This window comes from Carcharhinus amblyrhynchos, chromosome 13 (genome assembly GCF_965287045.1).
Source record: "Carcharhinus amblyrhynchos chromosome 13, sCarAmb.v2.hapA, whole genome shotgun sequence".
Classification (NCBI taxonomy): Eukaryota; Metazoa; Chordata; class Chondrichthyes; order Carcharhiniformes; family Carcharhinidae; genus Carcharhinus; species Carcharhinus amblyrhynchos.
The window spans coordinates 13375664-13446860 of record NC_137336.1 but is presented as its reverse complement, the minus strand read 5'-3'; the positions used below and the strand labels follow the sequence as shown (position 1 = coordinate 13446860).

The following is a 71197-nucleotide window of genomic DNA, read 5'->3' as shown; positions in this document are numbered from 1 at the left end:
AGTTCTTCTTTCCTTTAACACAAAATCACAGCTCTTGCTCTGAGAGCTATTATATTTTCACTATTTCTCTATATATTTCTAAACTTCTGATTGTACCGGTCAGTTGAGGTTTGTTCTGCATCTGTCCCTCAGGATCTGACAAAATCCCAACATCTTATTGATCTCATGTCCAGGCCCACTGGAAGTGTCCTTATAATCCATTCCATTCTCATCGCCAATGCAACGATGCATGCTAGACACTTCATCAGGAATGCAACGGGTATCTATTAACAAGGAAAAACTGTACAGAGGCCTACAGTTGCTCAGGTGCTCTGGAGCAGTCCCAACATGTCTCTACATGCCTTCTGCCCAAGAGAGGACTCAACCCTCTGGGCATATGACACTCTCATTCCCAATTGGTCTCTCAAGCCAGCTGACTTTCTTCTGCTGTGTTGTCCTTAAAGACTAATAACCACAATCACCAAAGAACATCTGTCTCTTTTGCATTTAGTATGTTACACAGGATTCATATCTGTACGATTCCTGCTTAATCTTTCTATTTCTATACTGTGACCACAAATTTCAAATTTTCTCAGCCAGATTAACCCAGTGTCATTTTATGTGGAGGCAGTGGCACAGTAGTGTTGTCACTGGACTAGTAATCCAGAGACCAAGGGTGATGCTCTTGGACCAGTTTTCAAACCTCACTATTGTAGATAGTGGAATTTGAATTCAATAAATATCTGGAATTTAATGATGACTGTGAAGGCATTGTCATAAAAACCCTTTTACTAATCAAAAAAAAATCTTAACAACTATCCATCTCCATTCTTCCAATTTAGCAATATCCCCACAGACACAGATCCCTTCTTTAGAACCAGTTAGCATAGAAACCAAAGATGCTTACCTGATGCTAGAATTTAAGCTTTTTCACACTTCGGTGAGGGATCCAGCCAGCAATTTTCAGAGAAAGATATATCTATTCATCCATATTCCAATGAATATCCATAATTCATCGTGGCTGGGGATTTCAATCTGGCCAAGCTCAAGAGCGTACTACCAAGTTATCATCAACACGTCTCCAGTTCCACCAGAAGGCAAACATCCTAGACAACTGCTACACAAATGTCAAACATGCCTACCATTCTATTGCCAGCCCACACTTTGGCAAATCAGACCACAAGGCTGTGCTCCTGCTCCCGGATTGCAAGCAAAAATTGAAGCAGGAGAATCCATCAATAAAAGTCGTGCAATGTTGGTCTGAAGAATCAAATGATCTCCTACGGAGCCACTTAGGGTCAGTGGACTCATCAGTACTTAAAAACTCTGCAACCAGCCTGAATGACTATGCCATTACAGGAACTGATTTCATTAGTAAGTGTGTAGAACTATGTGCCAAAGAAGCAAATCCATGAGTTCCCCAACTGGAAACTATGGATGAACAGGGATATCCGCTGCTTGCTGAAGTCCAGGTCTGAGGCATTCAAGTCAGGCAACACTGACCTATACAAAAATGTCAGATACGATCTAAGGAGATCCATCAACGATGCCAAAAGACAGTACCAGACCAGGCTAGCCACGCCGACTCCCGCCAACTATAGCCAGGGCTGTAAGACATAACAGGCTGCAAGATGAAGGCATGTAGAATCATTTGCTCCAACACACCACTCACCTATGAGCTCAGTGCATTCTATGCCTGTTTTAAGCAAGAGGTCAGCGAGAGCGTGCCCTCGACCCTGGAAGCCCTGAATGAACCTGTACCTGGCATCACGATTTCAGATGTCAGAGCAGCCTTCTCGAAGGTCAACCCACAGAAAGTGGCTGGCCCAGATAGGGTATCTGGACAAGTACTCAGACTCTGCTTGGATCAGCTGGCAGGGGTATTCATAGACATCTGCAACCTCTCTTTACAAACAATCTGAGGTCCCTATCTGCTTCAAGAAGACGACCATCATCCTGGTACCTAAGAAAAGCCAAGCAGCATGTTTTAATGACTATCGGCCAGTGGTTCTGACATCCATCATTATGAAACGCTTTGAAAGGTTAGTCATGGCACGAATTAATTCCAACCTCCCAGATACCTGGATCTACTACAGTTTGCCTACTGCCACAACAGGTCCACAGCAGATGCCATCTCCTTGGCCCTGCACTCAACCCTGGAGCACCTAGATAACAAGAACAACTATATCACACACCTATTTATTGACTACAGCTCAGTCTTCACCACTATTATTCCCACAAAACTCATCTCCAAACACCATGGTCTGGACCTCGGCACCTCCCTCAGTGACTGGATCCTGAACTTCCTAACTCATAGACCGCAATCAGTTAGAATAGGCAACAACACCTCCTCCCTGGTCATCCTCAACACTGATGCACCACAAGGCAGTGTTCTCAGCCCCCTACTATACTTCTTGTACACCTATGATTGTGTGGCCAAATTCCCCTTCAATTCAATTTTCAAGTTTGCTGATGACACCATCATAGTGGGTTAGATCTCAAACAGCGACGAGACAGAATGCAGGAATGAGTTAGAGAATCTGGTGAACTGGGGCAGCAACAATAATCTCTTCCTCAATGTCAACAAAACGAAGGCGATTGTCATCAACTTAGGAAGCATAAAGGAGAATATGCCTCTGTCTACATCAAAGGGGGTGAATTAGAAAGGGTCGAGAGCTTCAAGTTTTTAAGTATCCAGATCACCAACAACCTGTCCTGATACCCCCATGCCAACTCTATAATTAAGAAAGCCATCAATACCTCTACTTTCTCAGAAGATTAAGGAAATTTGGCATGTCAGCTACGACTCTCAACAACTTTTACAGTTGCACCAAAGAAAGCATTCTTTCTGGTTATATCACAGCTTGGTTTGTCTCCTGCTCTGTCCAAGACTACAAGGAATGTAGCCCGATCCATCACGCAAGACAGTCTCCCATCCATTGGCTCTGTCTACATTTCTTGCTGCCTCAGCAAAGCAGCCAGCATAATTAAGATCCCAACACACCCTGGACATTCTCTCTTCCACCTTCTTCCATCGGAAAAAAGATGCAGAGGTCTGACGACATGTACCAACTGATACAAGAACAGCTTCTTCCCTGCTGCTGTCAGACTTTTGAATGGATTTACCTTGCATTAAGTTGATCTTTCTCTACACCCTAGCTATGATTGTAACACTACATTCTTTCTCTGCACCCTAGCTATGACTGTAACACCACATTTTGCACTCTCTTGGTTCCTTCTCTGTGAACAGTGTGTTTTGTCTATATAGCGTGCAGAAAAAATACTTTTCACTGTATGTTAATACATGTGACAATAATAAATCAAATCAGATCAAATATCCTTTAAACAAGCAAACCTCAGAGGAGTAAACCTAGTCTCTGGTGGCTTCCAGTCTCCAGGCTTCAGAGACACGGCATGGTAGCACATTGGTTAGCATTGCTGCCTCAAAGTGCCAGGGAGCAGGATTCAATTCCAGCCTTGGGTCACTGTCTATGCGGAGTTTGTGCATTCTCCCTGTGTCTGCATGGGTTTCTTCCAGGCGCTCCAGTTTCCTTCATTAGGGAACTGATCAGGGCTGACGCCATGGGGAGATTGGGGGTGTGGGAGAAGAGACGGGTGGAATGCCATCGATCGGTTGGGGGGCGGGGGGTGGGTGGTGGAATGGGGTGGTCGGGGATGCCTGCAATCAGGAAAGGAATCAGGGAAGTCAGCCACTAGGAAGCCAGCGATGGAGGGCCAGTGTACATGTGTCAATCTCTGCGCCGACATACCAGCACATGCACAGTGGCTCAGTCAGTATTATGCCGTTAGCCTCATGAGCGGGATGAAACCCCGCCTCCTAACAATTTAAAATGTGACAGTTCTCTGATGGAAGTTTGTTATGTGTAAGGGTATATACAGACTTGAGGAGAGAGATTCAAAAATCCAGAAAACCAATCAAGAGCAATGAGAAATATGTTCAGTTTTTTTATTTTATTACATTTCTCCATTGCAGGAATTGGAAAATGAATTTACAAATCCTGTTTTAAGGAGCAGGAATGTGAAAATAAGGACATTGCTTTCTTTCAGAATTGTGGTTTTATGGATTTATTAAACACAATGATAGACTAAAGCTAATGACAAGATAACAGTATAATTAAAGTGTATAACCCTTTGATAATTCTACCCTTTTCAGGATGTCACTCTGAACTCGATAGAAGGTGGAGAGGCTAGCCACCGCTCCAAATTGAGAAGTTGACTGCGAGCACTGCGGAGTGACAAGCACTTCTCCCAAAGCTTTGTCCAATAAACTGCATGTTGAATCTTTAAGTCTGACTCTGCGTGGTGATTTCCCACAATAAATTAATGTAGTTGGCAGGATCTCACTGCTGGTGAGTTGATCAGTTGACCTCAATCGACAAACTGGAGTAGAGATTATTGACTTGTGGGAGCCAGACTGAGCCAACAATGCAGTTAAAAATGGGTGAAAATTAAGGGAATTTATGGGACTATTGGACAGAAACAGGAATTGATTGCTTGTGCTGATCGACTAAGGACAAGGAAGTTGCTGTCTCAAACACGCAGCCTTAGACTGGTTGCTGAGAGGGGAAATCCCCCATGTGAAGTTCAGGACCCTGAAGTGGGTGTAGAGGCACCAAGGCACTTAGGATCACGAAACACAAGCAATAGAGTCATCTGGTATCGAACTCTGTGGAGGTGGACAAATGCAGAGTTTGCCATCTGCTTGCATAAAGTTGTATAATTTTGGTAGTCTGTCAGTTAAGTTGTAAAGTGGTGCAGTAAGGAACTGATCACCCTGACATAGAGCCGGACTCCAGTGGAGGAAACACGTTGCTGAGAAGGTAATCGTGGCCGTGAATATAAACAGAAACCCCAATGAAGGGACATAGAAGCCTACAAAATGGCAGGTAAGGAAACTAAGTGGGGACCTGCAGGTTCCCTTACTGATCGATATATGACAGACACTTGTTGATTAAGACGATGCAAAAGGATGGCTGGGATGTTTCTCAGACCTTAGAACAACAGCGAAAGTGGGCAAATGAGGAAAAGAAAGACAATGCAAAAAAGGCAGGAGTATTATTAGTACATCAATTAGCTGGACTAATTGGGCAAGAAGCTGCTTCCACCAAAAAGTGGAATGAAGACAAAGACAAAATGAAGAAATTAGAATCGGGAGTATGGGAATTAGAAAAAATAGAAGTAAATTTGGAAACAATGGGAGAAATTATAATTTCTATAATAAAAATGGACACACAAAAGCAATATGTTGAGACAAACATGGGAGACCTCAGCGCCAATCTGTGTCCACAGCAGAATCAGAGGAACTAAGGCACCTCCGAGATCAGCAAGACTGATGGCCTGCAGCCCCCATTAACAAGGGTAAAAAAGAGGGAAGTATCAATGTGTCTGCACTGTTAGGGGGCAAGGAGTGTGGGATGCTGGTGGGCACAGGATCATCCATATCTGTTACCGACCTTCCCTTACCCACTACGAGTAGGATGATTTATCTAACAGGGATAGGAGGGAACAAGACACCCACCTACCTGAGCGAGACCACATGAGTAGAAATAAATAATTTGTATATACCTATGAGATTCTATGTATGTAAAAATAACGAGGGTACAATAATGGGAAATGATTTAATGAAATTTTGGTTGACTGCAGGAAGAGATAGCTAACCTGGCCAAAGCGGGATGGCCGGAAAACCAGAATGGGTAGACTCATGAGTCACCTCGATACCATCAAGGTGGCCACAGCCACTACCAGGGATTGGCGACTAGAAACAACAGGGTTTGGAGCCATCTGTGCCTCCGTCCCCAGAGTATGGGCCGAAACGAAATTAGATACTGGCCTAACCGAAACTGACCAGATAAAAAGGTGCCCAGAGAGTACGCACTAAAACCGGAAGCAAAGGCAGCTGTAGTAGAAATAGTTAAAGTGTTAGTAGAGAAAGGAATCCTGAGGGATTCTAAGAGTACCACTAACTCCCCTACCTGGCCAGTGAGCAAACCCAATGGAAGTTAAAGACTCACAATAGGCTACACTGCCCTCCATAAAGTTATGCCCAAATTGCACCCTGTTGTAGCAAGCCCCTCAACAATCCTGAATGGATTGGTACCGGAGCATAAATACTGGAGTATTAGATATAGCCAATGGATTCTGGTCCCTATCCTTGGATCCCGAATCCCAAGAAAAATTCGCATTTACAGTGGGAGATAAACAGTACACTCGGACTGCCCTACCGCAGGGATTCCACAATAGCCTCTCCACCTTCTATCGAGTTAAGAGTGACATCCTGAAAAGGGTAGAATTATCAAAGGGTCGCAATATTCTACAATATGTGGACAGTATATTAATAGCGTCAGAATCCAAGTCAGGGCATCCAGGAGCACTCTAGTGTTGAATGAACTGAAAACTGTAAGGTTAAAGATGAGCCGAAAAGGCACAAATCAGGAAAACACAAGTCTTGTACCTAGGATACTTAATATCACAAGGACTTAAAGAAATGCCAACTGACCAAAGGAAGGTGGTACAACAAATGCCGTGGCCAGTCACTGTAAGAGGAATCAGGAAGATGTTGGGACTGTTTAATTAAGGCAGAAGTTTTATCCCGGAATTTGCAAAATTGGCAGAACCTATACAGAGGTTAGTTAGAGTGGGAAAGCCAGCTTTAAACACCATAGAATGGGGACCTGAGCAAGAAGAGGTCTATAATAAGTTAAAGGCAGAATTGGTATCAGGCCCTGGACTGGGACTACCAGATTCCAATAAGGATTTCCACATACACTGTAACAATGAAAGGGGGGGGTGGTTCTACTCTGCAGTAGTAACACAAGATCATGGCGATAAACAGAGACCCATGGGTTACTATTCAACAGCAGAAGGGCCGGTGGTAACCGGACTGCCAAGGTGCATAACTGCCTTAGATTGCGGCATCTGGGCAGTAAAGGTTAGTGAACCAATAGAAATGACAGGAAACATAATCCTCCACACCAAACACACCTTGGTGGAAAAACTAAACACAGGAGGGTTAAGGTCCGTCTCGAACATGAGAAGGGCAAAATGGGAAGCGGTCCTCCTACCTCCCAGCAAATCAGTCATAATAGTAAGAGACACAGGAGATAACCCAGCACAAGAAATTTTAGATGCAGGAGAACCACATAATTGTGAAAATGGAGATATGGATACAGAAGAAGGTAAGATGAAGGATGTACCTTTAGTAACGGCTAAAGAAATCCTTTTTGTAGATGGCTCATGAAATATGTGAATGCATCACCCCAAATGGGATGGGCAGTAGTAAATGACAGATTGGAGACAGTAAAGTCAGAAAGGATTGCCAGAGGTTTATCAGCAAGAACTAATGACACTCACAAAGGCAATAGAATTGTCCGAAGGAAAGACGGAAAATATATATACCGATAGCAGGTACGCGTTCGGAGGAGTACATGATTATATGACGGCATAGGATTGGAAGGGATTTGTAACCACAGGAGGAACTCCTATTAAATACCAACAAAGGATCGAGGCATTACTAATGGCAAGCGATAAACCCCGAGAAGCGGCAGTAATAAAAATCAAAGCACATCAGAAGGAAACAGAAAGGGATAACTCCGGCTGGTTACAATTAAGATGGGACACCAGCCATGACCAAAGGGGCCCTGGGAGCATCTGCAAATAGATTTCACAGGGCCACTACCACAATCCCATGGTAAAACCTATTGTTTGGTTATCATAGACCAATTTACCAGGTGGGTAGAAGCATTCCCTACCAGAAATTGTACTGCTACCATGGTGTCTAGAATATTGGCGAGGAGGTAATTCTGAGATGGGGGATACCCATACAAATTGATTTGGATCAAGGGACGCACCACCAGAAAGGTGGTAAAAACAGTGTGCCAACTGATGGGAACACCCAAAGATGGCAATGATAAAGAGAGGGACGAGATGGAAAATTTTCTGTAAGCATGTGAGCTGTGAGTTACATGTCAGGCATATGCACAGAAAGGCTGTGTAATACTTGCCGGACCAGTGATACGGGAACTTTGCTATTATTGGTCAATCGGATTATTAATGCATAATCCTGACAAAAAGGGGGCACTGTTGAAATAAAATTAAGACTGTGATCTTTGGAAACTAATGTGTATGTGTCCACAGGAATAGCTGCGCCCAGCACTTTTGTTGTGGTTAGCAAATAACATCCTGTTAGTTTATTAAGAACAGACAAAAAAAAGCAGATCTTGAGGTCCAGATAGTCAGCTTAACTTAAGATAAAGCAGAACTGAAACAGTAAGTTCCCCTTTTGTTAACAATTGCTTTTGAAGGAATGTGATTGGAAGCTAATCGTTGGTAGGGGAGCCCAATTGGCTGATGCATGTAACCACCCAAAGCTAATGACGAGATAACTGCTGGTGTCTGTATAATTAAAGTGTATAAAAAAATGGCCAGCCACTGCTCCAAATTAGCAAATGTGAGGTTATCCACTTTGGTAGAAATAATAGTAGGAGGGATTATTATTTAAAGGGTGAAAAGCTGCAGCATGCTACAGTGCAGAGGGAACTGAGGGTCCTTGTGCACGAATCGCAAAAACCCCATCTTGCAGGTGCAGCAGGTGATCAAGAAGGCGAATGGAATGTTGGCCTTTATAGCGAGGGGAATAGCATATACAAGCAGGGAGGTCTTGCTGCAACTGTACAGGGCACTGGTGAGGCCTCAACTGGAGTACTGTGTGCAGTTTTGGGCCCCGTATTTGCAAAAGGATAAATTGGCCTTGGAGGGAGTACAAAGAAGGTTCACCAGGCTGATACCGGAGATGAGGGGGTTAGCTTATGAAGAGAGATTGAATAGACTGGGTCTGTACACGTTAGAGATTGGAAGGCTGAGGGGGGATCTGACAGAGACTTACAAGATAATGAAGGGGCTAGATAGGGTAGAGGTAGAGAGATTCTTCCTGCTTGGAAAGAATTGCAGAACTCGAGGCCACAGCCTCAAAATAAGTGGGGGCGGGGTAGTTTAGAATGGAGCCAAGGAGGAACTTCTTCACTCAAAGGGTGGTGAATCTCTGGAACTCTCTGCCCATTGAAGTGGCAGAGGCTACCTTGTTGAATATATTTAAGTCACAGTTAGATAGATTTCTGATAGACAAGGGAATTAAGGGTTATGGGGAGAAAGCGGGAAAGTCAAACTGATTCACTTCAGATCAGCCATGATTTATTGAATGGCGGGGCAGGCTCGAGGGGCTAGATGGCCTACTCCTGCTCCTATTTCTGATGTTCTTATGTTATGTTCTTAAATTGAAAAGTTGTCTGTGAGCACTGCAGAGTGGCAAGCACTTTTCCCAAAGTTTTGTCCAATAAACTGCATGTTGTAGCTTTCAGTCTTACTCCGAGTGGTGATTTCCCACAACAGAAGTTCCTGTGAAAATTCCATAATTGCCACACTCTGCTGCCTGTTTGGGTACACTAAGGGAGAATTTAGCACGGCAAATGCATCTAACCAGCACACCTTTGGACTGTGGAAGGAAACTGGGACACCTGGAAGAAACCCACGCTGACACAGGAGACAGTGCAGACTCAGCACAGAGAGTGACCAAGCCAAAAATCAAATCCCTGGCACTCTGAGGTAGCAGTGCCAACCATTGTGCCATCATGCCGCCCCAGTATACAGTAAATGACAGAACCCTTTGGAGCATTGATATACAGAGGGATCGAGACATACAGCTCCATGGATCCTTGAAAGTGGCAACACAGGTGGATAAGGTGATCAAGAAGGCATACAGCATGCTTGCCTTCATCAGCCAGGGCATCGAGTCTAAAAGTTGGCAAGTTATGTTACAGCTGTATAAAACTTTAGTTAAGCTGCATTTTGAATATTGTGTGCTATTCTGGTTGTCACACCATCAGAAGGATGTGGATGCTTTGCAGAGGTGCAAAGAACATTTACCAGTGTTGCCTGCTGCATAGTCTGTTTTAACCCTTATACAGGAGACAAATAACTATGAGTAGATGTCTTGTTAGTATAACCAATATTTATTTAAACCCACACAATCAATAATCACCCACCCAATCAACAATAAGTTCTCTGACAGGAAAATACTAAAGTTCAAGTCCAATACAAGACCTTGACTTAACTTGGCATGACTGGCAAGTACCCAAACAGATATTGGCCTTTATCTGTGCACTGGTCTCAGTCATCCTCTGCGTAGTCTGATCCTTTGGTCTGATCTGCCACTCTGGCTCTGATCTTCTTTTCTTCCTTCTCAGGTGTGGTGGCTCTCCTCAAGCTGGTCGTCATTGGCGATGTTCACTGTTGTTGTAGCTCATTCATGGGGTCAGAGAGAGAGAGATTCTTGGTTGTACAGCATCCTTTATACCCCATTGGGTTTCTCACCCCTTTTGGCCATTGCCAATCAATCAGTCAGGGTTTGATCACCCTGATCGATAAAAGTCCAATCAGGTGCTGCCACATCAATCTCTGGGTGCGTCACCAACGGCTATGTCTGTAGGTGATAGAGCCACATAGGTCACATAGCTCCGTTCTAAATAAGGGGTCATGGTGCCCTTATGTCTGGTAAATAACCCAGTGTGACCAGAAAGTCTCTTTCATCCTGGAGATGAAACAACCCAGTGTGACCATAAAGTCTCTTTCATGCTGCAGATGACCCATATCCTGTTTATTCACTCGTCAGGGTTGCATCTTTGTCTCTGTCTTTAAACTGCAGCCTGTCGTTTTAGTTCTTGCCCAAATGTCTCAGAGTGCTTTACAAATCGCCTTTTTAGATGGCCCGTTTGGCCACACCAGGATGTTGCTTGATCTGGAGGGTTTTACGTATGAGATGAGATCGGATAATTTTGAATTGTTTTCACTGGAAAGGAGGAGGCTGAAGGGCAACATGATTGAAGTCTACAAAGTTACTAGAGGCATAGAAAGGGTGGATAGCAGAGGCTTTTTTCCAGGGTGGAAGGGTCAACTACAAGAGGGCACATGTTTAAGGTGAGAGCTGGTAAGTTTAGGAGAGATGTGCAGGGAATGATTTTCACACAGAGGGAGGTGGGTGCCTGGAATGCACTACAAGTGGAGGTGGTGAAAGCTGGCACTTTAGCAACATTCAAGTTGTATCTTGATAGACATATGAACAGGAAGTGAACAGAGGGATAGAAACCGTATATGTGTGCAGGCTTAGTGTGCCAAGTGGCCTGTTCCTGTGCAGTATCATTCTTTGTTTGAATTATTTCCTAATTCAAACTGGGAAATTTAGGTGCAATAAATCTCTGGAATAAAAACAAACTTATGATAGGGTCAATTATACTTGATCCTTCTCCAGCAGCAAATGATCCACATTTTTTTTACATGGTAACCTTGTGCTCCCAACGCACATGAAACTGTTTCCAGTTCGTCCGACTACCCGGGCTGGTCCACTGAGAACGTTTCTCTCTATTACGAGGTTGTTGACCTCTAACACTCTGTCTTCTTTCTTCAGGTCATTGTGTTCTTTCTGGGAGATTACCTAGCCTCCACCCTCCCTGACAAATCTGGAAACACCAAATCCAGATGGGTTCAGAGGCACCGTCCCATTAATAATTCAGCTGGCGTAATGCCGGTGGTAGCATTTGGCATTGTATTATAAGATAACAAGAAACTTGTCAAACGTAAGGTCAGTGGCCTCTGAACTTTCTTCTTCATTGAAACTTGAAATGTTTTTGTGGCTCGCTCCCCCAAGCCTTTCGAGACTGGGTGGTAAGAACGTGATGTATCCCATTTGACAGAATCTGGTGTATCCCATTTGACCTGAGAAACTAGCAGATCTCCTGAGCTGTAAATGCTGTGCTACTGTCAGCCATTAAGACCCCAGGGATGTCATGACAAAAATCTGCTGCAATCTGTCAACAGTGGCTGTGGCCATTATAGACTTCATTAGCTGGACATCTAGCTATCAGACTGAAAGGTGCATTTCTCCTCTTTTAAGTGGGTGTTGCTTCTTTAAACCTTTTTTCAACCTCTTCCAGGTTTGCCCGTGTTCTTCAGGGCATGCAGTAGGAATTAGGACATCGTCCAAAATATAGCACTACTTTGGGGATTCCCTGCATCAAGCTTTCCATAGTGCACTGGAAAATGGCATAGGTTGGTGAGACCCTAAATGGCAGATGAGTACCCTGACATATCACTTTGTGGGGTTTATGATGACCAACCTTTGGGGAGTCTTAATCTAACTCCAATTTCTGGTATGCATGACCAAGATCTAACTTGGTATACTTCAGACTTCCTGCTGATTTAGCACAGAGATTTTCCATCCTCAGAGTGGTGTACCAATCCATCTGATCTCTCCGGTTCTCAGCTAAATTATCGTCTCCACTGATTCTCATAGTCCGACCTGGCTTCAGAATCAGGACAATGGGTGCAACCCATCCAGAAAACAGCACTGGGTTTATGACACCCAAGTCTTCCAATTTTTTCAACTCTAATTCCACTTCATGGTGAAGTGCATAAGACATTATGCAGGCTCGAAAGAATTTAGGTGGAGCCTCGAGATGCAAGCAAAGTTTTTTCATGTCTCTTATAATTGGCACAGTCCCTTCTGAAAATCTTCTAAGTGTCTGCACAGGATCTTGTGTCAACCTTCATCTCAGATATTGAAAATCTCCAGCCAGTCCAGTTTTATCTGTTTCAACCAGTCTCGACACGAGACAAGCCTGTGACTCTCAATCACGAGAATTAGTAACTCTGTTTTTTGTTTTATTATTAGGGGTTCCACACACACTAACTCTCACTGGGATACAGTTGCATACACAGTGACTCTTGCTGGGATACAGTTGCCTACACACACACACACACACACACTCTCACTCCCCCCTCACATTGTGCCCTAATCTCATTTAAGTTAGGAACAAGAGTAGGCTATACTCTTGGGACATGGATGTCACTGGCTGGCCAGCATTTATTGCCCATCCCCAGTTGCCCTTTAGAAGGTGGCAGTCAGCTGCCTTCTTGAATCACTGCAATCCACATGCTGTGGGTTGACCCAAAATGTCGATAAGGGGGGAGTTCCAGGATTTTGACCCAGCGACTGCAAAGGAACAGTGGGCGATATCTTCTCAAGTCAGAATGATGAATGGCTTGGAAGGGATCTTGCAGGTAGTGGTGTTTCCATGTATCTGCTGCCCTGGTTCTCCTAGATGGGAGTGGTCTTGGGTTTGGAAGGTGCTGCTTGGTTCCTATAGGATACTAGTACTGCAACTAAACCCAATGTCTTCAACATCTCTATTGTTAATAAATTGCCCTTGGAGGGACTCAAACTCAAGATTTGCAGACCTTTCTGGTGGTATCTAAATGCTAGTTCCCTGTGGCTCCTGTGTCCACCTCCATTTTCAAAGGTCAGTGCTCAGCATCAGAACTATCTCAGTAGGTAGCACCTTGTTGAATTGAACCTGGTTTAACATAAAAGTTTCAGATCACTTGTTGGGTTCTTCAGCCAGATTATTGAACAGCATTAATCAGCCTTTATTTTGAACATTTTAAACAGGCTGTGAGTAGTATCACCTTTTGTTTTTCCTCTGTAGTGATCTTACTGGCCACAAAGAAATAATGCAACCTTTGGCTTTCTTGCCCCCAGTTTGCAACTTCTGGGTGAAACAGCTCTCTCTTCCCTCTTAAAGGCATCTGTATCTTTTTCTTTTTGGCTTCAACAATCACTTTCCTCCGCCTCTGTGATCTCCCAGCAATTGACATAGTTTTCCCTCATCCCTAGTTCAAAAACGGGAGGCAACTTGATGTGGCTTCAATAACAAGAAGGGTTTATTAAACGGCATTAACTGTATACATGCTGAGAAAACATCTGCACAGGTTTACTCTCTTCCCCTTCTGGATCCAAGTGAGGTCCTCCAAGTTTAAGGATGTGCACAATCGCTCTGAATTGGCCTGCCTTCCTGCGCTATCATTCCATAGGGTTTGGCCTGATCACGTGGCCCACAAAGGATTACACCTTAAAGGAGCCACATTACTACATTAACAAATCACATCAAAACAACACTGGAACACAAGTTTAATTAGTGTTATTGCAGATCTGTAAATATTAAGCAAATTTGTCATGAGTTTTGATCCTGTGAGTAATGCAGAGCAGTTCATGATTATTTTAGTTTTACAGTTTCAGATAAACCACAGCCACATCCTCCAACAATCTGCCCAAGCCCCAAATGTGGCTCATCTAAAACTGACAGTAAGATCTGCTGCTTCAGGTTACTCACGTGACCAAAGTCAGGACCAATTAGACAAGCCCATCAATGCCATTATTTTCCAACATTTTAAAGAATTAAATTACTATAAAGAGACAGTAATTCTGCCGATTGTATATTTTCAAACAGAATATTTTAAGGGTGCTGTATCTGACATTGTGCTGCTCACAAAAGCTCAGAGGCTGGTTTCTAAGAACAGGAAATTGGATCCTTTCACAACCATCGTGTTACTGCACTGAGAAAGGGAAACAATGAACGTTCAATATGATGATAAAACTTTAAGATGTAATTTCTGTGCTTTCCAAGTAGAATTGGAAAGTAACAGGTTTCAGGAAGATCCATAGATCAATGAGAGTTTCTACTTTTTCCTGTATCGTGTTCACTGGAGGAACTGAACTAACAACAGGAACAGTGTTGGAGTTCACATTAAAGACACTCAATCAGGTTTGTCTGGAAAGATTTATTTGCTCACTTACATGGTATTTGTTACTTCATATTTTTCTGAGAAACATCTTCAATAAAATTGGACATCATGGATGAATAAAAGAACTGAATTGTTTAAGGAAGTTTGAAGGACAATGAGAACGCCAGTTTGAATTAGAACACCACTTTTAAACCAGAGTAACCAAGACTAGTTAAAGACCAAAATATTACCTGAGCCAGGGAACCAGCAGGAAAGATTAAAGTTGTTGTCATTCAGCTGTAAGAAACCTCAATGGAGTTTAATGGAAAAGATAAACCATTTAAACAGGGACTTGATGTCTTTGATTAGCCTCAGGAGGAATAGGGTGCAGCAGCAAAAGTGCCAGATCTTTGGCCAATGCATTCAGTTACTCAAAACACATACCAATCAATCTATTAAAACAGAATTATGATTGCATTAAAATCACCTACCTTGCGGAAAGAGACTGTTGAGGAAACACAGAGAATGAGTGGCAAAGCTCCCAGCACAGAGATGCACAACAGACTGAGGCTCTCAGTCCTCACTCTGCACAATAAAGTAAGTGCTGTGTTCTCTGTGAAATCACAGAGCAGGCTAACGTCTGCTTTCTTTCTAGTTCATGCCCCAACACCACCAGAGTTGTTCACATTCGAAGTGAGAGAGAAAATAGGCTCAAGATAGATATTATGGATTCCAGCCACTTACAAAATAAAGACAGAGCAGAAGTTCTGCTCCCTCTGACCTATTAATGGTGACATTGTCCCAAATAACAGCAGCAGGTTCATTAACATGTTTGGGTGTGTATGGAGCCCCGAGTCATTCCAGTAACAAGCATCAGGACATGATTGCGCTAGAGAAGAGAAGATGAGAGACAGTGAATCAGGAACAATATAACCAGATTCTAAAGCACTTAAATCTCAAAGGCACACATTTATAAAACAATCTCCTGAGCAAGCATTTGACCTTAATTCCTGAAGTTTTCACTTAGACTCACAGGCTTTTATGAAGAAGTTGATGGTTTTCCATAGGTCTATATAAACTACATCCATAGGAATGTAGAATTTTGCTGTAAGTTGACCAAACTTATTAAATGACAAAATTTTACCTTCAATGCAATAAATTTTACAAATAAAGAAAGTTACAATCTGTTTCTCACCATTAAGAAAGCAGATAGGAGCAAACAACTGAGAGATTAATTGGTACAGAACTTTCCTAAATCTGATAAGATGGCTCAGAGAATCCGTGAAAGAAGTCAAATTAATCGGGAACGGTATGTGAGGTGGGAATTTGCTCAATGGACTTAGATAAAGAAATCAACATACCATTGGACATTTTGTATAATGCAGAAATTATGTAAGATCTAAGTTTCTGTCAGTATAATGTTCAGGCCCTTTCCAAGGAAAAGTATAAAAGATGTGAGGTGGGACTTTACAGCCTCGCTTGGGTGAGACTGGAATTTCCCGTCTAAGGTCAAAGGAGATTTCCATTGTCGGTCTCTCACTCGCTCCAATTCCATGGCGGATGAGGTGGCAGAGTTCCATCTGTGGTATCACTGCTGTGTTCAAGAAATGAACTTGGTCAGTTATTTGTTAAACAACAATGTTAAATCATCACAGACCCGATTACTCACCAGTGTTCATATATAAACTCAGCATGACCTTCATAAAATGAATAGAAAAGTGTCAGCTTGTTTGTGACCTCTTGACAATTTTTAATTAGAAGGAACTTATTCTAGAAATTTTACTTTTCTAGCATTTGTCTCTTGGATCAGAACTCTAACCAGTTTGATAAAAAGTAAGAATTGCAATCCATATATATTCTCTGTCTCCTAATTTAATACTTCCCCAAAAAAGGCAGTTTTAATATTCATAATCTACTGTTCATAAACCCATAATGACTTTCTTTATGGTGCAGCTTTCTTTAAATGTTCAGTTATTCTCTCCTTATTTGTAGTTTTCAGGAACTTTCACATTCCAGAAATTAATCCAACATATCTATAATTAGATTTACAATTTTCAATTTAAAGAGAAAAATTTTGAATTGAGAGATATTTGGAAGATTATGATGGAAACATTTGTGATGTCCTCAGCTGATTCTTTGACACCCAAGAGTGGAAATCATCAGGTCCAGGGGATGTGTCAGTCTTTATTGCCTTTATTATTTCTAACACTGCTTTCTTGTTCCTGTTAATAATATTCAGTTCCACTGCTTGATCTGTTATTAGTTTCCTTGGAATTTCAGATATATTACCCTCTTCCTCTATTGTGGTGAATTACACAGACATATTATGCAGCAAGTCTATGACTTTCTTATTTTTATTTGCACTATTACCCACATTTAATTTAAGGATGTAAATCACCCTTCACCAACCTTTATTATTGAATATATATAGCCCAGATCTCACAGTTCCCAGAGAGTCTGACACTGGATGCAACATGGAGGCCATGCTACGGAACCCCTCCCCCCACAAGGAATTAGAGTTCTGACCTCAGTGTAACGTGGTAAATGATTGTGATTCTTCATTGCGGTGTTCCAGATCCACTACAAGTCTCCAGAATCCAACCTCCAGTTCTGGCACTAGTCTCTTTGTGTTTGGAGGCTAAATATAAAAGACAAATGATGGATCTGCTATAGACAACGCCTCATTTTCTGAGATGTCCATATAGGTAAACAAAATAAAGGCAGTGGGTAGAAATTTGCATTTGGTGATCAGTGTCCAGATCACCAACAACCTGTCCTGGTCCCCCATGCTGACACTATAGTTAAGAAAGCCCACCAATGCCTCTACTTGCTCAGAAGGCTCAAGAAATTTGGCATGTCAGCTACTACTCTCACCAACTTTTACAGATGCACCATAGAAAGCATTCTTTCTGGTTGTATCACAGCTTAGTATGGCTCCTGCTCTGCCCAAGACCACAAGAAACTGCAAAATGTCATGAATGTAGTCAATCCATCACGCAAACCAGCCTCCCATGCCTTGACTCTGTCTACACTTCCTCCTGCCTCAGCAAAGCAGCCCGCATAATTAAGGATTCCACACACCCTAGACATTCTCTCTTCCACCTTCTTCCATTGGGAAAAAGATACAAAATTCTAAGGTCGCATACCAGCCGACTCAAGAACAGCTTCTTCCCTGCTGGCATCAGACTTTTGGATGGACCTACCTTGCATTAAGTTGATCTTTCTCTACACCCGAGTTATGATTGTAACACTACATCTCCACTCTCTCATTTCCTTCTCTATGAATGATATGCTTTGTCTGTAAAGCATGCAAGGAAAAATCAAAATCAAAGCAATGGTTTGGATTTTTAGCTATTTATTTTGAAAAGGAAGTAAATGGATTTACAACTTATAAAAGATCATCAATACATAAGGCAAGTTTATTAAATATTATTTAGCCTAAAAGTGGAAGCAGGAGGGAGAACATGAACCATTTGATATTCTGGGAAAGTTAAGTTTCAAAGAGGGGCTAAGGACAAAGGAGTAAGAGGTGAAAGGAAAAAATACTTAAGGAGGGGTGTTGAGAGCTGTATTTAGGGAATTGAGCTTGTGAGACTTCTTGGAGACTAGCTGTGTGAGAAAGAGCTGCTAGCAACAAAACAATCTGGAGTCTGAGATATTGAAGTTTCAGAGTGATATGGAAGAAAGGAGGGAGAGAATAACAAAATAAATTCCCAAAATATTAAATACAATACCATCATTCATCACAATGCTGACTTCAAGATTCCATTCTTCTGCTGTTGCTTTAACCCAGAACAGGATAATGGCCTTGTCAAAAGGGTAGCATGACACAATAACCTGTGTAGGTTGCTTCCTGGGTCCCATGGAGGACCTCTCGTTCGAGGGCACTGATGCCTAATCCAATCACCTGGCATCAGGAAAGGGGGCTTGTTGAAAATGCACCTATTGCTCTCAGTGCAGACCACCTTCGCCTTACCATGTGACCTTCCCTTTTGTCTCTATTCTTGCCAGTGCTCACCTCAGGGCTAGGTTCTCATGACAATCACAGGTCTTGTGTAGGTGTAATATCAACAGCAACCACCGTCTCCCTAGTGGCGCTACTCTTCAACAGAATTGGTAGTTTTTGATTGGCCAGCAGCTCACTGCCAGTGGGACTTCCATCACTTGGACCCTTGATCCCTTGTGGAAGGCCTAGTGTTTGTCTATTACGTGCTTGTGTGGAACAAGATGTGGTGGACCTTCCACAACTTTAGTGATTTGGAGATCTTGCTGTCTCTTCAGTCAGCGTGTGACACCCTCCTGACAGCACTATGGTAATTTTGAATATTTCAGTGAGAACATGACTCAATCTTTCTAATTTTCAGACAGTATAGACTTAGTTTACTCTGCCTTATATTCCAAGACAACTTCCTCATTCTGAGGATCAATCCAGTCAACCTTCACTGCATTGCCTCCAGTCCAACTATATCCTTCCTGGAAAATGGAGTCTGGATTTACACATGCTATTTTTGGCTTAGAAACACCAAAGCCCTGTACAATTATAGCGATACTTCTTGATCATTGTACTCTGATCATCTTACAGAAAATGTTACCATGCAATCGCCTAATCTCAATTTCCTAATTGCTTATGCTATTTGTGTGTGAAATGTTTGTATACCTTGCATAAGTACACCAAAATCTCTGAAATATTTTTTATAAGGTTTACGCTTTTAAAAAACATTCTGATTTTCTCATGAATAACCTGACACTTCCGCATTACACTCCATCAGCCATCTTTCTCTGAACTTACTTAACCTGTTTATGTCTCTATGTAGCTTTTTTTGTGTCCCTCTCAAATTCACAGTAAGCTTTGATACATTTGTCTCTCTCTCTTCATCAAAGTAATTAATATAGATTGTAAATAGCTGAGGCCCAAGCACCAATCCCTGTGATCATTACCTGGAAGGGTGCAGCTCCAATGAAACTCAGAGTGCTTGATGCCATCCAGAACAAAGCAGCCTGCTTGATTAGTACAATATTTTTAAAACTTTATTCCAATCCAATTCAATCAAATCAAATCCAATTCAGAGTCCCAACATGTTGGGACATTCCCGATCCAAGCTGACAAGACAGGCCTCTCACCTCCTGTCTTGGGCTTGATCTACATGACCCAAGCTGATTGGAGTAGGTGTAGCTCCTCCTCCAAGGCTTGATCTTATTTGCATCTTAGCCAAAAGCCCAAGATGCTGCTTTAAAGAATTGCTTCAAACGAAGCTAAAATGTAACCTAATGACTTCAACCAAGCGCAGCATGTCGATACTACACTTGATCTTGGCCAAAAGGCTGAGAAGCGATTAGCACATCATTCAGTAGCCTCAATATCCATTGCAGCCAGCCAAAGCTACAGGCAATCTCAAAAGAACTAAGTGCTTTTAAATTCCTCTTTGTGCAAATATTGTGGTTAGAACAATGGGGTGGCTCAGTGCTTAAGGCTCATTCAAATATGAAGGGAAAAGTAAACAAACACAGCCAACTGGAGACTGAGTGAAAATGATTAAGCTGTCAGTCAAAGGAGAGATATAAAGGACTGGAATGAAGGTGAATGGAATCAAAGGTATATAGATGATTTGAAGATATTTCAAATGTTCTTAGTTTTCTATGAAGCATCAGTGACTTGAAATAAATGCTGTGTTAAAACAATGGGGCTAAGTGAGCAGCTGTGGGGAAGCGGCAAGATCCAATCACGCGATCGTCATCCCAGGGTAGAATGGTGAGGTCAACATTTTGCCCCCAATTCAAGCCCATCAATTTCCCCCAGGACCCTAAGGGACCCATCATTTGCAGCCTGGCAGCAGCAGACAGGCATATGGGCACTGGACCTATACCTCCTTTTCCCTTCCCTCTTGGGGTCCAAGGCACCAGGCCAAGGCGTTAGCAAAGAATTTTGGGAGCACTCTTTCCAAACAAATAGAAATTTTCTAAATGGGAAAGAACAAATAGGAAGGTCTGTGATTGGGCAGAGGGCAAGAGTGATTCAATGACTTAAGGAAATACTTCCCCATTTCGTTCCGAATCCATCTGATCAGCACAATCTATCAATACAATTAGCAAACAATTCATTATTGAGGTTTTTTAATGATTGTGAAGAATAAATTTTCCCTAAAATTTCACTCACTCATACTTTAATTTGAACATTTATAATTCCATAACTTTTATTCATGGTGATACTTTACATGATTATTTTGTTGTTAGTCATTGAATGGTTTCAAGAAGGAGATAGATATATTTCTATTAAAAAAAGGGATGAGGGGGATAGGTGGGGAGGTGGATTTGAGACCAGGCAGAGATCAGCCATGATCTGATTGAGTAGCTGAGCAGGTTCCAAGGGCTAAATTTGGGTACTTCTGCTGCTAATTCCTATATTCCTAATCTCTTAGCCACAGTTGGTTATAAACATTTTCTTGTATGAGAGCATGGACACAACCTACTCCTGAGGTTCTACTCTCTCATTGTGTGAACAGGCATTGGGAGACAAATGGGAGCCACCTATATTTATCAAACTGAGTTTCATTGTTTCTCATTTACAGGGAGGCAATGGTGTGGTGTTTTTTTGTCACTGGATGAGTAATTCAGAGACCCAGGGTAATGGACTAGGGACCCATATTCGAAACCATAATGGTCATGGTGAATTTGTATTCAATAAAAATCTGGAATGGAAAGTCCAATGATGACCATGAAACTGTTGTGGTAAAACCCCAGCTGGTTTTCTAATGTAATTTAGGGAAGAAAACCTTCCAGCCTTACCTGGTCTTGACTGCATGTGGCTCCAGATCCACAGCAATGTTGTTGACTCTTAAATACCCTCTGGAATGGGTGAACCAACCACTCAATTGATGGGCAATAAATGTTGGTTCAGCCAGCAATGTCCATTTTCCCCAGATATACTTTAAAATAAATTGCAGCAATCCATAGTACAAATCCACTTTGAAATATTTTCAGATTAGCACACAGTGCATGATTGAGTCAATGCCGGTCCCAACCCTCATAAAACTATGACCTAGAAAGTTAGCACTTGCAAATAAAATAAGACACACTGAGACTGGGAATTATTGAAATTACACCTTGCAATATAAACTAATCCAGCTATATAAAAATATCAACACAAGATGTATTCAGAATAAAATCAACTCATGTTTCCAAGTTTACATTGATCATTAGTACAGGCATGATGGGCCAAAAGATCTGTCATTCATTCCATGATCGTAAATCAGGGTCAGAGTTCAGGGTCTGTATTTGGACAACTTTTCTATTTCCAGTCACCTGGTGTGGATTTAGTTCTTCAATATCTAACAAGTGGCAAAAATTCATGTGAAATAAAATCCTTCAGGAACAAATATTGGATTTAAGTGATGGATAAAGTTGAAATTGAATAAAGACAATTTTACAAAATGGGCATGGTAACTTGACCAACAGAAAACTGATTCATCGTTAATGAGATCATTTCAACAGATAAAGGGTCTGTACTTTCCCAGGTCTGAAGAGGTGGATTTGGAATAAGTTCAGCAAGGAAAAATTATTCATTCACAAAAACATGTTTGCCGGAATTCTCGTGTCCCGCACACCCTGTTACCACTGCCAGCACAAACAGAGAATTTAGCGCTCAGTTTTATCCTGATTCAGCAGCAGAACAAGAGAATCCCAGCCACAGGTGAGGTTGGAGAAACCGGCCCATTATATTTTAAATATCCAACTCCAAACTCTTCCATCTCTTCAGTGAAGATTATTTATGTTGTGCTTGTGCTATTTGTGCATAGATGACAGATGAAGCATCTTCTTTTAAAGGAACCATTTCCTGTAAGAGAGACATTAACTTAAAATAATGGAATTGACTATTGCATCTTATTACATCAGACAATTTTTCAAACGTTACAGACATTGATGTTATGGGTGTGATTTCACAACTAGAAATCAAAATACTTACAATATCTGAAGATTGTTTGTTATACTGTCTACTCTCTGCCTGTCGACTTCCTGTGATAATCAAAAATATCAAAATTAAAAATAATATTGACTGAAAAAAATGACAATTAGCATAAAAACATCCTCAACTGACCACATTCACTCATACGGCCAATGGATCAGCATGACATTGACTAACAGTGAACGCAGGTTTGATTTGGAAGACTCACATGCAAATTGCGCAGAGGGTGTGGAGAGTCTGCAGAACGATCTAGATAGGCTGGGCGAATGGGCCAGGAACTGGCAAATGGAATTTAATATTGGCAAGTGCGAGGTGGTCCACTTTGGTAGGAATAATGGTAGGAAGGACTATTACTTACGTGGAGAAAAACTGCAGCAGGCGACGGTGCAGAGGGACCTCGGGGTCCTTGTGCATGAGTCGCAAAAACCCAGCCTGCAGGTGCAGCAGGTGGTCAGGAAGGCAGATGGGATGCTGGCCTTCATAGCGAGGGGGATTGAATATAAAAGTAGGGAGGTCTTGCTGCAGCTGTATAAGGCATTGGTGAGGCCGCAGCTGGAGTACTGTGTGCAGTTTTGGTCGCCGCACTTACGCAAGGATATTTTGGCCTTGGAGGGAGTGCAGAGGAGGTTTACTAGGCTGATACCGGAGTTGAGGGGATTGAGCTATGAGGAGAGGCTGAATAAACTAGGCTTGTACTCGTTAGAGTTTAGAAGAATGAGGGGAGATCTCATTGAAACATATAAGATGATGAATGGGATGGATAGGATAGAGGTGGAGAGACTCTTCCCGCTCAGAAAGGACAGTAGGACTAGGGGGCACAGCCTCAAGATAAAGGGGGGGCGGTTTAGAACGGAGTTGAGGAGGAACTTCTTCACTCAAAGGGTGGTGAATCTCTGGAATTCTCTGCCCGTTGAAGTGGTGGAGGCTGCCTCGCTAAATATTTTTAAGACGCAGGTTGATGGGTTTTTGATAAGCGAGGGGATTAAGGGTTATGGGGAGAGGGCGGGAATGTGGAACTGAGCCACGACAGATCAGCCATGATCTTATTGAATGGCGGGGCAGGCTCGAAGGGCTAGATGGCCTACTCCTGCTCCTATTTCTTATGTTCTTACGTTCTTATGTTCTTATGTTATGATAAGCACAGCATTTACACAATGGGCCACAAGGAACATTATAGATTAACCAAGATCACTCCACTTTTGTTGGGAGATTGCATGAGCCAGTGGTGACTCACTCAGGATGCTGCTGAAAGTGGGTGTTTTATATGAATTGTTGGAAGGAAGTGAATCTGGAGGTAGTGGGAGCTGCTTCTTCAGCCTTATTTGCTCTGAATCAACTCGGGCACAATAAAAGGAATGAAAATCAAGTGTCAAAGATTGCCATCCCTTTCCCTATCATGAATGCCAAGTAACAGGTGTCAACTACATCCCCAGAGGAAACTTAACTTTACTAAGATCAATCGGGGATGAATCTTCATAGTGTCTTTACATCTTTATGACATGCAAAGGAAATTAATACTTTTAAAGTTTAATCCCTGTGCGAGTAACATATTAACATTTAGCACTCCCTCAGCCTAGATTGCAACGAGCAAGGTTTGAAACTGTGACTTTTTATCTCAGACACATTTTTGCTGCTCCTGAGACATGTTTGTACTCAGAGAGCTGAAAGACATTTCTTTCTCTATCTACATCTTCAATATTTGGGGTATATTATTCAAGAATATCATATGTCTGCCTTTCACTCCATTTCCACATTGTTAATAACTTTAATAGTTAATAGCACCCAGAGAAATTCCACGCAGACAGGGGTGGGGATATGCAAACTCCACACAGATAGTCACCCAATGTTGGAATTAGCATGCTATTGAAATCACAGAGAATGTGCCATTCTCAGAAGGACATGAGTGAAACCAAGTACAAGACATTTTCTGGTGCTAGTCTCCAAATTGAGACATTCTTTGATTCTTTTTCTCAAAATAATACGAGAAGATGTGAACTCATGACTTTCAGGTTGGTGGTCACTATTATACTCTACATAGCCAATAAGGTATTTTACTTTTTTTTCTTTCCAGTTTTTCTGTCTCCATGCAGTTCTGAGTTGGATCATACACAGCAAAAATACATTCTCTAATTCAACATAATTAGTAATTTCACTCAGAGGACATTGTCTGCAACTGCAGAGTGTAATTGTATGCACCTACATATATTATAATCCAGCAAAGCAAGGGTGACCATGGGACTGGAGCATATCACCACCCATCACGTGATGTATGTAGTCACATGGGTAGAGAACAGTCTGGAAAGAAGCCAAAGCAGCCAATCTTCACACGTGGAAATAACACCATGCAAGGCCATACTCACAACTGTAACTAGACACAGAGCAAATTAAAAACTAGCACACTGTTGTATTAACAAGTATTCTTCTGATGTTGGTTACCAAAAGAAAGGCTTGCATTAATATATTGCCTTTTATATGGCATCATGCTTTATAGATAATTAAGTATCTTTGTAATGTTCTTAAAGTTATCATGAAGCACGAAAGGCAATTTCTGAGCTACAGACTTTCACAAACAGCAAGGTGATAATGACCGCATCATCCACTTCTTGGTGCTGTTGATTAAGGAACAACCTTGCCCAAGATAGCAGAGAGAACATAAGAACATAAGAAATAGGAGCAGGAGTAGGCCATCTAGCCCTTCGAGCCTGCCCCGCCATTCAATAAGATTATGGCTGATCTGAAGTGGATCAGTTCCACTTTCCCGCTTTCTCCCCATAACCCTAAATTCCCTTGTCTGTCAAAAACATATCTACCCGTGACTTAAATATATTTAGTGAGGTAGCCTCCACCACTTCAACGGGCAGAGAATTCCAGAGATTCACCACCCTTTGAGTGAAGAAGTTCCTCCTCAACTCCAATCTAAACTGCACCCCCCGCCCCCTTATCTTGAGGGTGTGCCCTCTAGTCCTGCTATCCTTTCTAAGCGGGACGAATCTCTCTACTTCTACCCTGTCCATCCCTTTCATTATCTTATACGTCTCTATAAGATCCCCCTCATCCTTCTAAACTCCAACGAGTACAGACCCAGTCTATTTAGTCTCTCTTCATAGTCCAACCCCCTCATCTCCGGTACCAGCCTAGTGAACCTCCTCTGCACTCCCTCCAAGGCCAATTTATCCCTGCGCAAGTGCGGCAACTAAAACTGCACACAGTACTCCAGCTGCGGCCTCACCAGTACCCTGCACAGTTGCAGCAAGACCTCCCTGCTTTTATATTCTATCCCACTCGCTATAAAGGCCAGCATTCCATTCACCTTCTTGATCACCTGCTGCACCTGCAGACTGGGTTTTTGCGACTCATGCACAAGGACCCCCAGGTCCCACTGCACTGTAGCATGCTGCAGCTTTTCGCCCTTTAAATAGTAATCCCTCCTACTATTATTTCTGCCAAAGTGGATAACCTCACACTTGCTAACATTATACTCCATCTGCCAGGTCCTCGCCCACTCGCTCAGCCTATCCAGATCCCTCTGCAGACTTTCCACACCCTCCACGCAATTTGCTTTACCACTCATCTTCGTGTCGTCAGCAAATTTCGTCACCCTACACTCAGCCCCCTCCTCCAGATCATCTATATAAATGGTAAATAGCTGAGGTGCCAGCACCGATCCCTGCGGCACTCCACTAGTCACCAACTGCCAATCAGAATAGCACCCATTGATACCAACTCTCTGCTTCTTATTAGACAAACAATCCTCTGTCCACGCTAACACCTTACCCCCAACTCTGTGCACCCGAACCTTCTCTAGCAACCTTTTATGAGGCACCTTATCAAACGCCTTTTGAAAATCTAGAAACACCACATCCACCGGTTCCCCTCTGTCTACCGCACTAGTCACATCCTCATAGAAATCCAATAAATTTGTCAAACACGACTTCCCTTTAACGAATCTGTTCTGCGTCTGCAGAGAGAGTTCCTCTTTCATCAACAAAGCAGTGTTGTGACTATTTTATCTCCACCAGATAGCACATACAGGGCCTCTGTTTACTATCTCCTCGGAAAGACAGCACCTCTGACAATACAGTGTTGCCTCAGATTTTGTGCTCAGGTCTCAGAATTTCTTCTCAATCTCACAACCTTCTGACTCTGAGAAAAGTGTGCTCCCCATTGAAACGTAGGAAATAGGAGCGAGAATAGGCAATTCAACCTTGGAGCCCCTTCTGCAATTCTGTATCATCATAGCTGATCTCCACTTCCCTGCCTTTTCCCCTTCTCCCTTTGTCCCACTTTTGATAAAATATTTATCTGTCCCTATTTTGAATTGGGACACCACTGACAGACACTTAGCACTTTGCAGTGGTAGAGTGTGCAGAGCTTTACTCCAGAAGTGCTTGATGTGACATGAAGATAATTAAAGGTAAATTAACTTGCCTAAAGGTAATTAAAGGTAACTAAGGTTTACTTCCTCCCCCACCCCTTGACAAACAGAACACTGAAAACACGAGAGAGAAGTGTGATGTTAAATTTTACCACCTGGTGCTTTTTTCTGAAAATCGATAGATCCATAATGAATATCTTCACTCTCTGTATCTGCACAGAATAAGATAGAAATATCGAATTTGCATTTATATACTGAACATATCCCAAACAAGCAATGAATTTATTTTAAAGTGACCATAGTATGACACAGAGATTGATTTTCCACTTCTACTAGCGAGCACCAGGTGGGGAATCCATTGCGATTCCCCAACTTCATCCCGATGAAGTTCCCACACAGACTGGACAGGAACATCATAAACACAATTAAAATCAAATGACTATTACTGGGTTTGAGGTCCCCTCATCACCAGTGGAAAGCCCAGTCAGTGCCAAACTACTGTCACTGACAAGTGTGGGCTTGGTGCCTGAGGCACTAAAGGGTGGGAAAGAAAGTATGTTCTGTACCCATGTGCCCCTCTACCACTGCCAGGCTTCAGAAGGAGGGTCCCAAGGGGACCAGGGGGTTGGGTAGGTTTGGCTGATTGGGAAGGGGTTGACCTTGAGACTCACCTTTGGACTGTGGGTCTTGTGCCTGGACTGCCCCATCTAGCTATGGGAATTGTGGAGATCACTCGTAGCATGGTGATCTCAATCAGCTGCTGTGAAAATTCTACATTCTTGTCTGTACAGTGAAACCTTTGAAGTGGCCTGGTCTCTGTATTTTCCATGCCCCCTGGACACTTGCAGCATTCCATTCTATCGAAGGGATTCCTTAGCTCTGTCTCAGAAGTGTGGATGTCACTGCTAGAGGTGTCACTGCCAGGTATTGGGGGCAGTGCAAGGGATTGCAGGATCACTGTTGCGCCCATATCCAATCACCTCTCTTGGTAGTGTGAGGATCAGATCTGTGACTGGGGTTGGTGGAATCGTATCATCCTCATGCTTGCATGGTGTAGGCTGGGGGTTAACATGAATAATGTTTCTGTATTATATTATTATGAGTGTTAAAATAGCTCAGGGGATTGCAAATCTGAAGAGCTTCCTACTCAAAGGAACAACTAGAACCAAAATTACACATAATAATATTTGGCAGCCTCTATTTTAACAATACCTGTATAGATAGAGTTATCATCTGATTCAGCTACTTACAGTCTTGTTTTGTTTTTCTATTGATGATTGCATATTCATCAAATCTACTTGTCTCAGGCATTGGCAACTCATCTTCCCCTGGAAAATAGAGTTTTCTGATTAGAATGTGAGAATTATTTGATTTGAAGGAGGTTATATCCAGAATTTCTTCAAAACTGCGGCACTGGTAATGAGATGTATTTAAACCATTTTGAAAGTGGAATATTGTCCAAACAAAATTGTTAATTTGTACTGAATCATTGGTACTAGTTCTCACAAGTTGTTTTGGAAATACTTGGCTAAGTCTGATGGGTGTTGGAGATATTTAATGGATGTTGGGTGATATTTCAGGATACGCATAATCACACATAGAAGTGCAAAGTACTCAAAAGTGTTTCAGAACTGCTATTAATTGTGAGCCTATAACTCAGTGTCTCCAAAATAAAGTTTAGAAAGTATCTGAATTATGAGAGTCTGCAGTGAAGATCGAACAGTGAAAATGGGAAGTGATTATCATGTTAAACTAAATTCTATGTGTATTCAACCATGATAACATAAGAACATAAGAACATAAGAAATAGGAGCAGGAGTAGGCCATCTAGCCCTTCGAGCCTGCCCCGCCATTCAATAAGATCATGGCTGATCCGAAGTGATCAGTTCCACTTTCCCGCTTTCTCCCCACAGCCCTTAATCCCCTTGCCTACCAAAAACCTATCTACCCGCGTCTTAAAAATATTTAGCGAGGTAGCCTCCACCACTTCAACTGGCAGAGAATTCCAGAGATTCACCACCCTTTGAGTGAAGAAGTTCCTCCTTAACTCCGTTCTAAACTGCACCCCCCCCCTTATCTTGAGGCTGTGCCCGCTAGTCCTACTGTCCTTTCTGAGTGGGAAGAACCTCTCAACCTCTACCCGATCCATCCCTTTCATCATTTTATACGTCTCAATAAGATCCCCCCTCATCCTTCTAAATTCCAACGAGCACAGACCCAATCTATTCAGCCTCTCTTCATAGTTCAACCCCCTCAACTCCGGTATCAGCCTAGTGAACCTCCTCTGCACTCCCTCCAAGGCCAAAATATCCTTGCGCAAGCGCAGTGACCAAAACTGCACACAGTACTCCAGCTGCGGCCTCACCAGTGCCCTGTACAGCTGCAGCAAGATCTCCCTACTTTTATATTCAATCCCCCTCGCTATGAAGGCCAGCATCCCATTTGCCTTTCTGATCATCTGCTGCACCAGGCTGGGTTTTTGCGTCTCGTGCACAAGGACCCCCAGGTTCCTCTGCACCGTGGCATGCTGCAGCTTTTCGCCCTTTAAATAGTCGTCCCTCCTACTATTATTCCTGCCAAAGTAGATAACCTCTATTATTTGATTATTTGAATGTGAGAGAATAAAAATACACATTGCTGTAAAACTGAAAAATACAAAAGAGGGTCCATAATTAACATGAACTAACAGAGCAAAGATCTTATAAAATTCTTATGTTATGAGGGTTTGAATATTACCTTGCATTTGCTGAATTTCATTAACATTTGAAGAAATCTGAGACGCCTCTGCTGTACTTTCCCCTGGTTCATTTTTCAAACCTGTTCAGGGAACACCTATTAAAATGCATTCAGCTTTCCTTATAAATTTCACACAGTCTAATAACTAAACCCTGTACCAAATGGACCATGAGATCAGATATGACAATAATTGTGACAAAATAATAGATGTCTCTGCAATTACCAGGTATAGGGGTGGCGGGAGAGAGGGGGAGGCAGGGAGTGGAGGGGAAGGCAGGGTGGGGAGGTGATCTGAAGCCCACGCTCACCTTTCATGGGAATGGCAGTGGGGCATCAAGATTCGGCAAAAATCCTAAAGACATGGATCTCACCAACAAGAACAGGACTTCCGATTTTCATTGCCCCTCACCTGTTAGGTAAACGGGTTCACGCTTAGGTGCATGTTAACGTATTTACATGTATATTGACCTCGCTGTATATTGACCACCCCTGCCCCCCTTGCCCCGCCGTATATTCAACCCACGATGATGTCATGTCATGTTGGCGCAATTTACAACAGGTTCATGCAGATGTGATCCTGTCGTGGGGGAATGAAGGTGAGTATGGCCTCTGGGAGAGAGGGCATGGTCAGGCACTGCCCTGGAAATGCCCCTTGCCACAGGCTGGCTTTGCCAGGTTGGCATCATGCCAGCCTGGCACTGCCAATGAGTGCCAGAGCAAATCCCAGTGGGAACCTCATGCGCTGGGCGAGGCAGAGGCGGGGGGTAGGGAGGGGAGGGACTCATTTATTTGTGGTGGTGTGAAACAGCTGTGTGCCTGGTCATCTGGTGACTGCTTCCTTGGGGGTGGGTGCTGGTGGGAGGGAAAGGATCTGATGTTTCAGGGGAAGCTGGGTGTGCTGGCACTGACTACCGGGGGCATGGGAATGAAATACCAACTCTGATTGGAGGGGGGGGTGCGTGCATGTTGAGGCTCTTCCATCCCATCCACCTCCCTCACCCCCACCACATGATGGCATGAAAGTGCAGGAGATTACTTAAAACAAATTAGGAGTGCAAAGAGAGGACATGAGAAAAACTAGTGGGCAAAATAAAGAAAAAAAATCCCAAAGTATTTATCTGTATATTGAGGACAAGAGGGTAGTCAGGGGAAGAGGGCGGCACGGTGACACAGTGGCTAGCACTGTTGCTTCACAGCGCCAGAGATCTGGGTTCAGTTCCAGCCTTGATCACTGTCTGTGTGGAGTTTGCATGTTCTCCCCATGTCTGCATGTGTTTTTTCCAGGTGCTCCGGTTTCTTCCCACAGATGTGCAACTTAGGTGAATTGGCCATGCTAAATTGATCCTTAGTGACACAAAAAGTGATGATGCGGTAAATAGTGAGGAGAAAAGCCTGAAATTACAGGGTGAAATAAACAGTCTGGTCAGATGGACAGGACAATGACAAATGGAATTTAACCCTGAAAAGTGTGAAGTGGTGCATTTTGCGAGGCCTAACAAGCAAGGGAATACAGTATGAATGGTAGGATGCTCGAAAGTGCAGAGCAGCAGAGGAACTTTGGGGTGCACGTTCATAGATTCCTAAAGGCAGCAGGGCAGTTAGGTAAGGTGGTGAAAAAGACATATGCAATACTTGCCTTGATTAACTGAGGCATAGTGTATAAGAGCAGGGAGGTTATGATGGAGCTGTATAAAACACTCATTAAGCCACAGCTGGAGTCCTGTGTGCAATTCTGGTCACCACACAAAAGAAGAGTCACAGTACATAGGGTGCAGAGGGGATTCAACAGGATGTTAGCTGACCTGAAGCATTTCAGCTATGAAATGAGGCTGGATATGCTGGTGTTGACCTTCTTACAGCAGAGAAGATTAAGGGGAGACCTGATTGAGGTGTACAAAATTATAAAGGACATAGATAAGGTAGAAACATTTCCACTTAGGAGAGAGGTCAATTGCCAGGGGGCACAGATTTAAGGAAAGGGGCAGGAAATTGAAGGAAGGGCTTTTTCACCCAGAGGGCGGTGGGAATCTGGAACTCACTGCCTGAAAGACTGGTACAGGTGGGAACCCTCACAACATTTAAGAAGCATTTAGATGAGCACTCAAAACAACAAAACTTACAAGGCTATAGACCAAGTCCTTGGAAAATGGATTAGAATAGATAGGCACTTGATGGATGGCATGGACACTGGCTCAATATCACTCAGTGCCCACTTCAGGGCCTCAATTGGCAGCAGAGCAGAAAGGCTGTCCCTGAGATTTCCTGCCCCAAAATTAATTGGGCCAGAGGAGAGTACTCATCAGCCTCCTGCCCAATTAACTTCCCCAACTGACACCAAACCTACCCCAGAGGAAGGCACTAAATTTCATCCATTAAGTTAGATGACCAAAGACTTGGTCAAAGAGGTCAGTCTTAAGAAGAGTCTGAAAGGAGGAAAGTGAGCTAGAGAGACACAGAGGTGTCGGGGGAAATCCAGAGCTCAGGGCCTAATCGACTGCAAGCATGTCTACTATTGGTGAAGCAAACAGAATTGGGAATGCACAAGAGGCCAGAATTAGAGCAGCACAGATACCTCAGAAGGTTATGTGTTTGGAGGAGATTACAGAGATAGGGAGGGACAAGGTCATGGGGGAATTTGTTATCAAGAATGAGAATTTAAAAATCTAAATATTTGACCAGAAATCAGTGTAGGTCAGTGAGTACTTTAATAGAAGGGAAAGGGACATGTTGTAAGTTATTCTTATGGATTACATTATAAGTCATAACTATAAAAATAATTGATTATTAAAAATGATAAACAAGTTGTAATTGTCATTCCTAATTTTTTTAAACATTGCCTCATTTACATTCACTGAAATGAAATCTCACAACACCAGGTTAAAGTCAAACAGCTTGATTTGCAATCATGAGCTTTTGGAACACTGCTTCTTTAACAGGTTAATGCCCACTCACCTGATGAAGGAGCAGTGCTCCGAAAGCTCGTGAATCCAAATAATCCTGTTGGACTTTAATCTGGTGTTATGAAACTTCTTACTGTGCCAACCCCAGTCCAACGCTAGCATCTCCACATCACTGAAATGTATGAAAGCTGAAATTGGGTTACAGTAATTTCTTACCTGGAGCTTTGTATTTCCTTATACTCAGCACCAGAACCAGGATAATGATAAGGAAAAAAAACAGACTCACAAAAATAATAAAATTGTTGTGTTGAAAAGCGTAAACACCTGTTGGAAGAATAAGCACAGAGTGACATTTAGTTTGTAGTTTAAGTGTAAAATAAAAGTATATTTATTAGTCACAAGTAAGGCTTACATTAACACTGCAGTTAAGTTACTGTGAAATTCCCCTGGTTGCCACAATCTGGCACCTGTTTGGGTCAATGCACCTAACCAGCATGTCTTTCAGACTGTGGGAGGAAACTGAAGCATCTGGAAGAAACCCACACATATGTGGAGAGAATGTGCAAACTTCACATAGACTCAAGCCAGGAATCAAAGTTGAGTTCCTGGTGCTGTGAGGCAGCAATGCTAACCACTGTGCCACGGTGTCACTCTCCTAATAACCCAGTAGATAAACTTGTGCCTGATTTCACATTCAAATAAACAGATCAGTTGATCAGAGGTTTAATTCCCGATCCAAGTTAACCAACTCCACTCAGGAATATTGGAATGTTACAACTGTCCTTGGTCCTGATCAGTTAGAGAAAAGAAAATCTAAATCACACTGGGTTCTCCTTGCTGGTTGCATTCCAGTGATTGCTTCTGGAAAGGGGTTTTGCACAGATGACTGGGAAGTGAAGGATTTGATTCAGTTCAGACACTTCCTGCTATACAGTAGGTGAATGGTACTCATTTATAAGGTTTTACATGAAAAATTACTATTTAAATGAGAATAGCATTCAGAGGGATAGATCTTCACTTTGTGCAACAGTAAAAATAGGTTGAAATATAAACGGAGATAGTTTAAAATGGGCTGGTGACCCACTTACTCTGTCACTGACCCAATAACTACCCCAACATGGGATGTAAAAGAAGAAAAAGGAGAAAGCTTGCAAAATAGTAGGACAAATAAAATTGTACCATACCTTCAGTAATGTTGAGGAATATACAATTATCTGTGATAGTGCTTCCTCGTAATAGCTATGCAATGCACATCACAGGAGAAAGATGCTAACATGGTGTGTGATTGTTACCACTATGCATCTCTAACCAAATATCCAAACTCAGATCTAGGAGAATGTGGATGAACATTCGACTGGGAGGATGAAGGGATACAGCAGCAACAACCCCCCCCCCTATGCACCACCAGCATCTTGTGGTAGGTTGGAGTCCACCTCCTGTACAACCTTTTTTTTTTAAATTTATTCATGACCAGCTAGCATTTATTGTTCATCTCCAGTAGCCCTCGTTGAGAAGGCTGTTGAGAGTTAACCACATTGCTGTGGTTCTGGAGTCACACGTAGGCCAGCTGAGATGAGGATGGCAGATTTCCTTCCCTAAAGGACAGGAGTGAACCAGATGTGTTTTTTGACAATCAACAATGGTTTCATGGTCTTCAATAGATTCTTAATTCAAGATTATTTTTCAATTGAATTCAAATTCTACCATCAGCCATGGCAGAATTTGAACTCGGGTCCTCAAAACATCAGCTGAGTTTCTGGATTAATAGTCGAGAGGTAATACCACAAAGCCATCTCCTTCCCTGGAAATAGCTAATTTTCCACATTGTGCCAAATGGGAAATGATGCAAATAGTAGGATAGCAAAAGAAAAATGCATGAATTGTAGTATTGGAAAAACATAAGAGCAAGGAGCAGGAGTAGGCAATCCAGCCCCTCGAGCCAGCTCCACCATTCAGTACGATCATGGCCATCTCATCTCAGCCTTACTTCCCCCTAACACTTCATCTGGCAACTACTTAAAATGCTATCCCTCTCCTCAAATTTATGTAGTATTCTGGACAGATTCTGTGATAGAGAATTCCATGCATTCGTTTTGAGTGAAATAATTCCTCCTCATTTCTGTTTCAAATCTGCCAACCCTCAACCAAAAACTATGCCCTCTCAAACAAGAGGAAACATCTGTTCAACATCTAACATGTCAATCCCCTTTGGCATCTTCTCTACCTCAATTAAGTCTCTTCTCATTCTTCTAAAATTCAGTCAGTAAAGACCTAAACTACTCAACCTCTCTTCATAAGACAAGTCCTTCATTCCTGGAATCAATCCACTGAAACTTTCCTGAATGGCCTCTAATACATATATATCCTTCCTCAAGTAAAGTGACCAAAACTGTGCACAGTACTCCAGATGTGGTCTCGCTAATGCCCTATAGAGCTGCAACAGCACTTCTCTACTTTCATACTCTATTCCATTTGCAATGAAAGCCAAAAATCCTTTTGTCTTCCTTACTACCTGCAGTACCTGCATATTATAAAATTAACTCGCTTGTTTGTGATTATTTGTTCAAATCAATATGTTCATACAATGAATGTTTTGAAAAAGTTTTATTCCTGACTTTGATCCCAGGTCAAGAGCTTAAAAATCACTGATGACTTTGTAACAAGAATGGCCCCCTGTTATTATTATTCAGTTTGTCAGAAAACGATACAATACAATCCCAGCACAATCACAATTTCTGCTCCCTTCCCAATCTGATTTTACATGGATCAGGAATATTGGGGAAGGATCTTATTTGTATTTTACATTTCCAGCATTCGCAGTAGTTGGCTTTTACTGGGGGACTTTTGGCCAATCTAATTGACTGATATCTCTCTGGTCTCAGTAGACACAACTAGCAGCACATCTGGGACTGCATCAAATCCTAAAGAAGAAGAGCCTGGGACTGCGTAACAGTTATTTTAATGAGTTTCTTGGCAGGACCTGCAGTGGACACCCTGGAGTGATGGGTGAGGGCCCAATTGGGCAAGTATGGGTGGGCCACACAAAGCCTCACTCCTTGCCAGTTAAATCACAGACAGATGAATGGCAGAAAAGACAATCATGGAATCTTATGAGCCTCCTCCCTCCTCTTTTCCCTCAGCTTCCCCCCCTTCCCCCTCCCATCCACCTCCCATTCCTCGCTCCTTCTCCACCCTCCCTTCCCCATTACGCCTTCTCATTTCTCCTCTCCACGCATTCTCCCCCTCTCCCTCCCCCTCCCTCTCCGAAGTGATTTGACTTAGGACTCTCCTAGTGTAGGAGACCATTCAATCCCTCTGACTCTCTAATGGAACATCCCACCCAGGCCCGATCCACGTAATGCTTCTAATGTATTCACATCCATGTATTTACCCCACTAATCCCCCAAACCTACACATCTCTGGACATTATGAGGCAATTTATTACGACCAATTAACCCTAACTTGCACATCTTTGGACTGTGGGGGGAAACTTGGAGGAAAGCCACGCAGACACAGGGAGAACACGCAAACTCTATACAAACTGTCACCCAAGGACAGAATTGAATCTGGGTCCCTGGCACTGTGAGGCAACAATGCTAACCTCTGTGCCATCCTATCAAATATGTGTCAGATGCAGGTGATTGATGGAGTGATGTCAAGTGTCACATTTCTATCATTATCCAACATATAAACGCTGGATGTAAGAAAATCAATTAAGTTATTGGCAACTAGTCTGATTACAGTGAGGTGGAGAGGATTGAATGTCTAATAGATTCCTTACGTTAAAGAAGTGTAATGGAAACCAAAGTTGCAAAAACATAGGCCAGAATTTTCCAATGTCATACACCCTGCCCCCGCTGTCAGTGTGAGCAGAGAATTGGCGCTGAGCCAAATCTTCATTCACTGCAGCTGGATCGGAGAATCCCAGCCATGGGTGAGGTCGGAGATTTTCGCTTTTAGACTCCGCTTCGACTTCTCTCCATTGTAAGGTTTGACTTTGATTTGTACAGCGATGTTGTGAACTTTTAGTAACATGGAGTGTAATAAAATATAAATAACAAGCAGTAATTATAATAACAGTAAGTGAGAAGAATTCGCAATGGGGGTTAGAAAGATTATAATCTGAGACGCTTACTGTGAAATTTCAGATCATATGGAACGAAAACCTTGGGGGTGTTTCGATAAAACAAAACGCATGTCCAGTTCCTTCTGTCTCTATTGGCTTTCTGAATAATCAGCTGTAACAAATCCTCTTCCGGATTCTGATCCTTCAATGTTTTCCCCACAACAGTTTTCCCATCACTGCTGATCCAAACAAGTCTCATTGATTCAGTGACATCAGAAACAGAGCAGGTCAGGGTAACGGTGTCTCCCTCACTCACTGCATCAGATGGTTCAGCGGTGACTGCAGAAACAAGAAAATCATTTAGATTTTAAACAATGACTTGATCATTGAAAAAAACAGCGACATTTTGTGTCCTACCTTTAACTGTGATCAGTTTAATGGCCACCAGTTTAAATGTTCCCACACAACATGTGTAAACCCCAGCATCTTCAAACTGCACAGGGACAATCCGTATGCTGAAGATCTCATCACTGAAATTTCTCTCTTTGGGAACCAGTCGATTCCTAAAGTCAATCCTGCTGACAATGACGGGCTGAAATTTGTAAGTAGAAGCAATTTCTTTCTCTTCATTCTGCAAATAACGCGATGACCAGGTCCATTTAGTTTTAGAGGACTTAAATATAACTTCACAAACCAGGTCGAGTTCACTGTGATTTGCGATTGCTCGATAAAGTGTATATGTAACACCGCGTAAATCTGTAACAGAGAGAGGAGACAAAGGGTTAGATTTTTAAAGCTGTTGAGATACAGATGTTCGGAATTCCTCTCGGAACAAGCATCAGCTTCCTGGCAAACGTCAGCTGGGAGAGCAGCATTGGTACAGGGAAATTGGCCGGGATCTGGATACACTGGCTGTTCACCCAGACTGACTTTTGTTTAGATACTGGGTTATATCACAATGTTCAACTGCCCCAAACATGACCCTATGAAAGTGATGTTACATGGGAACATACAAAACAGGAGCAGGATTAGGCATTCAGCCCCTCGTTCCTGCTCCATCATTCAATAAGGTCATGGCTGATCTATTTGTGATTAGAATTCCACATTTCAATCTGACATTGATAACCTCTCTTGCTCCTTACCTTAAAGTTACATGCCCTGATTATTAACACCCCAATGAGTAGCACGGTGGAACAGTGGTTAGCTTTGCATCCTCACAGTGCCAGGGATCTTGATTTGATTCCTGGCTTGGGTTACTGTCTGTGTGGAGTCTGCACATTCCCCCCATGTCTGCATGGGTTTCCTCCGCGTATTCTGTTTTCCTCTCACAGTCCAAAAGACATGCTAGTTGGGTATATTGGCCATGCTAAATTCTCCCTTAGTGTGCCTGAACAGGTGCCAGAGTGTGGTGACTAAAGAATTTTCACAGTAACTTCATTGCTGTGTTAATGCATGCCTATTTATGACACTAATAAATAAACTGAAACATAAACTTAAACTGTACTAAGGGAAAATGTTTCTTCCTATCTGCCCGATCCATATCTCGCACAATTTTGTACACATCGATCAGGTTCCCCTTCAGCCTTCTCTGCTTTAAGGTGGCACAAGATAATTCAACAAGGCATCCTTAAATCACAAAGGTGATTTATTGATCAATAGTTATAACTATATACACAGTATATAGTTATATACACTATGCATACCAACAAGTTCAGTTCAAATACAGTCTAGGTCCTTCGACTCTGAGGCTCATGCTACAGGTTCCCCTTACATGGACCCTCACCCTAACACCTGATAGGCTAAAGTTTGTGTGCTCCATTTTGATAGGTCCTAGGAAAGTCAAGTGACCCATGAACATTCACGTCCTTAATGGGTTCATGCTATCACATACTTCCCTCCCTAATTTTCATTACAATCATATAAAAAACTCTTAAATACAATTAAGTTCAGCCAAAGCAGAATTTCCAAAAAGGGGGCAAATTGTCAAAGTTCATGAAGTCAGTCTATCTGGGGCCTTTTGGACTACTGTAGAGTTCCTCAACTCCATGCCCATTTCTTTCATGTTGTAGTTATCAGAATCTACAACAGTGGCAGGTGGATTGACACATTCCAACATTAAGCCAGGGCTGTCCCCTTCTTCCTCTGCTTCTGCTGACAGTTGAGATTCTCCTGGCTAGCACAGGCTTGGCTGCTGTCTCACTGGACTCTGCAACTGTGTCTGGCTGACTGGTGATGGGGCCTTCCAATGTTTTTATTCTTTTGTGGAATGGAGCTGCTGCTGGTGGGGCCAGCATTTCTTGTCCACCTGTAATTGCCCCTGAAGGGGCATTTAAGAGTCAACCACATTGCTGTGGATCTGGAGTCAGAGGGAGGCCAGAGTAGGGACAGCAGGTTTCCTTCTATAAGGGAGATTAGTGAATCGGATGAGCTTTTGCAACAATTGATAATCGTTTCATGGTCATCATTCGACTTTTAATTCCAGATTTTTACTGAATTCAATACTATGCTGGGGTTCGAACCCCAGAGAAGTGACCCACAAGCAATCTCCCCTTACAGGAGCCACGCTATCACAGAAAACAACCCCAGCCTATCCATCCTCTCTTCATAGTTGACACACTCCATCACAGGCAACATCCTAGTGAATAGTCTTTGCACTTTTCCTGTAATGTGGCGACCAGTACTACACACACTGTCCTTGTGCCATCATAACTTCCCTGCTCTTATATTCTATGCCTCAGCTAATAAACAGAGATTTCCCATATGCCTTCTTAGCCATTTGTTCTGCTGCCTTCAGTGATCTTTGAACGTGCATCCGGAGGTCCCTCTAGTCCTCTGTACTTCCCAGCATCCTGCCATTCATCATGTATTCCATAGAACCACAGAATCCCTAAAGTGCAGAGAAAAACCAGCCAGCCCATCGAGTCTGCACCTATATTCCATAAGAGCATCTTGCCCAGACCCACCCCCACTCTATTCCAATAATCCTGCACATTGACCAGGGCTAATCCATCAAATTCACACATCTTTGGACACTTAGAGGCAATTTAGCATGATCAATCCACTAAACCTGCACATTTTTGAACTGTGGGAGGAATTCCACATGAGACATCCTAGTTATTCCAAGTATCAATCTCCTCTGAAAAGCTTCCAATGCATTCACATCCTTACTTAAATAAGGAGAACAAAACTGCACACTATATTCAAGATGTCTGGAGAACTGGAGGAAACCTAAGCAAGCATTGAGAAAACTGTCAAACTCCACACAAACAGCCATCTAAGGTCAGAATTGAACTGAGGTGCCTGATGCTGTGAAGCAGCAGTGCTAACCAATGACCGTTGGTTCCTTTGCCTAACAAGAATCTGTCAAATCTGTCTTAAAATATTCAATGGCTCTGCCTCCACTGCCTTCTGAAGCAGCGAGTTCCAAAGTCTCACAACACTGAGAAAAAAGAATTCTCCTCACTTTCAAAGGACAACCCCTAATTAAAGCCCCTAGTTCTGGACTCACCTAGATCCTTTCCACATTGATCTTGCCAATGCCATTCAGGATCTTTTATACTTCATTCAAGTCACCCCTCACTCTTCTAAACTCTAATAGAAACAAATACATTTTGTCTAACCTTTCCTAATAAGACAACCTACACATTCCAAGTATCAATCTAGTAAACCTGCTCTGAACTTCCTCCAACACATTTATATCCTTCCTTAAATAAGGAGACTAAACTGGACACGGTACTCAAGATGTGATCTCAGCAATGTCCTGTATAATTGAAACAGAAAAGCTTTATTTTAATGTTCAATTCCTCTGGTAATAAAGGATAGCATTCCATTGGTCTTCTTAATTACTTGCTGTACTTACATACTATTGTTTTGTAATTCCTGCACTAAAACATCAAGATCCCTCCACGCCTTGGAATTCAGCATCAGCATTCTCTGTTTAAATAATAGTTTTCTTTTATATTCTTTCTGTCAAAGTGATCAACTTCACACTTTCCTACATTATACTCCATCTGCGAGGTTTTTTACCCATCCCTTTAACCTACCTATATCCATCTGCAATCTCTTTATGTCCTCCTCACAATATACTTTGCTACTTTTGTTGCTACCAAATATCTAGGTAATAACCAATTTGTTAAGCTGTCTCAGCAATGAAGTATCTCTAAATATCTCCTGGTCCCTCCAGTTTTTGGCAGATGGTCAAATAAACACAAGGTCCACCAGAGATTCAACATCAGTCTATATTGAGAGAGAAAGCTGCAAGGCGGCAAGGTTGTTCTAGGCGCAGAGGTTTAGCATTTTGAAGAAGTTATTTGTTTAAATGGTTGACCTGTTGATTTTGGGCAGTCACCATGTTCATTGCTGCATTGGCTCAAATTTCCCTGTCTTCTGATTGTCAGAATAGAATGTAGATCGGATTGCCACCTTCCGATGGGCTGATTCCCTGCTGCTGGGACCCTCCACTAATGTCTCCAACCTGAGCTATGGGCAGAGAGTTTGATCAGATACATGGGATTTATTTGAATAGCCACCCAGGAAACACTTTCAATACTTTGTCCAACAACTTGATAACTCAGCTGAGTACTGTAATCAAGCCCCAAGGCTCAACTAGTCCACCACTCAACATATCAAACATCCCCAACCAGACAGGACCAAACATCTGAACAAACTCTTGAGCCATCTCATCACTCATCCACCTCACTCACTCACTGACTCACTCACTGACCGACTCACTCATCCATTAACCCACTCATTGACCCATTGACTGACCCACTAAGCCACTCATTCATTAACCCACTCATTCATCCATTAAGCCACTCACTCATCCATTAACACACTCACTCAGCCATTAACACACTCATTCATTCATTAACCCACTCACTCATCCACTCACTAACCAATTCACTAACCTCCTCATTCATTAACCCATTCATCAGCCAATTCCCTCGTTCATTAGCTCACTCATTAATCCACACTTTCTTGGACCATTAAAAATGTACATGAATACAGCAGCTGCTGTCCTAAAAAGGCAGACTATCCATTCCTTCCCTGACTCTACTACACTCACTGGACTTTGTGATTTCTGCTTCAGCCAGGATTTGAAAATCCTGGAAGAAATAGGCAGGATGGTCAAATAGGTAAAAAGATTTGCAAACAGCAGCAACATGCACAGCATTGTCAGTGACTGGAAGGTGCAGAGCATCATGTTCACATGACACATAAGGACATGTTGCACTGACTGAACTCAGTGAAGCTGATCAGAATTATTATTCTATGTATTCACTCTGTGTGAAATCAATCAGTTCAGTAATTCATTACTGGCCTTGTCTAATCAAGGATTGCTTTGATCCTTTTTCAAAAAGATTAAAGTACCTGTGCGATAGACACAAATAACTAATTAGATCAAAGGGATCTTATTTTATGTGATCATTTATTTAGACATTGGACAGTGTGAACATTCTGACAATGTAAGATAATCAGAATATATTTATGAGTTACCAGCTCCACTGAGAAAATGCCTCAGTAAAGACTGGAATCTGTTATATGCATTGCGTGTGATTTGTTTGTGTTTGATGTGCATTGAAATGAACCCACTGATCGGTTACATCAGTTCTCTATGTCCACGTTTTATATTTACACCCATGTCCCAGAGCAAATACAAAGAGCACAGTGGTGTCTGTATTCACTCTACTTTGTGTGGAACAATTTTATCTCAGTAACTATTTAATATCTGCTGCAAGGGAACTCTGGACTTACTCTGATCCACATCGACATTTGTGTTTCCAGTCAGAACAGTGGAGTTCTTTTCCTGCACTTCCCATGTATACAGATTCTGATTTTCTGCTCCAACATGTCTGACTAACAGATAGACTGTGTTGTTCAGATGGATCTCCTCAATGCTCTTCCTCCAGTTCTGCTGAGATGAGTTTTTCTGTTTCCAGTGAAGGCTGACAGTATCTGAAAGCCTGGAGATGGTACAACTGAGGGTGATGTCACTGCCCACTACAGGCCGCTGTGAATGGGATTCAACTGTAAAAACAGATACATTTCTCAGTAAGCTACTCAACCAATGCATGAAGAATTGTCTTTGACTATGAACAAATATAATCAGACAAATACTGACCAGTCGTGCTTAGTGATGACAAATAGCATTTCCTGCATAATGTTCCCTCATTCTTCCTGGCTTCTCCCTCCCTCCTCTATGTGCTGTTCATTGGCAACGTTATCCGAAGATATTGGGTCAGCTTCCACATATATATTAATGACTTTCAGATCTACCTCTCCACTAATTGTCTCAAACATTCCATTGCTTCTGTGTTGTCACATTGCTAATCTGATATCTAGTTTTGAATTGGGCTTAATTTCCTCCAGTTACATATTTTGAGGGTATTCACCAAAAACTCCATAAGTTTGTTTCCAATTCCATTTTAGACCATGGTGACTGGGCTGTAATATCCAAGCTCCCCAGTGTTAGATTGGAGAGATGGGTCCCACAAGATACACTTGGGAACGCCTTCTGGAATGTCACAGGTAAGGTTTGCATGACAATTGCCCTAAAATGCATAGTTCCTCTTGGAAATTGCCCTGCGCTGGAACCATCTGAAAATGTGATTTAAATCACAACTATCAGATGATTCCAGCTGAGTTACGCCAATAATTATTCCGAAAAGGAGAAAAGAATTAAACTCCCCACCAGCCTATCCCAAACCCAATCCACCTACACTGAAGTCTGACTGCACCTCCCCAACTGAGGGCTCATGGATCCATCCCCCCAGCCCATCCTTCACAACCGTCTAGACTTCCAATGCCTCCAACCACCCAAATCCTATCCTATCCACTTACCTTATGCACTGACCTTCGCCATGGCCTACCAAGTACCTTTAACCTATTTGGTTTATGGCAATAGGTGTCATGAAAAGGGATGTATCCTCATTTACATTGATAGAGGTGGACTTGGACATTGGGCCGTGAGGAAATGATGTGCTGCCTGGACCTCACCTGGCTTGTGTAAGAGGTTGGCCAAGACAGGATCAGAATAAAATCCCATAAGTAATTGTACATGGAATGGAAATCCAAAACTGCTCACCACTCTGATAAAGCTACAGTCCACTGTTTCTCAGTAATTTTGTGAGAATGTAGAAAAATTTACAAACAAATGCTAATGTTTTTAGTCAATATTATTGCCTCTGAGTGCATTAATTAGTTCAAGTGAACAGATAACTTTCACCCACTTGACATTTTAATGAGAGATTCACACTGGTCGGACTGATTAATTATTTGAGAAAACTGAAGCCATTGCTGGCAACCTTACCAAAAAATTCTACGTGCCAAACGAGTGTAAAAATGGGAGAGAATCATGTTCATTTTTTGGGTGAGCTCCTAGATGCAATTGTGTGGCATTTAGTAAAAGGAAATTGGGCAGGCTCTATTCAAGCCAAAAGCTGCCCGTTGAAGTGCAGGGGCACAATTTCACATATATTTCGATAACCCAGTGCAATGTGTAATCCAGTGCAAAGTTATTGGAATCATTGGATGGAATTTTCCAGCTCTGCCCCAGAGGAAGCAGCAAGCTCACCAAAATTCTATTAATGTCGGTAATGTCAGATGGGTTGGTCAGATAGGCAGAGCAGTGACAGATCATGTTTAACCCTGGTAAGTGTGAGATGATGTGCTTTGAAAGAAGAAACAAGATGAAGGAGTATTGGCTGGACATGGGTAGCTCAGAGGAACAGATGGATTTTAGGGTACTTATTCACAGAGCCTTGAAGTTGGCAGAGCAGGTGAATAGGATAGTTAAGAAGGCATTCAACATACCTGCTTTCATCAGTCGCGGTATAGAGCAGAAGAGCAAGGAGGTCATGTTGGAGTTGTACAGAGTATTGCTTAGGCCACAGCAGTGTGTGGCCTAATGGTCCTGTGAAGCACCTTGTGATGTTTATGACAATAAGTTGTTGTTGTGACAGAAATAGAGGACAATTTTGATTCAATTTATCATGGTCACATGTATTAGTATATGGTGAAAAGTATTGTTTCTTGCACGCTATACAGGCAAAGCATTCCGTCCATAGAAGGAAAGGAGAGGGTTCAGAATGTAATGTTACTGTCATAACTAAGGTGTAAGAAAGTTCAGCTTAACATGAGGTGGATCCATTCAAATATCTGATGGCAGCAGGGAAGAAGCTGTTCTTGAGTTGGTTGGTATGCGACTTCACATTCGTTATCTTTAATGACATGATCCTCACAATCTGCTCAAAATATTGTCGGAATAACTTACAGAAAAACACAAGTTGAACCATTTCTAATGTTTGTACTCATTACCTTTGATCCCAAACACTTCATATTGTTTCAGGATTCTCTTATTGGGCTGTGTCTGACTCCAGGTGAACAATCCTGCAAGTTCAAAGGTGGGTTTACTGATTCTCAGATTCAGGGTGCCCCAGTCCTCATGGATACTCTGTGAAATGTCTGGTATATTATTGTACTCATCGCTCCATTTTACAATCCACCGCTGATCCTCTCTGTGAAAAGTTCCCAGTTGTTTTGTAGTTTGTTGCTCTGAGTGTGGTCTCCATTCCCAGACAATGGGGCCATTTCCAGGATTGTCCGGTCCTTTCAATACAAAGTTCCTTTCCCGATGGAGGAAATAAATGTCATTCGTGCTTCCTGCAAGGAAAGAGAACAAACGTTGCAAAGTCAGGCAACAAATTCTAATTCCAATTTTATGATTATTAATCCTGAAGACAATTAATTTCCGGTAAGTTGCTATTTATGATTCAATTCAGATGTGATCCAGCACATACAGACCAGAATAATAAACTGTGTACCTGAAAGAACAGAGGTTGTAATCCTAATGATACAATTATTACAGTAAATTATGGATTCTCTGACATTCATCCAGCCATCAAGGTTTTAAATAAATAAACAAAACTTCATGTTTATAAAGCACTTCTGATGATTAAAAAAAACTCCAAGATACTTCCAGAGAGTGGAAAACATATAAACGATTAAAAGATAAGCAGCTACTGCTTGAATTTATATAGCATCATACACAAGTTAAAATTCCGCAAGCTGTTTCACAGGAAATTTATTAAACAAACTCTTCATTTAAATGACATGAAGAGTTCTTAGGACAATGACAAAAATGCACCCAGCCTGCACATTGTTGGACTGAATTGGGGTCTATGAGCTGTGAGGATGCAGTGTTACTGTGAGGATCTAAAGTAATGGTTCCAGCCCTAAAAAGAGGAACATCACTGCATTAATTGCTCAATGCTCACCCAGGTCAAACCAAAATGAAGATGCACACCAGTAGTAATATATGATGGCCAGGTATTAATAAGGATATTGATAATATTCTTCAATATTTTTGGTTGCTGATCTGCTTTTTTTCTCATGTCCTCTGTGTTGTTTTTGCATTCTGCTCTCTGTCATCTATGCCCTCAACTCTGACACCACAATTTGCAAATGTTTCCTGTCATAGTTGGTTTACCTCACCTGTCTGCATGCACTGGAACTTCTGAGCAGCTCCCTCAGCACTCTCCTTTCAAAGAACAAAGATCAAAGAAAATTACGGTACAGGAGCAGGCCCTTCAGCCCTCCAACCCTGCACCGACAATGCTGCCTGACTGAACAAAAACCCCCTATGCTTCCGGAGACATATCCCTCTATTCCCATCCTATTCATGTACTTGTCAAGAAACCCCTTAAAAGTCAATACCGTATCCAATTCCACTACCTCCCCAGCAACGGGTTCCAGGCACCCACTACTCTCCCTGCAAAAAATCTGTCTTGTACATCTCATTTAAACCTTGTCCCTCTCACCTTAATCTATGCCCCCGAGTAATTGACTATTCCACTCTGGGGAAAAAGCTTCTGACTATTCTGTCCATGGGTCTCATAATCTTGTAGACTTCTATCAGGTTGCCCCTCAACCTCCATCATTCCAGTGAGAACAAACCAAGTTTCTCCAACCTCTCCTCATAGCTAATGCCCTCCATATCAGGCAACATCCTGGTAAATCTTTTCTGTACCCTCTCCAAAGCCTCCACATCCTTCTGGTAGCATGGCAACCAGAATTGAACACTATATTCCAAGTGTGGCCTAACTAAGGTTCTAAAAAGCTGCAACATGACTGCCAATTTTTAAACTAATACCCCGGCCGATGAAGGTAATCATGCCGTATGCCTTCTTGACTTCCTCTTCCACTTGCATTGCCACTTTCACTGACCTGTGTACCTGCACACCCAGATCCCTTTGCCTATCATTACCCTTAAGGGTTCTGCCATTTACTGCATATTTCCTATCTGTATTAGACCTTCCAAAATGCATAACCTCACATTTGTCTGGATTAAATTTCATCTGCCATCTCTCCACCCAAGTCTCCAACTGATCTATATCCTGTTATATCCTCTGATAGTTCTCATCGCTATCTGCAAACTTACAAATCAAACCAGTTACATTTTCCTCCAAATCATTGATATATATTACAATCAGCAAAGGTCCCAGCACTGATCCCTGAGGAATGCCATTTGTCATAGCTCTTCATTCGGAAATGTAGCCTTCCAATGCTACCCTCTGTCTTCTTTGACCGGGCCAGTTTTATATCCACCTTGCCAGCTCATCTCTGATAACCATGCAACTTGTCAAAGGCCTTACTGAAGTCCATGTAGACAAAACCCACTGCCCTACCCTCATCAATCAGCTTCGTCACTTCCTCAAAAAACTTGATCAAGTTCATGAGACACGACCTTCCCTTCACAAAACCATGTTGCCTCTCACTAATACGTCCACTTATTTCCAAGTGGGAATAAATCCTGTCTTGAAGAATCCTCTCCAATAATTTCCCTATCACTGATGTAAGGCTCATTATTCTTGCCACGCTTCTTAAACAAAGGAACAACATTGGCTATTCTCCAATCCTCTGGGACCTCCCCTGTAGTGAGTGAGGATACAAAGATTTCTCTCAAAACCCAGCAATTTCCTCCCTTGCCTCTCTAGTATTCTGGGGTATATCCGATCAGGCCCTGGGGACTTTTCTACCTTAATGTTTCTCAAGAACCCCAATACCTCCTTTTTGATCTCAAAATGGCTCAAACTCCGGTTTCCTCCCACACCCCAAAGATGTGCTTTTAGGCTGATTGGTGTACCAAATTGACATTATTCTCCCCTGAATCTGGCTACATTAGGCGTTCCACTCACATACACACAGGGCAGGGTAGGTATAGGAAGATGCGGCGGCGCGGGCTCGTTGGGCCGAAGGGCCTGTTTCCCGTGCTGGGTTGTTCTTTGTTCTTTGTATCTATACATCCTTTCCCAGAGTCATCATTCACCAAGTCCTTCTTTTTGGTGAATAGTGACACAAAGTACTCATTTAATACCTCACCCATTTCCTCAGGCTCTACGCATAGATTCCCTCCCTTATGCATGAATGGGCCAACCCTTTCCCTGGCTAGTCTCTTGCTCTTTACATATGTATAAAAAGCCTTGGGATTTTCCTTAAGCCTGCTGGCCAATGCTTTTTTGTGACCCCTTTTTAGCTCTCCTTACTCCTTGCTTAAATTTCTTTCTACTTTCCTTGTATTCTACACTTCCTTTGTGGTTTCCAGCCTCCTAGCTTTGACAAATGCTTCCTTTTTCTCTTTGACTAGGCTCACAATACCTCTCGTTATCCAAGGTTCCCAAAACTTGCCATACTTATCCTTCATCCTTCCAGGAATGTGCCGGTCCTGAATCCCTATCAACTTACACTTGAAAATCTCCCACATGCCAGATATTTACTTGCTCTCAAACATCTGCCTCCAATCTATATTCTTTAGCTCCTGCCTAATATTGTTCTCATTAGCCTTCCCCCAATTTAGCACCTTAACTTGAGGACTACACCTATCTTTATCCATCAGTACCACAAAGCTTACCGAATTGTGATCACTGTTCCCGAACTGCTCCCCTACTGATACATTGAACACCTGGCTGGGCTCATTGCCCAATACCAGGTCCACTATGGCCCCTTCACTAGTTGGACTATATACATACTGTTTCAAGAAGCCCTCCTGGATGCTCCTTACAAACTCTGCCCCTATCACTAAGTGAGTTTCAATCGATGTTGGGGAAGTTAAAATCTCCCACCACAACAACCCTGTTACTTTTACACCTTGCCAAAATCTGCTCCATATCTGTTTCTCTGTCTCCCACTGGCAGTTGGGTGGCCTATAGTAAACCCCAACATTGTGACTACACCTTTCCTATTCCTGATCTCTACCCACATTGCCTTGATGTGTGAGTCCTCTGAGGTGTCTTCCCAGAGTACAGCTGCGATATTTTTCTTATCCAGTAGTGCAACTCCCCCACTCCTTTTACATTCCCCTTTATCCTGCCTTAAACATCTATTTCCTGGAATGTTAAGCTACCAATCCTGCCCTTCCCTTAACCAAAACTGTAATGGCAATAACATCGTAGTTCGTAGTGCTAGTCCAAGCTCTAAGTTCATCTGCCTTACCTGTTACACTCCTTGCATTGAAACAGATGCACTTCAGTTTACCAACCCTCTTTGATGCGCAACCCCATCCTACCTGCTGTTTCTCTGTGTCTTACTGGTCCTACTCTCTGGTTCCCCTTCAGCTAATTCACCTTTGCTTTGGTTCCCACTCCCCCTGCCAAACTAGTTTAGATCCTTCCGTGTGATACTCGCAAACCTCCCAGCCAAAATATTTATTTATGCCTTTCAGTTTAGATTTCCCTGAGCTATTTCCATTGCTATAGGTAAAAAAAATCCCAACCTTGCCAGCAACTTCTTCTGAATCTTTTAATTAGTATTCCACAAATAAATCTGTCTTGCAGCATATCACTCAGTGATGACTCAAATTCACACTGCTGTGCTAATTGCTTTAACCTCAGCAGAAATGCAGTAAATTATCACTCTTGGATCCCTTTTGGCAAATGTTTATTCATAATGCTGCATGATGACAGACAGTCTGGGGCGATAATTGTCCTTAACGAATGTTACAAGCTGGTCAAAAGACTATCTGGAGCTTTGAGGGATGTTAAACACCCAATAAGATTATGGGCAGAATTTTCCCATCCTGCCTCCCAGTCAGTGGGACATGAACCATGCAAAGGCCCATTGACCTCAGGCAGGATTGTCTGACCTTGGGACGAACACAGCCAGGAAATTCTGCCCTATAGATCTGGGCCGATAGACTGTAAGTAGAATGTCTTTCTTTTTATCCTCCCCTGTGTTTCATTTGCGGTGAAGAAATAACAGAGCCTCTCAATATACTGGAACCTTTGCTTAGACTCTGGGTTGAAAGCCTCGAATTTCCCAATCAGGGGCATGGTGTTTTTTTTTATTCCAATTCAATCAAATCAAGTCCAATTCAGAGTCTCAACAAGTTGAGACATTTTTCAACTGCAATTTGCTGCAGCTGCTTTTGTCGAGAAATTCAATGCCAGGACCCGCCTCCCGAGTTTCAGTCAATGGCAACTGGAGACCCATTTTACCTCATCGCCAAATGTAATAACCACGAGGCATAACGCCAACTCAACAGATGAAAATTAAACAACTCAATTTATGGTGGGACAAACCATGTACAGAGTAGAAGAATAAAAGCAACTTTACTCTCCAACTCCAGAGTTTTAACTGAAGCTTGCTCCTCGAACCACACTGTCAGCCGTGATTGGCCCAGGTTCGTGTATTCTGCTGTGATAGGCCCACTGGATCATGTAATTCATCATTGCTCACCCCTTAAAGAGGCCAGGCTACCGCAGGAAGGAAAAAATTAATCAACAAGCTATCACCTTCAAACTGAGCTATAATTTGATTTTCCACATGTTTCAATTCTAGAACATAGAACACTACAGCACAAACAGGCCCTTCGGCCGCCCATGTTGCGCCGATCATATCCATACCTACCAGGCCATAGAACTATCTGTAACTCCCAATCCCGTTAAATCCCATGTACTCATCCAGAAGTCTTATAAAAGACCCCAACGAGTTTACCTCTACCACCACTGACGGCAGCCGATTCCACTCACTCACCATCCTCTGAGTGAAAAACTTACCCCTAACATCTCCTCTGTTTATAAATTCTATTTGTGTATCCAGGACAGAGAAAAGTTCAGGGTTTCAGATGAACTTCCCCAGCATCCCCCCCCCAACAACCCCCCACCCCTCGCTCACTCCGCCCTCCATACAATGGGGAACACCTTCCAAATTCAACCATTTGTTGTTATCACGTGGAATGAATCGAATTGGCTAAAGACTGGAATCTGTGACACTGGGGAGATGAATCCAATGGGCATTTCTGACTGAAGACAATTGAAAATGCTTCAGCCTTGTCTTTGCACTGATGTATTGGTCTCCCCATAATTGATGATTGGATGTGACAGGACTACAGATCTTCGATCTGCTCCATTGGTTATGGTATTTTGATATTTCTACTCAGGTCTTGCAGTGAGTTACACTCACAATGCACAAACTCTAAATTAGATGAGGTTCAGAAGTTTCCTACTTCAGCTGAGATGGAGAGAGGAAAAGATTCTCTGACTCTGAAGATTGGAGAGTTTAAATTGCAATGTTTACAGCTGGAAATAACCTCTGGTTCGATAATTTTAGGAATCCAACCTTTAAATGCTGATTGATTTTGATTCCGAAAACCATTGAAAATCATCCCATTCTGCTATGAAAAATAAAAATTTCCTCTGTCTCAGTGAGTTTACTCAGAGTGGATTTGACATTTCCAAAGCTGGACATTTCCCAGCTAAATCCCAGGCTGTGCTGAGTGACCTCAGGGTTGATTTTCTCATGCTCTGAATCATTCCAGATCCTTATCCACAAGATATAAAAGCTCAGTTACTGCTGGCAATAAGACCAATAAGTGACAAGAATTTTCAATATAGAATATAAATCTAAAGAACAGATCTGATTCATTTACCGCTGGGTTCCAGATAGTACAGGGCTGAAACCTGGGGCAGGTTTTGATGAAACAAAACACATATCCAGTTGCTGCTGCCTCTCTCAGCTTTCTGAATAATCAGTTTCAATGATTTCTCTTCCCTATTCCATCCATTCAGTGTCTTCTCAACAACAGTTTCACCATCACTGCTGATCCAAACAAGTCTCACTGATTCAGTGACATCAGAGACAGAGCAGGTCAGGGTAACGGTGTCTCCCTCACTCACTGCATCAGATGGTTCAGCTGTGACTGTGGAAACAAGAAAATCATTTAGATTTTAATCAATGACTTGATCATTGAAAGCAACAACAACATTCTGTCTCCTACCTTTAACTGTGATCAGTTTAATGGCCACAAATCTATATTTTTCTATCAAGCAAGTGTAATCCCCAGCATCTTCAAATTGCACAGGGACAATCTTCATGCTGAAGTTCTTGCCACTAAAAGTTGTTGATCTGGGGATCAATCGATTCCCAAACTGAGACCTGTTTACACTGATGGGCTGAGATTTTGATGCAGATGCAATTACTTCTCCTTGAGTTTGATGATGATGATGTGACTTCCATCTCCATTCAGCAGAAGAGCGGTCATAAGAGAAAGAATAACAAATTAGATCGAGTTCACTGTGATCTATGCCTGATCGATAAAGAGTGTAATGGCTACCATAGAGATCTGTAACAAAGAAGGAGAAAACAATGTGTCAGACTTTTCTGGGTGAATGAGGAAAATAGAGAAAAGTAAAAATAATGAATGGTCATAATTACATGAAAATATTTTGTGTTTTGATCGTTTTCACTTTTTTCCATCAAATTTTTGTCAAGGAAAAGAATTGCTTAAACGGGATAAACTTGGATGAACTTGATATACAAAATCAATAGAATTTTGAAAATAATAAAACATATTTGAGTTTTGGTATGATTCTTTTCTCAATGAATGTCACCATTAATTCAAATACATAAATATTTTGAGGGTTTGCAAACAACATTAAGTCGTGCTGAGGGAGGAGTTAGTTTGAGTAGAATTTTGCAATAACCTTATTTTGGTTTCTTTCATGCAAGTGAAATGCACATCTCTATGGAATAATTCTTTAAAGACATTCTCATGCAGAATTTCATGAGATCTGACAAAATTCTGTCCCTAATTTTCATCTCCCTCATATAAAATGGGCAGATCCCTACTCCATGGGTCTGACCCACTTTAACACAATCCATTAAACAAGACTGCTGCTGTTTGATTTGCTGCCAAATTGTAGTTCTTCACAGTGAACATGTAATGATGCATGCTACTGACATGTTCGGAACGCAAAGCGTACAGAGGTCAGCAGCCCCCCAGCTCACCCTGAAGCAACCCATTGGCTGCCCCACGCCCTACAATATGTCCACTACATGTCTTCTTGGTGTTTTCTGCCTAAGAGAGGACACTTTCTCCTAGTGTGATTACACACTCTTTGTCCGAATTGGTCTCTCAAACCAGGTGATTTTCTTCTGCTGCAATCACCAAAGAACATTTGTTTCTCATACAGTTAATCTGTTACACAGGATGTATATCTCTACAATTTCTGCTCGATCTTTCTTTTTCTCTATTTCTACCACAACTCTCAATTTTTCTTAGCCAGACTAACTCTGAGTTATTTTGTGGGAAGGTTATTGGGCTGTAGTATTGTCACTAGACCTGTAATCCAGAGAGGAAGGGCCCGATTTTACCAAAAATTCAAGCTGGTTTTCGGGCGCCAAATCACGGTAAATTCAGGCGTTGGGCCTTCAACGCAATCTGTACCCGAAACCAAGCAGATCATGCCTTTACCACCCAATCGGGTGGCCCGATGATTTAAATGGATTAGCATGCATTTAAATCAACTTAATGAACCACGCTCCCAACTCTACCACCAAACCCCACTTTACCGTCTTCGGATCCGTTCTGGATCCGCGCTGCTATCAAACTGCAGAATAAAAATCCGAAACAGATTCCCATTCTGCAGGGGAACCTCCGAAGCCCATCCTCCTCAAACACCCTTCGCAGACCCCCCACTAACCACCCCAGCAGACCCGTACCCCCACGATCCAAACCCCTTGGGAGGCGGGCACCCCTGGCAAAACTCTTGCCACCCCCCTATGCTCGGACGCCGCCCCCCCCCCCAAGGGAGGCAGGCCCCCCTTGGCAGAGCACATTCCCCCCTGCGCAATCAGGCCCCCCCCAGGAGGCAGCCCCTTCCCCCTACCCCCCCCCTGCGCAATCAGACCCCCCCCTGGGAGGTAGCCCCCCTCCTGCAAGCAGACTCCCCCCCGGGAGACAGGCTCCTCCTCGGCAGAGCACACCTCCAACCTACCTGGGTTGCAGCTCTCCCTCCACCATCCTTCTGACCTGCAGTCATTGATGTGGCGGTGCCAGCATTGGACAGGAACACGGTAAGAAGTCTCACAACACCGCACTGAAGTTCTGTTGGACTTTAACCTGGTGTTGTGAGACTTCTTACTGCACTCGTTGGACAGCCTCCAGAATCTTCCTAGCCTTCCACTACTGCCTGCCGGAGGAATGGGGTGGGCTCAGATGAATCTTTGGTGGAGGGGGCTGGTGGTGGAGGATGGGGGGGTGGGGAGTGGACTTGGGAGAATCTTCATCACCACCCCCCAACTAGAGATCCATCTGAGCCCACCCCCCTCCTCTGGCAGACAGTAGTGGAAGGCCAGGAAGGTTCTGCAGGCTGACCAACAAGTGCAGTAAGAAGTCTCACAACACCAGGTTAAAATCCAACAGGACTTCAACCTGGTGTTGTGAGACCTCTTATTGTGTTTACCCCTGTCCAACGCCAGCATCTCCACATCAACGAGTGCAGATCAGAAGGATGGTGGAGGGAGAGCAGCAATCCAGATAGGTTGGGGGTGTGCTCTGCCGAGGGGGGCCTGCCTCACAGGGGGAGACTGACTGGGGGAGGAGGCTGCCTCCCAGAGGGGATCTGATCGGGGGGGCTGCCTCCCAGGGGTGTCCAATTGCAGCTCATCCTCCCCGCCATCCATCACCCCCCCCCACTTCCCCCCACCAGGTCTTTCTGCAGGTTTTGTCTTTCGCGCCCGGGGGGACTGTTTCAGATTTTTTTTTGAACTGCGCATGCGCAGTTTAGAGCTCTGATCGTTCTGGCAGCACTAAGCCCCGCCCACAGCGCAAACCGGACTGGAGCCACCAAAAAGCGTATGGGCGCACTGGAATGAGAATTCCGGGCCCGGATCCGTTTTACGTCCAGATCAGGCCCTTAGCCTCTAATTGGTAAAATCGGGCCCCAAGGGTGATGCCTTAGAAACCGGGGTTCGAATGACACCATGACAGTTGGTGAAATTTGGATTCAATAAAAATCTGAAATTTAATGTCTAATGAGCTTACTGGGAATGCTCTATGGATGCCATTGCGCAGGTGCCTCTGTGCCAGGAGTTCGCCCACCATTCCCCTCAAGCCACACCCATCCCACAGGCATTGCCTCCCTTTTCCACTGAGTGAAAAAGTGTTCCTTAACCACTCTAAGGCTCCTGTCCCTTACCTTAAATTTATGCCCCCTGGTTACTGACCGCTCTACTGGACCCCTATCTAGGTCCATTATAATTCTAAGCTGGCAGGAGGAATTACCTGGCCTGGGGAAATCCTGATAATGAATGGTCTGAGGACTCAAGTAGAAGGTGGGTGGGCAGAAGCATTTCCAGCAGAAGCCGCTTTCTGGCTTTGGGAGCTTTCCCTACACCATTAAGGTCTGCGGACCTCCCCCATCCTTCCACATCAACACTGACCACCCCCCTTGCACTTCCTCAATTCCAGTCTTACTTCCTCACTCTAGGTCCAATTTAAACTTTCCTCCCTCTCTGATCCCGTGACTTCAGCTCAGGCACCCTCCTCAAGTTCCGCTTGTGCCTACTACAGTTCTTGTTGTTTCAGGGACTGGAGACCTGCCAGACAATCTGATTGGCCATCAGCTCTCTAAGCCAGGACTTCCTCCTGAGTAAGCGGCAGAATTCCTGCCTGCACCCAACTGACGCTCAGTTGAGTGTGAAGTGGGTGCAGGGCACTTGGAATCAGTGAGGATGTGTTCTGAAAAATTCAGACCCCACAGCATGCAGCAGCTGGATTCACTTCAAACAGCAGCAGAGTTTTGACAGAAGTGGTATTGACGAGAAAGGCCAGATTTTCATTCAGTGACGATTTGTGTAACAGAACCCCACATGGTAACTGTAAACGTGAAGTGCTCATGATTAACATGTATGACTACATTTTCCAGTAACAGTTTTATATTCGTCGTTCCAAATACCCACTGTGATAAAACACACTTACATGTCATGACCGAAATATCTGCTTTTATTGTGCGAATAATCGATCCGTTTTCCTTCACTTCACACTCATACAAATCCTGATCCTCTACTGCAATATGTTTGACTATTAGATAGACTGTGTTATTGAGTCGGATCTGATCAGTTTTCCTCCAGTTTAGCTGAGATGAGTCTCTCTGTTTCCAGTGAAGACTGACTGTGTCTGAGAGTTTGGAGATGGTACAGCTGAGAATAACGTCACTGCCCAGCGGTGGCTGCTGTGGACTTGACTCAACTGTGAAAAACAGATCAATAAGATTTAGTGCAAATAGCAGCATTTACAATCCATTGATTAGTTTTCATCTGATATTCAGATGTTCCCATCATCGGCACTTGTACCTTCCTGCATTAAATGGTCAGACAGATTAGGCATAAATGCATCTTCTTAGTAAAACAATGCAGTGGGAATAGAAATTCCCATTCCTCCTAAGCAGCAAATTACTTTTCCCAGAATCACAGAGTGATCGTTATGGAGCAAATTCATTTTTATTTTTGTCTTTTGGAACGTGTGTTAAAATAAAAATTACAAAAACCTAAATCCTATTGGTGGTTTCTTCTTCAAAGGGCATTCAGTTAATTTGGTTGTTATGGCTTCTGGTTCCCCCACGGGGATTGTGACACAATTGGGGGCTCAGTTATGGGACTGAACTGAGTGGCTCTAAACCAGCTTCATTCCCAGCACTTAAACAAACAAGATTTCATGTTTGTTTCTGCTACATTGTATTGAAAAATTAATAGTCACTGAAGCCTTTGTTGAAAGGGAAGATCTGACCCTTGGACAGAGATAGAGATTTAGAGGCCATAGCAGAGCACGTGAGGGTTAACATAAGATCAAGAGCTAAGAGGGTCAAGATCCTTGAAAAATTTACAAGATAACTGATGCTCAAGGAAGAAAGGATTTGGTTCCCTGAGGGATTGAGAACAAATGAATAAGGATTGAAAGAGAGGCAGATGAAAGACAGGTTGACAAAGAAAAAGAGAAATCAGTAAGAGTGGGAGGAGATGAGGAAAGAGAGGAAAGAAATAGACACAGCTGACTATGTGGGGGGAGGATTAGTAAGTTTGTGGATGACACAAAGATTGGCCGGGTGGTTAACAGTGAGGCTGAGGCTTGTGCCTTGGGCTACAAGAAAATATAGATGGAATGGTCAAACTGGCAGATAAATGGCAGATGGAAATTAACACTGAAAAATGTGAGGTGATATACTTTGGAAGAAGTAATTTGACAAGGAAATATTCAATGAATGATTGGACACTAGGAAGTTCTGTGGAACAAAGGGACATTGGCATTTTTGTTCACAGATCTCTGAAGGTAAAAGGGCATGTTAGTAGGGTGGTGAAAAAGGCATATAGGTACTTGCCTTTATCAATCAAAGCATAGATTGCAAAAGCAGGCAAGTCATGTTGGAGTTGTACAGAACTTTGATGAGTCCACAGCGTTCTGGTCACCACATTATGGGAAAAATGTGATTGCACTGGAGGGGGTGCTGAGCAAATTCACCAGGATGCTGCCTGGGGTGGAACAATTAAGTTATGAAGATAGGTTCAACAGGCTTGGGTTGTATTCATTCAGGAGAAGATTGAGGGGTGACCTGCTCAAGGTGTACAAGATTAAGAGGGACATGGATAGAGTGGATAAGGAGCATTTGATCCCCTTGGTTGAAGGGATGTAGGTTCAAGGTGAGGTGCAGGAGGTATTGGGGGATGTAAGAAAAAACTTTCTTACCTAGAGGGTGGTGATGGTCTGGAATGCGTTGCCTAAAAGGGTGGTAGAGGTGTGTTGCCTCACATCCTTTAAAAAGTATCTGGATGAACACTTGGCAAATCATAACATTCAGGGTCAAGTGCTGGCAGATGGGATTAGGTGGGAGTTCAGGTGTTTCTAATGCGTTGGTTCAAACATATGATCATACAGTGTAGATGCCATTCAGCGTCTGAAGTGCGTCTTCTACGCGGTATGATTCTATGCAATGAAGAGAAAAAGAGAAGAGATGAAAATCTCAAAATGGAGAATGAGTTCCAACCACACAAAGTTGAGTTGATGAGGACAAGTCAAGCTGACTCAAAGAGAAACAAAAACTGAAAATGCTGGAAAATCTCACTCGACCTGACAGCTTCTGTGAAGAGAAAATAGAGCTAACGTCTTGAGTGTGGATGACTCTTCATCAGTGTTAAAGAGAACTGGAAACAGGATGAGATTTATGCTGTTGCAGGCGGTGGGTGCGGGCGGAGCAATAGGGGCCGGATAGAACGCGAGCGATTGGTGGAGGCTAGGGAGAGATTGACAAAGTTGTCAAGGACAAAAGACAAAGGGAATGTAAATGATTGTGAACATGACTGAGAAGGGTGCTGATGGTGGCACTTTAAGAGATCAGAATGTGATAATGGCAGAACAAAGGTAAGCATTGTGTCAAAGGACCATCTGTAACAGATGGTCCAGGCTGTTACTAGGAAGCCCTCTATATTATGCTGACACTAGTGACTCCTCCAAATGGCAGTTGATCTGCTGTGGGATTATCTGAGAAAATGGAGCTTAATAGAGCATTAACATATTTACGTTGGCTTCCTGTCTTCTTGTGATGGGTAGCTTGCTTGATTCTGGTCCCACCATCAGTAAAGCTCCCCCATGGCATGACATTGTCAGGAATGTAATCTGGAGATGAATTGTTCACTGTGAATTTCTGGGCACCCTGCCTCAATTCCTGCTTCCCAGAGACAGAAAAATTGTACCTTATGGTTCTCTGAGAGGTCCCTCTATCCCATAGTGGCAAAACCTCCTATTACAATTGAGAAATTTGGTAACAAAATTCAATACATCTCATGGAGGGTCTGCCAGACCTACCTGAAATGAGGGGAGTTAATAGCCAATCAAGGCCTATTAACAAAGGCTGACTGGAATTTTCCAGTTGGTTTCTGTCCTCTTGAGACACGGGAGAAACCGACCAGTTTCCTGCCAGCCAGTTCCCAGTGGCAGACCAAGGGGACAAACACTTCAGGCAGCCCTCCAGATCCTCCCCACCTTCACAGCCATAGCTGTGATCATAGCTTGCTGTGTAGGGTGTTCACTTCAACAATTGTATGATCAATGAGACAAAACTTAAATTGAAAAGATAAATAGGTTTGGAGAGGGGGCATCTCTGGAGGGATGCACTCTCTCTCTCTCCCTTACCTGAGCTGCAATCTGCTGTTATATCTGAGCCTACTATTTTCCCTCAGAGAAGAATCCAGCCACTATCCAGAACTGGCAGGCCAGCCTACGCTCTGCGCACTGATTGTCCAATTCAGGGAAAATCCCAGCTGAGTGACTGCTTACACACAGGGACAGGATTGGAAACCCCATTTGATCCAAATAACAATGGCCCAATTCAAAATCTAAAACACTGCTTCATGTGATCCCAACAATCTCTCATTGTTAAACGGAAAATTATTCATGGAAAACTATCCTTATTTTCTATATGTTCTTTCACTCACCTTTGATTCCAAATATTTCATAATGTTTCATAACTTTATTTCTCGGATGTGTTTGAGTCAAGATGAACAATCCTGCAAATGAAATTATGGGATTTCTAATTCTCAGATTAATGGAACGACTGTCCTGCACCATGTTCCTGAGCAACTTCCTGTTTTTCAATTGTCTATTCCATGCTACTTGCCTCCAGCCCTGTCTATTTCTCTGAATAGTAACCAGTTGCTGGAGTTCTTGTCCGGAGTGTGGTTTCCATTCCCAGACAACAGGAGCACCTCCAGGATTGTCTACTCCTTTTAAATAAATGTCACTTCCCTTATCCAAAAAATAAATATGGTTTGGGTTTCCTGTTAGAAAGAGAGAATTTTAGTAGCAGATTTCAAGTTCTTCATTCAATGCCTATAGCAATTAATAATGTAAGCAAAATACTGAAAGTGCTGCATATCTGAAATAAAAAAACAGAAAATGCTGAATGGACTCAGCAGGTCTGGCCGCATCGTGGGGAGAAACAGAATTAACAGTTTGAGTCCAATCTGACTCCTCGTTAGAAATGGGTGGAGACAGGAATGTGAAACGTTTTATGTGTTGAAAAAGTGGGAAAGAGCAAGTTGAACAGATAGAAGTTCAGGGAAAAGTTGGCGATCAGGAGAGATGAATTGACAAAGATATCGCCGAAGACAAAAGGTGAAATAATGACATTAAAGACTAAAGTGGGTGTTAATAGCAAAATGATGGTCAGTTGCTGCAGCTTGTTTTCCTCAACATCTGAATGAAAGAGAATAAATTTGTTGCTCAGGTGTCAGATATAATGAAGAATCAAATGATACAAGAGAAAAGGAAAGCTTTGAGATTGGGTGAGTCAGTGCTGTTGGAGAGAGACATCGAGTACATTCATGTGACTGCGTATGGCACTGAGAATGAATTTCAAAATGTGGAGAGAACAGTAATCTGAGGAATGTTGTGTGGAATACCCCAGCCCATCCCACCAGCAGGATCTTCCGGTCCTGCTGATGGCAACCCAGCTCCCCCACCCCTGTGCTGCCCCAAACCGCCTCTCCCACTTTCAAAACCATTCAAAATGCTGTTCGACATTGGTGGGAATGGGAGATCCCACCAGCTGCCAATAGCAAGCCTGCTCTATCACCTGGAAACTTGTCCCAGAATGGCTGGCAAAATCCCGCCTAAGGCCTATCTTGGAGGAACCCCTAATCCTGGTGGATTGGAAAAATGAAGGATAGAACATCAGTCGGAATCTATTTGGGGTAAATTGGAGCAGGAGATAATCACTGCAGAAGGAAATGTGGCTGTGATAGTGAGTTTTGGGAAACACTTCATCAAAAACCAGCAGAGAAACGAAAAGTAATAAAGGAAAACAATGTGAAAGAAACAAAGAGCAATCTCGCCTAAGAGAAGAACAGATGCTTTTCAAGGTAGATATTACTGGAAGAGAAGGGACAGCAAATTAAACACTAAAATGAAAGCAAAATGTGCCTGCTGGAAATGTGAAATAAAAACAAATTGCTGGAAAAGCTCAACAAGTCAGATAGCATCTGGGGAGTCAGAAACAGAGTTAACGGCCAGAATTGTCCATCCATTCGTGCCCCACTGCCACTCCCTGCGAGAACAGAGAATTTGGTGAGCTTTATTCTGTTAATAAAATCGAGAGGGGTAACCAGAGGAAAATAGAAAGTTAGAAGTCAGCAGAGATGAAATAAATAAGTTGTTATGGAACACAATACAAAGGCAGTGGTATTGGTAATATTAAAGACTACAGCAACTGTTGATAAAAATATTAAAGTACATTGTTGGTGCTTGCGTTCCTCAACTCTTGAAAGGAAGAGAAAATGTTTTTTGTTAACATTTCAAATGAGTTAAACAATAAAATGGAACTGGGAATAAGGACAGCTTTGAGATGGGGGGTAGGGGATCAGTGTTGCTGGGAGAGAGAGATTGAGTATGTACATATGGTGATGTAAGTATTAGTTACACTGCTAATTTAATCGTCACATTTTTAGAACATAGAACATAGAACACTACAGCACAAACAGGCCCTTCGGCCCACGAGTTGCGCCGATCACATCAACACCTACCAACCTACAGACCTATCTATAACCCTCAATCTCATTAAACCCCATATACTCATCCAGAAGTCTTTTAAAAGACCCCAGCGAGTTCGCCTCCACCACCACTGACGGCAGCCGATTCCATTCACTCACCACCCTCTGAGTGAAAAACTTACCCCTAACATCACTTCTGAACCCCCCTCCCCGCACCTTAAATCTGTGTCCTGTCGTAGCAACCATTTCAACCTGGGGAAATAGCCTCTGAGAGTCCACCCTATCTATTCCTCTCAACATTTTGTAAACTTCTATCAGGTCGCCTCTCAACCTTCGTCTCTCCAGGGAAAAGAGTCCCAGCTCCCTCAACCTAACTTCATAAGGCATGCCTCCCAGTCCAGGCAACATCCTTGTAAATCTCCTCTGCACCCTCTCAATAGCTTCTACATCTTTCCTATAGTGAGGCGACCAGAACTGCGCACAATACTCTAAATGAGGCCTGACAAGGGTCTTATAAAGTTGCAGCATTACCTCCTGACTCCTAAACTCAATCCCTCGATTAATGAAGGCCAGTACACCATACGCCTTCTTGACCACCTCCTCCACCTGCGAGGCCGATTTAAGAGTCCTGTGGACCCGGACCCCAAGATCCTTCTGCTCTTCAACACTACTCAGACTTCTGCCCTTGATAGTGTACTCGTTCATCCCGTTGGTTCTGCCAAAATGGACGACTACACATTTATCTGCGTTGAAGTCCATCTGCCACTTCTCCGCCCAGTCCTGCATCCTATCTATGTCCTGCTGCAACTTTTGCCATCCTTCCAGACCATCCACAACACGACCAACCTTCGTGTCATCAGCGAACTTACTTACCCATCCCTCCACTTCCTCATCCAGGTCATTTATGAAAATGACAAACAACAAGGGTCCCAGAACAGATCCTTGAGGCACTCCGCTGGTGACTGAACCTTTTCAAATTTTTGAACCTTTTCAAATTAAGTTTTACTCAAAGCTTAACTTGTATAATAAAAGCAAATGTGGTTGGCAATGCTGGAAAACTGAAATAAAAAGATTATCCGTAGGCGATTGTGGAGTAGTTTTGTCACAAGAGTCAGGGTAAGATCTGGGGACCTGGGTTGAAATTTGGTGAAATTTAAATTCAATATGCAAATGGAATTAAAAGTCTAATGATGACCAGGTTAAAAACCCATCTGATTCACTAATCTCCTTTCGGGAAGGAAATCTGCCATCCTTATCTGGTCTGCCTACGTGTGACTCCAGAGCCACAGCAATGTAGTTGACTGTCAAATGCCCTCTGAAATGGAGGACAGTTAGGGATGGGCAATAAATGCTGACCCAGCCAGCAGTACGCACATCTCATAATTGAAAAAAATAAACTCAGCAATTCTGGTTTCTGGTCAGTGAGGAACAGAGGAAATGGGACTGATTTTAATTTTGTTTTAGTGAATTCATGCCACTTGAGTTAAAATCTCACCATAACTTATCATCAGTTCTGACAGAACTGATCATTTTCCATAACTATTATAAATTGCTTTGTCCAAAACAATAAAAGATTTTCAAGTACTTCCCATTTTAGAAACATTAATTCATATTTAAAAATAGTTATACATTTGACATCATTCTTAGCACATGTAACCTTTTGACCATTGAATGATTAAATATCAAATATATTGATTACAGAAAGTTCCACAGTCAGTGTGACAATTTGAAATGTGACAGTTCTCCGATGTAAGTTTATTGTCTGTAAGAGTATATGTCGAGATGAATAGGGTTTCAAAATCAGATCTGGAAAAGCAGATCAGAACAATGTGAAATATGTTCACATGTTTTTTGATTTTATTAATTTGCTCCATTGCTGGAATGGGAAAGTGAATTTACAAATCCTGTTTTAAGGAGCAAGAAGATGAAAATAAAGACATCACTTGCTTTTGGAATAGTGGTTTTGTGAATTTATTAAACACAATGATAGACTAAAGCACAATAAGTGTGACTAATGGAAATAAGATACTTACTTTGTGTGAAAACAGGTGGAAATAAAAGTACAAAGAGGCTGAACATTAAACCAGCTGACATCTCATTGCAGAATAAATGTAAACCCATTTCTCAGATTCAGTTGTTACCTGTAAGAAATACATTTATACATTGATATATAGATATATAGCATCAAAACGCCTGAAGTGTAACTGAAACACGTTTCAATATATTTAACAGTTAGATAGTGACTACAAAAAACGAGGGCAAATATCTAAGCAAATTCAGGTGTGAATTATTTAGTTTGTTTTATTTATTAGGGTCACAACTAGGCTTACATTAACACTGCAATGAAGTTACTGTGAAAATCCCCTAGCCGTCACACTCAGATGCCTGTTTGGGTACACTAAGGAGAATTTAACATGGTCAATGCACCTAACCAGCACACTTTTCGGACTGTGGGAGGAACCTGGAGCACCCGGAGGAAACATACACAGACACAGGGAGAATGTGCAGACTCCGTAGACAGTGACCCAAGCCAGGAATCAAATCCGGGTCCCTAGCGCTGTGAGGCAGCAGTGCTAACCACTATGCCACTGTGCCTGCTCAATACAAAGTAAATGGCAGAAACCTTAGGTGCATTGATATACAGAGGGATCTGGGCATACAGGTCCATGGATCCCTGAAAGTCACAACACAGGTGGATAGGTGGTTGGAAGGCATACAGCATGCTTGCCTTCATCGGCCGGGGCATCAAGTATAAAAGATGGCAAGTTATGTTACTGTTGTATAAAACTTTTGTTCTGTCACATTTGGAATATTGTGCGCTGTTCTGGTTGTCAGGTTTACCAGGATGTTTCCTGGTCTGAAGGGTTCTTATGTATGGGGAGAGGTAGGATAAACTTGGATTATTTTCACTGGAAAGATGGAAGCTGAAGGGCAACCTGATTGAAGTCCACAAAGTTATTAAACCATAGATAGGGTGGATAGTCAGAGGCTTTTTTCCAGGGATGAAGGGTTGACTTCAAGAGGGCATAGGTTTAAGGTGAGTGGTAATAGGGGAGACGTGTGGAAAAGATATTCACACAGAGATGGTGGGTTCCTGGAATCAATGGAAGTGGTGGAAGCAGGCATGTTAGCAACATTCAAGGTATATCTTGATAGACACATGGAAGGGAGGTGAATAGAAATAGAAACCCTATATTGGTGCAGGCTTAGTGAGCTGAAGGGCCTCCTCCTGTGCTGTATTCTTTGTTTTAATTATTTTCTAATTCTAGCTGGGAGATATAAAATGTGCAATAAACCTCTGGATGTATGTACTCCACATTTTCCTGTGATAATTACAATAAAAACTAACTTACGATGGATCAAGTATAATTCACCCTTTCTCCATCAACAAATGATCCACATGTTTTTTTACACGGTGACCTTGTGCTACCAACACACATGAAATCGGTCCCCTTCTCTCTCCAATTCTTCTGGCCACCCAGGCTGGTCCACTGAGAAAGTTTTTCTCCATGACAAGTTTGTTGATGTCAAACGTTCTGTTTCTTTCCTTCAGACCATTGTGCTCTTTCTGGGAGGTTTGCTTAGCCTCCGCCCTCCCTGACAAATCTGGAAATGCCAAATGCAAGTGGTATCATAGGTAGTGCCCCATTGACAATTCAGCTGGCATAATGCCGGTGGACGCTTTTGGCATGGAATTCTAAGATAACAAGAAACTTGCCAAGTGTAAGGTCAGTGGCCTCTGAACTTTTTTTTCATTGAAGCTTTAAATATTTGTGTAGCTCACGCCCGTAAGCCATTTGAGAATGGGTTGTAAGAAGCTGACAGAATGTGACGTATCCCATTTGACCTGACAAATTGGCAGATCTCTTTAGCTGTAAACGCAGTGACATTGTCAGTCACTAAGATCTCAGGGATGCTGTAAATGATAAAAATCTACCACAACCTGACCATTGTAGACTTCACTAGCTGGATGTCTAGCCATGATATTGAAAGGTGTGTTTCTCCTGTTTTAAGTGGATGCTGCTTCTTTAAACCTTTTTTACAAACTCTTCCAGGTTTGCCCCATGCTCCTCGGGGAATGCTCTAGTAATTGGGACATCATCCAAATATAGCACCACTTTGGGGATTCCCTGCATCAAGCTTTTCATAGTGTGCTGGAAAATGGCGCAGGTTGATGAGACCCCAAATGACAGATGAGTGCCCTGATATATCCATTTGTGGGGTTTATGATGACCAACCTTTGGGGAGTCTTTATCCAACTCCAATTTCTGTTATGCATGACCAAGATCTAATTTGGTATACTTCAGACTTCCTGCTGATTTTGCATAGAGATCCTTTATCCTCAGAGTGGAGTATCGATCTAACTGATCTCTCCAGCTCACAGTTACCATACAGGCTCCATTGATTCTCACAGTATGATCTGGCTTCAGAATCAGGGCTATGGGTGCAACCCAAACAGAAAGCAGCACTGGGTTAGTGACTTCCAAGTCTTCTAATTTTTTCAACTCCAATTCCACTTGTATAAGTCACTGTGCAGGCTCGAAAGAATTTAGGTGTGGCCTCAAGGCGCAAGTAAATTTTTGCTCATGTCTCTTATATTCGGCACAGTTCCTTCTGGAAAACTTCTGAGTGTCTGCACAGGAGTTTGTGTAAACCTCCATTTAGGGCATTCAATATCTCTAGCCAGCCCAATTGTATCTGTTTCAACCAGTCTCGACACATGAGACAAGTCTGTGACCCTCAATCACTAAAACTAGTAACTCTGCTTTTTGTTTTATTATTCATTCATGAGACATGAAAGTCTCAAGGAAGGCAAATGGGATGCTGGCCTTCATAGCAAGGGGGATTGAATATAAAAGTAGGGAGGTCTTGCTGCAGCTGTATAGGGCACTGGTGAGGCTGCAGCTGGAGTACTGTGTGCAGTTTTGGTCGCCGCACTTACGCAAGGATATTTTGGCCTTGGAGGGAGTGCAGAGGAGGTTTACTAGGCTGATTCCGGAGTTGAGGGAGTTGAACTACGAGGAGAGGCTGAATAAACTAGGTTTGTACTCGTTAGAGTTTAGAAGAATGAGGGGAGATCTCATTGAGACGTTTAAGATGTTGAATGGGATGGATAGGATAGAGGTGGAGAGGCTCTTCCCGCTCAGAAAGGACAGTAGGACTAGAGGGCACAGCCTCAAGATAAAGGGGGAGCAGTTTAGAACGGAGTTGAGGAGGAACTTCTTCATTCAAAGGGTGGTGAATCTCTGGAATTCTCTGCCCGTAGAAGTGGTGGAGGCTACCTCGCTCAATATTTTTAAGACGCGGGTTGATAGGTTTTTGATAGGCAAGGGGATTAAGGGTTATGGGGAGAGGGCAAGAATGTGGAACTGAACCACAACAGATCAGCCATGATCTTATTGAATGGCAGGGCAGGCTCGAGGGGCTAGATGGCCTACTCCTGCTCCTATTTCTTATGTTCTTATGTTCTTAAGTCACTGGCTGGCCAGCATTTATTGCCCATCCCTAGTTGCCGTTGAAAAGGTGGTGGTGAGCTGCCTATTTGAATTGCTGCAGTCCACATGCTGTAGTTTGACCCACAATGCCAATAAGGTGGGAATTCCAGGATTTTGACCCATGCACAGCGAAGGAGCAGCAATATTTTTCCAAATCAGAATGGTGAGTGGCTTGGAAGGGATCTTGCAGGTGATGGTGTTCCCATGTATCTGTTGCCCTTGTCCTTATAGATGGAAGTGGTCTTGGGTTTAGAAGGTGCTGCTTGATTCTTATAGGATACCAGTACTGCAACTAACCCCAGTGTCTTCAGCATCTGTCTTGTTGATAAAATGGTCTCAGAATGACTCAACCTCAAGGATTGCAGACATTTCTGGAGGTATCTGAATGCTAGTTCCCTGTGGCTCCTGTGTCTATCTCCATCATGTGATGATGCCAGCGTTGGACTGGGGTAAACACAGTAAAAAGTCTCACAACAGTTTATTTGATAGTAAACCCACAAGTTTGCGGAAACCCACATGTGTGCGGAACTTGACTATCAGTCTCTGCTCAGCGCCAAGTTCCGCACCATGAGGACAGCCTCAACCGGGATCTTGGGTTCATGTCACATTATCTATAACCCCCATGACTTGCCTGAAATTGCAACATCTCACTTACTGTCCTGTCTGGAGACAATGCACATCTCTTTAACCTATGTCTAATGCTATCTCCACTCACATTGTCTGCATCTTTAAGAGTTGAACATAAGAACATAAGAACATAAGAAATAGGAGCAGGAGTAGGCCATCTAGCCCTTCGAGCCTGCCCCACCATTCAATAAGATCATGGCTGATCTGTTGTGGCTCAGTTCCACTTTCCCGCCCTCTCCCCATAACCCTTAATCCCCTCTCTTATCAAGAACCCATCAACCTGCTTCTTAAAAATATTTAGCGAGGCAGCCTCCACCACTTCAACGGGCAGAGAATTCCAGAGATTCACCACCCTTTGAGTGAAGAAGTTCCTCCTCAACTCCGTTCTAAACCGCCTCCCCTTTATCTTGAGGCTGTGCCCTCTAGTCCTACTGTCTTTTTTGAGCGGGAAGAGTCTCTCCACCTCTATCCTATCCATCCCATTCATCATCATAACAGGTTAGCTGTAAAGACTCGCATTGTAATCAGTATTCTGCAAACTGTGTGTGCCTCTATATGCCCTTCTCTGATCAGATCCTTCCACACACCTGACGAAGGACCAGTGTTTCCAAAAGCTTGTGGGTTTCCTATCAAATAAACTTGTTGGACTTTAACCTGGTGTTGTGAGACTTTTTACTGTGTCTACCTCCATCTCCAGAAGTCAATGCTGAGCATCAGAACTATCTCAGTAGGTGGCACCTTGTTGAGTTGAACTTGGTTCAACATACAAGTATCAGATCACTTGTTGGGTTCTTCAGCCAAATTATTAAACAGCTTTAATCATTCTTTATTTTGAACATTTTGAACAGGCTGTAGGTCACAGACTGTGAGTAGTATCACCTTTTGTTTTTCCTCTGTAGTGATCTAATTGGCCACAAACAAATAACGCAACCTTTTGCTTTATTGCACTCAGCTCTAAACTTCTGAGTGAAACAGCTCTTTCTTTCCTCTTAAAGGCATCTGTATCTTTTTCTTCTTGGCTTCAGCAATCACTTTCTCTCCGTGGAGAGAGAGGTGGACTGGTGGTGTTGAGATGGCGGCGTGGGCTCGTTGGGCCGAAGGGCCTGTTTCTTGGGCTGATTTTGTTCTTTGTTCTTTGTTCTTTGTTCTAACTGTGCACTGCGATGTCCCAGTGACTGATATAGCTTTTACTCGTTCCCAGTATTATAACAGAAGGCAACTCGATGTGTCTCCGACAACAAAAAGGATTTATTAAACGATATGCATGCTAGGGGTCTGAGAAAACTTACGCACTTGTCTACTCTCTTCTTCTCTCTAGATCCAACTGAGGTCCTCCGAATTTAAGGACATGCATATCGCTCTGAATTGGCCTGGCTTCCTGCAGGTTTGGCCTGATCACATGGCCCACAAAGAATCACGCCTTAAAGGAGCCATATTAACAAAACACATTAATCCAACTCTGGAGCACAAGTTAGTTTTTTTGCAGATCTGGAAAAGTTGAGCAAATTTGTCATGAGTTTTGATTACGTGAGTAATACAGAGCAGTTCATGGTTACTTTGGCTTCACAGTTTTAGATAAACCACAGCCACATCCTCCATCAATCTGCCCAAGACCCAAACGTGTTCATCTAAAACTGACAGTGAGATAATTATTCATGGCTTCGGGTTAGGCACCTGACCAAAGCCAGAATCAATTAGACAAGCTGGCCAATACTATTATTTTCCAACATTTGAAAGATTAAAAAGACAATGGAGATGGTTAATTCTGCTGATTGTACATTTCCAAACAGAATATTTTAAAGGTTATGTATCAGATAACCATGATATCAGTGAAACTTGGGTAAGTTACTTATTTCACCTCTATTCATGTTACTTCATGCCAAGTTTAAAATTAAAGGAACATTGAGGATTTCTAAAGTGAACCTTAAAAAATACAATGCAGTATTACATTGTGCTAGTCACAATGGCTCAGAGGCTGGTTTATAAGAACAGGAGGCTGGACTATCTCACACACACTGTGTTACTGCACTGAGAAAGGAAAACTATGAAAATTCAATATGACGCTTAAACTTTAAGATGCAAGGCTCAATTTTACATCGAGTTGCACCCGTTTTCAGACACGAAAACTTGGTAAATTCAGATGTAAGGCAAGTAGTACAATTCATGCCTGCCTCCACGCTGGTTACCAAGGCCCAAAAATGGCCACGATCAGGACTGTACCCAAAACAGGCACGACAGACATTTAAATACATTTGCATGTATTTAAATAGTCTTAATGGGCTGCACGCCCAACTTTACTAGCGCTTCCCCCCTTTACCACTGCGTTCGCCCATCCAGAATCAACCTGAAACAGATGTGCTCTGTATAGGTCCAATTGGGGCACTCCATCAGTGAGGGTTAGTGAGGAGATAAGTGCCAAGCGTCCGATGGCTCTCTGCTTGAGATCAGTGGTGGGGGGACGGAAGGAAAGGAGGGTCTGATGCATCTTTCCGTGAAATTGGTGGGGAAGGGAAGGGGTGAAGTGTGTCCCACTGCCACTCTGACTGTGATCTGTGGTTGGTGAAAAGGGGTCTGCTATCACTCTGCCTAAGATCAGTGGGGGAGGGGGAGGGGGAGGTGGAGGGGGAGGGGCCACTGCCACTGCCACTGCCACTGCCACTCTGCTTCAAATCAGTCAGAGGGATGAAAAGGAGTCTGCTGCCATTCTGCCTATGATCTGGGGGGGCAGGGTGGGTAGTGGTGGGTGGGTTGCGGAAAGTGGGTGTCCACTGCCACTCTGCCTGAGATCAGTGGGGGTGAAGAGGAGTCCACTGCCAGTCTGCCTGAGATCGGTGGCAGGGAAGGGGAGAGGGGCCTGCAATCGGTCTGGGTTTTGGGGGGGGTGGGGGATAAAGGGATCAGTAATGTTGGAGGGATGGGGTAATGTCTGTGGGGACCAGGGGCATTATCTGGCCCAGAAGGAATCTGGGAAAGGAGCAGCATTTTTTTTTAAACTTTATTCCAATCCAATCAAGGCTGTTGAGAAGGCGTACAGTGTGTTAGCTTTTATTGGTAGACGGATTGAATTTTGGAGCCATGAGGTCATGTTACAACTGTACAAAACTCTGGTGCGGCCGCACTTGGAGTATTGCGTACAGTTCTGGTCGCCGCATTATAAGAAAGATGTGGAGGCACTGGAAGGGATGCAGAGGAGGTTTACCAGAATGTTGCCTGATATGTTGGGAAGGTCTTATGAGGAAAGGCTGAGGGACTTGAGGTTATTTTCATTAGAGAGAAGAAGGTTGAGAGGTGACCTAATTGAGGTGTACAAGATGATCAAAGGATTGGACAGGGTGGACAGTGAGAGCCTTTTACCTCAGATGGTGATGGCTAACACAAGGGGACATAGCTTTAAATTAAGGGGTGGTAATTATAGGACGGATGTCTGAGGTTCTTTACTCAGAGGGTAGTAAGGGCATGAAATGCCCTGCCTGCAGCAGTTGTGGACTCGCCAACTTTAAGGGTGTTCAAATGGTCAGTGGATAGGCACATGGATAATATTGGAATAGTTTAGGTTAGAGGGTCATTAGATTGGTTCCACTGGTCGGCACAACATCGAGGGCTGAAGGGTCTGTACTG

General features: G+C 42.9%; 1 long non-coding RNA gene and 1 other non-coding gene across 2 annotated transcripts; both read right to left on the bottom strand.

Annotated features, from left to right (window-relative positions):
- Positions 1-19742: 19742 nt before the first annotated feature.
- LOC145352039 (U2 spliceosomal RNA) lies at positions 19743-19941 on the bottom strand. Its single transcript, XR_013888497.1, has one exon. It is a non-coding gene; the product is annotated as a U2 spliceosomal RNA (small nuclear RNA).
- A 1795-nt stretch (positions 19942-21736) lies between these two features.
- LOC145351456 (uncharacterized) lies at positions 21737-27145 on the bottom strand. Its single transcript, XR_013888404.1, has 3 exons — positions 27098-27145; positions 22568-22617; positions 21737-22438 (listed from the first exon to the last, which is right to left on the bottom strand). It is a non-coding gene; the product is annotated as an uncharacterized LOC145351456 (long non-coding RNA).
- Between the last annotated feature and the right edge of the window lie 44052 nt (positions 27146-71197).